Source organism: Coregonus clupeaformis, chromosome 17 (assembly GCF_020615455.1).
Source record: "Coregonus clupeaformis isolate EN_2021a chromosome 17, ASM2061545v1, whole genome shotgun sequence".
Classification (NCBI taxonomy): domain Eukaryota; kingdom Metazoa; phylum Chordata; class Actinopteri; order Salmoniformes; family Salmonidae; genus Coregonus; species Coregonus clupeaformis.
Genome location: NC_059208.1, coordinates 53067452 through 53136744, shown reverse-complemented (window position 1 = coordinate 53136744; position 69293 = coordinate 53067452). Strand labels below are relative to the sequence as shown.

At 45.0% G+C, this 69293-nt stretch overlaps 3 protein-coding genes across 7 annotated transcripts; 2 read left to right on the top strand and 1 right to left on the bottom strand.

Annotated features, from left to right (window-relative positions):
* Nucleotides 1-9026: 9026 nt before the first annotated feature.
* Nucleotides 9027-21131, top strand: LOC121542561 (COX assembly mitochondrial protein homolog). Its single transcript, XM_041851972.1, has 4 exons — nucleotides 9027-9128; nucleotides 10904-10996; nucleotides 18299-18389; nucleotides 20169-21131. The coding sequence occupies exons 1-4, from the start codon at nucleotides 9110-9112 to the stop codon at nucleotides 20287-20289; spliced, it is 324 nt and encodes a 107-aa protein (XP_041707906.1). The 5' UTR covers nucleotides 9027-9109; the 3' UTR covers nucleotides 20290-21131.
* A 6751-nt stretch (nucleotides 21132-27882) lies between these two features.
* Nucleotides 27883-47478, bottom strand: LOC121542560 (5-azacytidine-induced protein 2-like). Of its 2 annotated transcripts, none has more exons than XM_041851970.1 (8): nucleotides 47293-47478; nucleotides 44415-44650; nucleotides 42916-43032; nucleotides 40559-40658; nucleotides 38528-38661; nucleotides 38224-38273; nucleotides 36135-36265; nucleotides 27883-29446 (listed from the first exon to the last, which is right to left on the bottom strand). In XM_041851970.1, the coding sequence occupies exons 2-8, from the start codon at nucleotides 44637-44639 to the stop codon at nucleotides 29061-29063; spliced, it is 1143 nt and encodes a 380-aa protein (XP_041707904.1). In that variant the 5' UTR covers nucleotides 44640-44650; nucleotides 47293-47478; the 3' UTR covers nucleotides 27883-29060. The 2 variants fall into 2 exon arrangements, with proteins under 2 accessions (XP_041707904.1, XP_041707905.1); XM_041851971.1 differs by having other exon boundaries at nucleotides 44415-44646.
* A 280-nt stretch (nucleotides 47479-47758) lies between these two features.
* Nucleotides 47759-53644, top strand: LOC121542311 (zinc finger CW-type PWWP domain protein 2). Of its 4 annotated transcripts, none has more exons than XM_041851711.1 (5): nucleotides 47759-47868; nucleotides 48154-48504; nucleotides 52007-52169; nucleotides 52458-52584; nucleotides 53202-53644. In XM_041851711.1, exons 2-5 carry the CDS (start codon nucleotides 48191-48193, stop codon nucleotides 53207-53209), a joined length of 612 nt encoding a protein of 203 aa, XP_041707645.1. In that variant the 5' UTR covers nucleotides 47759-47868; nucleotides 48154-48190; the 3' UTR covers nucleotides 53210-53644. The 4 variants fall into 4 exon arrangements, with proteins under 4 accessions (XP_041707645.1, XP_041707643.1, XP_041707642.1 ...); XM_041851709.1 differs by lacking the exon at nucleotides 53202-53644 and adding an exon at nucleotides 52910-53192 and having other exon boundaries at nucleotides 52007-52139; XM_041851708.1 differs by lacking the exon at nucleotides 53202-53644 and adding an exon at nucleotides 52910-53191.
* Nucleotides 53645-69293: the final 15649 nt, after the last annotated feature.

Sequence of the window (69293 nt, the reverse complement as noted above, 5' to 3'; positions counted from 1 at the left end):
CTTCACTCCCCCTTCACTCCCATCCCCCTCCCCTTCACCCTCCCTTCACTCCCATCCCATCCCCTTCACCCTCCCTTCACTCCCATCCCCTCCCCTTCACCCTCCCTTCACTCCCACCCCTCCCCTGACACCCCCTTCACTCCCATCCCCTCCCCTTCACCCTCCCTTCACTCCCATCCCCCCCCTCCCCTTCACCCTCCCTTCACTCCCACCCCCTCCCCTGACACCCCCCTTCACTCCCATCCCCTGTACCGTGGCCAGACCGTGCCCTCAGCCCTGTACCGTGGCCAGACCGTGCCCTCAGCCCTGTACAGTGGCCAGACAGTGCCCTCAGCCCTGTACCGTGGCCAGACCGTGCCCTCAGCCCTGTACAGTGGCCAGACAGTGCCCTCAGCCCTGTACAGTGGCCAGACAGTGCCCTCAGCCCTGTACAGTACACCTGCCTTTGTTCATCTTGTCGTAGGTCGTCCAGGTCACACCGGTTGGTGTCAGGATGCATTTCCTCTCAACCAAGTGAGGGGTTTTACCACAGCGCTGCAATCTGGGCCCACTTCTCAAGCCCACTAAGCCCTTTGACACCGCAGTTTTTAATTAAAATTACATTACGAGTAATCAGCCGGAAGAGTTAGCCAGGGAGGGAGGGTTGAGGGTGGGTTAGTCTGCACGGGGAAGGGGGGTGGAGGGGGGAGGGTGGGTAAGTCTGCATGGGGCAGGGGGGTGGAGGGGGAGGGGGAGGGGGTTAGTCTGCATGGGGCAGGGGGTGGAGGGGGGAGAGGGTGGGTTAGTCTGCACGGGAAGGGGGTGGAGGGGGGAGGGTGGGTTAGTCAGCACGGGGCAGGGGGGTGGAGGGGGAGGGTGGGTTAGTCTGCACGGGGAAGGGGGGGAGGGGGAGGGTGGGTTAGTCTGCATGGGGCAGGGGGGTGGAGGGGGAGGGTGGGTTAGTCTGCACGGGGAAGGGGGGTGGAGGGGGAGGGTGGGTTAGTCAGCACGGGGCAGGGGGGTGGAGGGGGGAGGGTGGGTTAGTCAGCACGGGGCAGGGGGTGGAGGGGGAGGGTGGGTTAGTCAGCACGGGGAAGGGGGGTGGAGGGGGAGGGGGAGGGTGGGTTAGTCTGCATGGGGCAGGGGGGTGGAGGGGAGGGGAGGGTGGGTTAGTCTGCACGGGGCAGGGGGGTGGAGGGGGGAGGGTGGGTTAGTCTGCATGGGGCAGGGGGTGGAGGGGGGAGGGTGGGTTAGTCTGCACGGGGAAGGGGGGGTGGAGGGGGGAGGGTGGGTTAGTCTGCACGGGGAAGGGGGTGGAGGGGGGAGGGTGGGTTAGTCTGCACGGGGCAGGGGGGTGGAGGGGAGGGGTGGGTAAGTCTGCATGGGGAAGGGGGGTGGAGGGGGAGGGGGAGGGGGGTACGTCTGCATGGGGCAGGGGGGGTGGAGGGGGAGGGGGGGTTCGTCTGCACGGGGCAGGGGGTGGAGGGGGAGGGGGGGTAAGTCTGCACGGGGAAGGGGGGTGGAGGGGGGAGGGTGGGTTAGTCTGCACGGGGCAGGGGGTGGAGGGGGAGGGGGGAGGGTGGGTTAGTCTGCACGGGGAAGGGGGGTGGAGGGGGGAGGGTACACTTCTTGATTACAATCCTGTGACGGATGCATCTGTTGCCAGCCTGCTAAAGACAAGGGCAGGCTAATGCCAGTTCAGGTCTGGCCATGGGAAGGGGAGGCTCAGGTCTGGCCATGGGAAGGGGAGGCTCAGGTCTGGCCATGGGAAGGGGAGGCTCAGGTCTGGCCATGGGAAGGGAAGGCTCAGGTCTGGCCATGGGATGGGGAGGGGATGCTCAGGTCTGGCCATGGGAAGGGGATGCTCAGGTCTGGCCATGGGAAGGGGATGCTCAGGTCTGGCCATGGGAAGGGGAGGCTCAGGTCTGGCCATGGGAAGGGGATGCTCAGGTCTGGCCATGGGAAGGGGAGGCTCAGGTCTGGCCATGGGAAGGGGAGGCTCAGGTCTGGCCATGGGAAGGGGAGGCTCAGGTCTGGCCATGGGAAGGGGAGGCTCAGGTCTGGCCATGGGAAGGGGAGGCTCAGGTCTGGCCATGGGATGGGGAGGGGATGCTCAGGTCTGGCCATGGGAAGGGGATGCTCAGGTCTGGCCATGGGAAGGGGATGCTCAGGTCTGGCCATGGGAAGGGGAGGCTCAGGTCTGGCCATGGGAAGGGGATGCTCAGGTCTGGCCATGGGAAGGGGAGGCTCAGGTCTGGCCATGGGAAGGGGAGGCTCAGGTCTGGCCATGGGAAGGGGAGGCTCAGGTCTGGCCATGGGAAGGGGAGGCTCAGGTCTGGCCATGGGATGGGGATGCTCAGGTCTGGCCATGGGAAGGGGAGGCTCAGGTCTGGCCATGGGAAGGGGAGGCTCAGGTCTGGCCATGGGAAGGGGAGGCTCAGGTCTGGCCATGGGAAGGGGAGGCTCAGGACTGGCCATGGGAAGGGGAGGCTCAGGTCTGGCCATGGGAAGGGGAGGCTAAGGTCTGGCCATGGGAAGGGGAGGCTCAGGACTGGCCATGGGAAGGGGAGGCTCAGGTCTGGCCATGGGAAGGGGAGGATAAGGTCTGGCCATGGGATGGGGAGGCTCAGGACTGGCCATGGGAAGGGGAGGCTCAGGTCTGGCCATGGGAAGGGGAGGCTAAGGTCTGGCCATGGGAAGGGGAGGCTCAGGTCTGGCCATGGGATGGGGATGCTCAGGTCTGACCATGGGAAGGGGGTGCTCAGGTCTGGCCAATGAAGGGGAGGCTCAGGTCTGGCCATGGGAAGGGGAGGCTCAGGTCTGGCCATGGGAAGGGGAGGGGATGCTCAGGTCTGGCCATGGGAAGTGGATGCTCAGGTCTGGCCATGGGAAGGGGAGGCTCAGGTCTGGCCATGGGAAGGGGAGGCTCAGGTCTGGCCATGGGAAGGGGAGGGGATGCTCAGGTCTGGCCATGGGAAGGGGATGCTCAGGTCTGGCCATGGGAAGGGGAGGGGAGGCTCAGGTCTGGCCATGGGAAGGGGAGGGGATGCTCAGGTCTGGCCATGGGAAGGGGAGGCTCAGGTCTGGCCATGGGAAGAGGAGGCTCAGGTCTGGCCATGGGAAGGGGATGCTCAGGTCTGGCCATGGGAAGGGGAGAGAGGCTCAGGTCTGGCCATGGGAAGGGGAGGGGATGCTCAGGTCTGGCCATGGGAAGGGGAGGCTCAGGTCTGGCCATGGGAAGGGGAGGGGAGGCTCAGGTCTGGACATGGGAAGGGGATGCTCAGGTCTGGCCATGGGAAGGGGAGGCTCAGGTCTGGCCATGGGAAGGGGATGCTCAGGTCTGGCCATGGGAAATGGAGGCTCAGGTCTGGCCATGAGAAGGGGAGGCTCAGGTCTGGCCATGGGAAGGGAAGGGGAGGCTCAGGTCTGGCCATGGGAAGGGAAGGGGATGCTCAGGTCTGGCCATGGGAAGGGGAGGCTCAGGTCTGGCCATGGGAAGGGGAGGCTCAGGACTGGCCATGGGAAGGGGAGGCTCAGGTCTGGCCATGGGAAGGGGATGCTCAGGTCTGGCCATGGGAAGGGGAGGCTCAGGTCTGGCCATGGGAAGGGGAGGGGAGGCTCAGGTCTGGCCATGGGAAGGGGAGGCTCAGGTCTGGCCATGGGAAGGGGAGGCTCATGTCTGGCCATGGGAAGGGGAGGCTCAGGACTGGTCATGGGAAGGGAAGGGGAGGCTCAGGTCTGGTCGTGGGAAGGGAAGGGGAGGCCCAGGACTGGTCATGGGAAGGGAAGGGGAGGCTCAGGTCTGGTCATGGGAAGGGAAGGGGAGGCTCAGGTCTGGCCATGGGAAGGGGATGCTCAGGTCTGGCCATGGGAAGGGGAGGCTCAGGACTGGCCATGGGAAGGGGATGCTCAGGTCTGGCCATGGGAAGGGGAGGCTCAGGTCTGGCCATGGGAAGGGGAGGCTCAGGTCTGGCCATGGGAAGGGGAGGCTCAGGTCTGGCCATGGGAAGGGGAGGCTCAGGTCTGGCCATGGGAAGGGGAGGCTCAGGTCTGGCCATGGGAAGGGAAGGCTCAGGTCTGGCCATGGGAAGGGGAGGCTCAGGTCTGGCCATGGGAAGGGGAGGCTCAGGTCTGGCCATGGGAAGGGGAGGCTCAGGTCTGGCCATGGGAAGGGGAGGGGATGCTCAGGTCCTCATTTTGTACAGTTTGAAAGCAATATACCAGGTTGACCATCACATATATCTGTCTCAACAATCACTTACAGTTGTGGATAGATTGCACACATGAACAAGCTTGCACGCACATATACACACACACACGCACATATACACACACATACACACGCACATACACACACACACACACACACACACACACACGCACATACACACAGACACACAAACACACGCACAAACACACGCACATACACACACACAAACACACACACACACACAGCACAGCACACGCACATACACGCACACACACACACAAGCACACACGCAAACACACGCACGCACACACACATACACAAATAGTGATTGAGGAAATAATGTATACAGTATAGTATCGCAATTATTTTTGATGATATATCGATTCAAAACTTTTATTGTATTTGTTATTGCTGGGTAGTGCCAAAACTGATATTTCTCCTTCTATATCTTGGCCTCAATCTTATTTTTAAATGGGGAGCCATGTTTTCAGCACTTTTATTTCCATGACAATGACTGATCAAAACTCGTTTTCTCATGGCTCTCTCTTGTCTCTCTGCAGCAGACATATTAGTGAGCAATATATCTGGAACATCAAATTGCAACAGAATCGCAGTATCGAATTGTAATACATGTAGAATCGTGCGTGAGAAAATCATGATTAAATCTAGAATCGCAACACACATCGTATCGGCACCTAAGTATCGTGATAATATCGTATTGTGAAGGCCCCTGGCAATTCCCAGCCGCACACACACACACACACACACACACGCGCACACACACGCACACGCGCACACGCACACACACACACACACACACACACACACACACACATTTGACTGCTCCACCAACAGGTTAAGACTACTGAGGTGTTAAGCCCAGGTCATCCCAATATGATGCTAATAACATCCCCCTCTCAGAACAGATTTAGAGGAATCACATCTGGGAGAATGCTTCCGGGAACATGGAGAAGTCCGCATGTGAGGAGTAACTGTCCCTTTTTACTCAACCAGGTATTGAGTGGTGAGACTTTAGTCCCATGACAGGTACAATAGCAACGTAATCTAAAGAGGTGCGAACTAGCCACATACACACCGTGTATTTAATGTCACCTGATACCTGTTTATGTCTGAACCTACAGCCCCCTGCACACACAAACACCTCACCAACTCACTGCTCCGCAACCAGGCTGCAGACAAACACACACACACACAAACACACAGACACACACACACACACACACACACCCACACACATAGACAGACACACACACACACACAAACACACAGACACACACACACACCCACCCACCCACACACACACACATAGACAGACACACACACACATATATACACGTCTGACAGTGGAGGTGACAGACTTGCTGTGGTCCCATTTGAACCCAGCTCCTTGTCCTCAGCTTGTCTCATTGTCGTCTTAAAAAGCAGCTGCACATTCTCTTCCATTTCTCTCTCTCTGGTATTTTCTTTGATAGATGGAAGAAGAAAAAAAATCTGCCACACCACCGTCCTCTTCTAGTGGGCTGAAAGGAGAGGTAGTGTTTAATGTTTAAGGTTAGAGGACTGTGTGAGAACTGAAGGCAGACAGACATGATTAGACGGGTCCTCTACCTCACGCCTGTGCCCTGTCTATCTGTTGTTGTGGTGGTCCAGGTGTTGTGTTAAAAGCATTATCAGACCTTTTCATAGATAGACCAGACACTGATACACTAACACCTGTGCCTCACATGAATTCCAGACTGCTTGTCTACAGCTACAATAGGCCTACACTTCACAGAAGAAATGTGGTCAGCATCCAGCATCCGTCACGTAGGCTGTGAGAAGAGACTCCAGCACCACATTGAATGCAGCTGTGGTCAAAGCTGAAGTACATATAGGTGAATGTGGTTATTGCTACCGTATACCAAGTTGTTTACACAAAGTACTGGCTATTCTAAAAAAAAAAGAATGGTAGGATGAAATGTGTAAGTCGCTCTGGATAAGAGCGTCTGCTAAATGACGAAAATGTAAATGTAATGAAAGCCTGTTGGATATTAGATGAGCTGTCACTCTCAACTCTTAATTTGCTGTTAAAGACAATACATCTAGTTATTCATTTACATTTACGTCATTTAGCAGACGCTCTTATCCAGAGCGACTTACAAATTGGTGCATTCACCTTATAGCCAGTGGGGGGTGGGGTAAGGGGGGGGGTAGAATGATTACTTTATCCTATCCCAGGTATTCCTTGAAAGAGGTGGGGTTTCAAGTGTCTCCGGAAGGTGGTGAGTGACTCCACCGTCCTGGCGTCGTGAGGGAGCTTGTTCCACCATTGGGGTGCCAGAGAAGCGAACAGTTTTGACTGGGCTGAGCGGGAACTGTGCTTCCGCAGAGGTAGGGGGGCCAGCAGGCCAGAGGTGGATGAACGCAATGCCCTCGTTTGGGTGTAGGGACTGATCAGAGCCTGAAGGTACGGAGGTGCCGTTCCCCTCACAGCTCCATAGGCAAGCACCATGGTCTTGTAGCAGATGCGAGCGTCAACTGGAAGCCAGTGGAGCGTGCGGAGGAGCGGGGTGACGTGAGAGAACTTGGGAAGGTTTAACACCAGACGGGCTGCGGCATTCTGGATGAGTTGTAGGGGTTTAATGGCACAGGCAGGGAGCCCAGCCAACAGTGAGTTGCAGTAATCCAGACGGGAGATGACAAGTGCCTGGATTAGGACCTGTGCCGCTTCCTGTGTAAGGCAGGGTCGTACTCTCCGAATGTTGTAGAGCATGGACCTACAGGATCGGGTCACTGCCTTGATGTTAGCGGAGAACGACAGGGTGTTGTCCAGGGTCACGCCAAGGCTTTTTGCACTCTGGGAGGAGGACACAACGGAGTTGTCAACTGTGATGGCAAGATCATAGAACGGGCAGTCCTTCCCCGGGAGGAAGAGCAGCTCCGTCTTGCCGAGGTTCAGCTTGAGGTGGTGATCCGTCATCCACAATGATATGACTGCCAGACATGCAGAGATGCGATTCGCCACCTGATTATCAGAAGGGGGAAAGGAGAAGATTAGTTGTGTGTCGTCTGCGTAGCAATGATAGGAGAGGCCATGTGAGGATATGACAGAGACAAGCGACTTGGTGTATAGTGAGAATAGGAGAGGGCCTAGGACTGAGCCCTGGGGGACACCAGTGGTGAGAGCACGTGGTGCGGAGACAGATTCTCGCCACGCCACTTGGTAGGAGCGACCTGTCAGGTAGGACGCAATCCAAGAGTGAGCCGCGCCGGAGATGCCCAACTCGGAGAGGGTGGAGAGGAGGATCTGATGGTTCACAGTATCAAAGGCAGCAGACAGGTCTAGAAGGACAAGAGCAGAGGAGAGAGAGTTAGCTTTAGCAGTGCAGAGAGCCTCCGTGACACAGAGAAGAGCAGTCTCAGTTGAATGACCAGTCTTGAAACCTGACTGGTTTGGATCAAGAAGGTCATTCTGAGAGAGATAGCAAGAGAGTTGGCTAAAGACGGCACGCTCAAGAGTTTTGGAGAGAAAAGAAAGAAGTGATACTGGTCTGTAGTTGTTGACATCGGAGGGATCGAGTGTAGGTTTTTTGAGAAGGGGTGCAACTCTCACTCTCTTGAAGACGGTAGGGACGTAGCCAGCAGTCGAGGATGAGTTGATGAGCGAGGTGAGGTAGGGGAGAAGGTCACCGGAAATGGTCTGGAGAAGAGAGGACGGGATAGGATCAAGTGGGCAGGTTGTTGGGTGGCCGGCAGTCACAAGTCGCAAGATTTCATCTGGAGAGAGAGGGGAGAAAGAAGTCAAAGCATAGGGTAGGGCAGTGTGAGCAGGACCAGCAGTGTCATTTGACTTAACAAACGAGGATCGGATGTCGTCAACCTTCTTTTCAAAATGGTTGACGAAGTCATCCACAGAGAGGGAGGAGGGGGGATTCAGCAGGGAGGAGAAGGTGGCAAAGAGCTTCCTAGGGTTAGAGGCAGATGCTTGGAATTTAGAGTGGTAGAAAGTGGCTTTAGCAGCAGAAACAGAGGAAGAAAATGTAGAGAGGAGGGAGTGAAAAGATGCCAGGTCCGCAGGGAGTCTAGTTTTCCTCCATATCCGCTCGGCTGCCCGGAGCCCTGTTCTGTGAGCTCGCAATGAGTCGTCAAGCCACGGAGCAGGAGGGGCGGACCGAGCCGGCCGGGAGGATAGGGGACATAGAGAGTCAAAGGATGCAGAAAGGGAGGAGAGGAGGGTTGAGGAGGCAGAATCAGGAGATTGGAGGGAGAAGGATTGAGCAGAGGGAAGAGATGATAGGATGGAAGAGGAGAGAGTAGCGGGAGAGAGAGAGCGAAGGTTGCGACGGCGCATTACCATCTGAGTAGGGGCAGAGTGAGTAGTGTTGGAGCAGAGCGAGAGAGAAAAGGATACAAAGTAGTGGTCGGAGACATGGAGGGGAGTTGCAGTGAGGTTAGTAGAAGAACAGCATCTAGTAAATATGAGGTCAAGCGTATTGCTTGCCTTGTGAGTAGGGGGGGACGGTGAGAGGGTGAGGTCAAAAGAGGAGAGGAGTGGAAAGAAGGAGGCAGAGAGAAATGCGTCAAAGGTAGACGTAGGGAGGTTAAAGTCACCCAGAACTGTGAGGGTTGAGCCATCCTCAGGAAAGGAACTTATCAATTCACTTGGTAGATCCAGTCTCATTTAAACAGATAATTGAACCACTCTTTAACTTGACAGTTATGCATGGTGGACAACGTAATACAAATGTAAAAGTATACAAGCTTCCAATCAAGCCCTTTGTAGTTCTTGGTTGTGGAGGATTACGGGGATTGTAGTTCGTTTCACTGTTGAGTGACGCACGCGGAAGTAGCGTGTTGATGAAGAGAGGTCACATTGCTTCAGTTTTGTAATGTTTTGATTCAGCAACACTGCCGATAATTATGGAAGCAACCAAAGCAGGTATTATATAGACAATAATATGTTGAGTATACTTTTCATATGTCGCTCTTACGGCATTTTTACACTATAAGCATCTATAGAAAAGTTGGTGGCCATACGCACGTCCTTAAAAATATAGGTGCTGGGCTAACAAAGAATATTAGTGAAGAACAAGAAGGCCCGCACACTGAAACGGATCGAAACGTTGTCAATAAAGCGGTGAATTGGGAGCTTCAACATTGTGCGGGCCTTCTTGTTCTTTAATAGTTGTATAGCATTAATGCTAGTACTAGCAGGGAGATGTCGCTAGCTAGGGCTAGCTAAGCTAACTGCAGTAGAATCAGCATGCAATTCAGTTGGCTAACTAGCATAGTTAGCAAGCGACGTAGCCGATTAAACTCAACTCTGGAGTTGAGTTTATTCATCGACAAGTGACGGAGCTGTCATTTGTATATTTAGCAAGCTAGCTACCTCGACCTTTTTTAGATTGTTTGCTGACTTACTAGCTAGTTATCATTCATCTGATTCTCGACGTCCATTGCTTGCATGCTCAGAAACAACTGGGTTAGCTAGCATGTTGTTAGCTCTATAGTTAGCTAGTTTGATGGATATGTTAGCCCAGGTACAACAGGGTAATAATAATAATAATAACATGCCATTTAGCAGACGCTTTTATCCAAAGCGACTTACAGTCATGTGTGCATACATTTTGACGTATGGGTGGTCCCGGGGATCGAACCCACTACCCTGGCGTTACAAGCGCCATGCTCTACCAATTAAGCTACAGAGGACCATAATATTTATTAACATCAGTCTGATGCATATACAGTGTTAATTTAACGTTTTGGTAGCCTGAAAAAGCTATAAGTTAATCACACTAAGTGAATCTGAGTTATTGGTGAGTACATGCTCGGCTATACTTTTTGCAACACAATCTCACACTCACAGTCATGTCTGATGTGTACTACTGGGTTAGCTAGATGTTGTTAGTTTTATACATTTACATTTTAGTCATTTAGCAGACGCTCTTATCCAGAGCGACTTACAGTTAGTGAGTGCATACATTATAATTTTTTGATTTTATTTTTTATACTGGCCCCCCATGGGAATCGAACCCACAACCCTGGCGTTGCAAACGCCATGCTCTACCTATAGTTAGCTAGCTAGCTAGTTTGATGGATATGTTAGCCCAGGTACAACAGGGCAGTTATGTCTGATGTGTACTACTGACTACTGGGTTAGCTAGATGTTGTTAGCTCTATAGTTAGCTAGCTAGCTAGTTTGATGGATATGTTAGCCCAGGTACAACAGGGCAGTTATGTCTGATGTGTACTACTGACTACTGGGTTAGCTAGACGTTGTTAGCTCTATAGTTAGCTAGCTAGCTAGCTAGTTTGATGGATATGTTAGCCCAGGTACAACAGGGCAGTTATGTCTGATGTGTACTACTGACTACTGGGTTAGCTAGATGTTGTTAGCTCTATAGTTAGCTAGCTAGCTAGCTAGTTTGATGGATATGTTAGCCCAGGTACAACAGGGCAGTTATGTCTGATGTGTACTACTGACTACTGGGTTAGCTAGACGTTGTTAGCTCTATAGTTAGCTAGCTAGCTAGCTAGTTTGATGGATATGTTAGCCCAGGTACAACAGGGCAGTTATGTCTGATGTGTACTACTGACTACTGGGTTAGCTAGACGTTGTTAGCTCTATAGTTAGCTAGCTAGCTAGTTTGATGGATATGTTAGCCCAGGTACAACAGGGCAGTTATGTCTGATGTGTGTGTTATTGTGTTCCAGAGGAGCCTTTCCTGAGGCACGTGGAGACGGACGTACTCATCCCCAAGATGATGAGGGAGAAAGCCAAGGAGCGCTGTGCTGAAAAGGTTACAGGTGAATATCTGCGATTTAATAACAACTGATGACTTGTGTTTAGCTCCCTGAACAAATGCTTAGGCTTTAGGTCAGCGGGCTTACACAAGTTTTGTGGCACCCAGGAGATACGGGCATGAACCCCAGATGGTCACAGAGATATATCCGTAGTTCACCTTAGGGAATGATCACCCTCCACAGTTTTCACACATTGTAGCGTTGCTGAGGTCTCCTTTTTTTAAAAATTTTTATTCCACCTTTATTTAACCAGGTAAGCCAGTTGAGAACAAGTTCTCATTTACAACTGCGACCTGGCCAAGATAAAGCAAAGCAGTGTGATAAAAACAACAACACAGAGTTACATATGGGGTAAAACAAAACATAAAGTCAAAAATACAACAGAAAATATATATACAGTGTGTGCAAATGTAGCAAGTTATGGAGGTAAGGCAATAAATAGGCTATAGTGCAAAATAATTACAATTAGTATTAACACTGGAATGCTAGATGTGCAAGAGATGATGTGCAAATAGAGATACTGGGGTGCAAAAGAGCAAAATAAATAACAATATAGGGATGAGGTAGTTGGGCGGGCTAATTTCAGATGGGCACCCAATGCACCTTCCCAGTTACAATCTCAAGCAAAGGCCCTATTAATGCCCTGAGCCATGACAAAGTGTTAATGGATACCTCCCCTGTGGCGTATATTTGTGTTTTTCTGTTGCGTTCATCTGGCTGTCATGCCCTGTCTGAAAACCAGCCGGAAGTAGATGACCTCATAAAGAACAAAATACATTCAAGTCTTTTTCTATCTAGACCAGACCTGATATGGTGGTTAAATATGAAGATTCCTCTTGATACAATTATTAACTTCCTCTTTTCTGCCTCCAACTTGCCTTTTTATATCAGGGTTTTATGATAACTTTATTATAAGGAGTGTAGAGCATTGGTCTGATAGTGTTATAGCTCAACGTGTAGGGTAGGCCTAACAGAAACTTGGCCATTTTCTTTAATTTTTTACCTTTATTTAACTAGGCATGTCAGTTAAGAACAAATTCTTATTTACAATGACGGCCAAACCTGGGCTGCCCTATGAGACTTCCAATCACAGCTGGATTGTGATACAGCCTGGAATCGAACCAGGGTCTGTAGTGACGCCTCTAGCACTGAGATGCAGTGCCTTAGACCGCTGCGCCACTCGGGAGCCCAGTGTTCTCCTTTTTACTGGAAGATATTTGTAACAGACTGCAGTTAAATGTTGAATGCTTTTGTTAACATCTCTAAATTCACTTTATGCAGCTGTCATCAACATTTATTTATTTTGAACCTTAAGGAGTCTCGAGCCGCTGCAGGAATGTTGTTGCAGGGCAATTCCACAGTAACGGAATGACGCTGAGACTCAGATTTTTCACTTTAAAATGTATGTCAAACTAAAAACCAATGATTGCAAAGTTAAACAAACCATACATCTCAATGCACAAGGACTACTTTTAATAATTTCCACTTAAAATGTTACAAAAACACATTTACTTGAAGAACAGCACAGATGCAAAGTTTGGCACCAACAGCACAAACCGTCATTCTGTTACCAAACTTTACATCTGCGCTGTTCTTCAAGTAAATGTGTTTTTGTAAAATGTTCTTTGAAAATTGTTAAAAGTAGTCATTGTGCATCGAGTTGTATGGTTTGTTTAACTTTGCAATCATTGGTTTTTTTGTTTGACATATATTTTAAAGTGAAAAATCTGAGTCTCCGCGTAATTCCGTTACTGTGGAATTGCCCTGCAACAACATTCCTGCAGCGGCTCGAGACTCCTTAAGGTTCAAAATAAATAAATGTTGATGACAGCTGCATAAAGTGAATTTAGAGATGTTAACAAAAGCATTCAACATTTAACTGCAGTTTTTTTTTTAAAGTGAAAAAGTCTCAGCATTATTCTGTTACTGTGGGATTGCCCAACAGCAACTCTTGGTGTTGCGTCGGTGCTTCGATTGTGGTTAGGCCTAAAGTCTGTCCTCTTCATCCTCTGAGGCTGTACGCCTGCTGCTCGCCCAGAGAGACACCACCTAGCCCTAGAGGTGACAGGGCTGTGGAAATCCCCTTCTGGTCTCCTCTCTGCCCCCTCGTTTTCACACCTCCACCCAGCCCTAGCTGCTGTGTTGCCTGCTTATTACTCTATATAGTATTACTGATGCTTGCAGTGGCTGTTTGCTCTGGTTCTGTCCTGGCTCTGACCTGGTTCTGTCATGGCTCTGACCTGGCTCTGTCCTGGTTCTGATCTGTCTCTGTCCTGGCTCTGACCTGGCTCTGACCTGGCTCTGTCCTGGTTCTGATCTGTCTCTGTCCTGGCTCTGTCCTGGCTCTGACCTGGCTCTGTCCTGGTTCTGATCTGTCTCTGTCCTGGCTCTGACCTGGCTCTGTCCTGGTTCTGATCTGTCTCTGTCCTGGCTCTGACCTGGCTCTGTCCTGCTTCTGATCTCTCTCTGTCCTGGCTCTGACCTGGTTCTGATCTGTGTGTTTGTGCATGCGTGTTTTATGTGATGTTAGCTAAATGCAGCTCCATAAACATCTGTCAGAGACGGGTGTGTTTTCTTGACGCTTCCACTGATCTGACGACGACCCGTAATGCTGCAGCTTCTTTCCCCACTAGACTACTGAATGACATCACCTCTCCAAACCCACGTCCTGCCCTTTTCTAAGAATAATGGGTCCTTTCCTCCTTAGTACTGCACTGATTTGATCAGCTACTTTAGAACAGTCTGCTCTGCTTATTTCATCACCACATAGATTATTATGTAGAGTTCATTGATGTCAAGTTTTATCTGGGGACTCAGATTATCATTTTAGTGGGGGGGGTTCTGATAAGCCCTAACCACTCCGTACCTCCTCCCGAAGGCCCCTTCCTCTGACTACCATGTAGTCTCGAGTGGGAGATCACCGAACAATGGTTGGATCCCACATGGCACCCTATCCCCCTACGTAGTGCACTACTTTTAACCAACGCTCTATGGGCCCAGATCAAAAGTAGTGCGCACTATATATAGGGAATAGGGTGCCATTTGGGAGGCAGGCACTGAGATCACTGTCACTGTGGTCTTTTCTGTCACTGTGTTGGTACCAGCGGCAGCATTAGGCCTGTACAATCTCCCTGAGTTTCTGTTCCGCTGATTAGATTAGTCACACTGTTCTGCCTCTTCAAATTGCTTCTGCAGGTTTTCTGCATTCAGATGAAAGCAAGTAGTCGTGGTAATCACGCTGATGATAACAGGGAGATTATTACGATGGGCCTGCGTCCCCAAATGGCATCCTATTCTCTATATAGTGCACTACTTTTGAGCAGGGCTCTGGTCAAAAAGTAGTGCGCTTTATAAGGGGTTAGGATACGGTGCCATTTGGGACGCATCCATGGTTGTTTCTGAGGCGCTGGAGACGGGGACGAGGCTAATTAAAGTCTGCCAAAGACCTGGCTAACAGCGTGACGAGACAAGGCCAGGACCCTTCAACACCTCTTTAGCACCACCAACAACACAATGGTACCTTTCATCTACAACACCTTGATATCAGTTAAAGGATTGACAGGAAACGCCTTGTTTTTATCTCTGTAGGTCTAATACAGGTAGGCCTGATGGCCGACTCCATCTCTCTAGAATTCACCTTGCACTCGGCTGTTTGTCAGGGTCTCAACTGCTTGGCAAACAACATGTATTTTTATATGACTTGTTAAGTCAACCATCTTAGCCCTAAATTTGGCTTTTACGGTCAAACTAAAAGAGACACAGAGGCTGTTGCACAGAGTTCTGTATGTTATTCAGAATAACTATAGACCTCATTGGTTTAGAGTTCTGTATGTTATTCAGAATAACTATAGACCTCATTGGTTTAGAGTTCTGTATGTTATTCAGACTAACTATAGACCTCGTTGGTTTAGAGTTCTGTATGTTATTCTGACTAACTATAGACCTCGTTGGTTTAGAGTTCTGTATGTTATTCAGAATAACTATAGACCTCATTGGTTTAGAGTTCTGTATGTTATTCAGACTAACTATAGACCTCTTTGGTTTAGAGTTCTGTATGTTATTCAGACTAACTATAGACCTCTTTGGTTTAGAGTTCTGTATGTTATTCAGACTAACTATAGACCTCATTGGTTTAGAGTTCTGTACGTTATTCAGACTAACTATAGACCTCGTTAGTTTAGAGTTCTGTATGTTATTCAGACTAACTATAGACCTCTTTGGTTTAGAGTTCTGTATGTTATTCAGACTAACTATAGACCTCATTGGTTTAGAGTTCTGTACGTTATTCAGACTAACTATAGACCTCGTTAGTTTAGAGTTCTGTATGTTATTCAGACTAACTATAGACCTCTTTGGTTTATAGTTCTGTATGTTATTCAGACTAACTATAGACCTCGTTGGTTTAGAGTTCTGTACGTTATTCAGACTAACTATAGACCTCGTTGGTTTAGAGTTCTGTATGTTATTCAGACTAACTATAGACCTCGTTGGTTTAGAGTTCTGTATGTTATTCAGACTAACTATAGACCTCGTTGGTTTAGAGTTCTGTACGTTATTCAGACTAACTATAGACCTCGTTGGTTTAGAGTTCTGTATGTTATTCAGACTAACTATAGACCTCGTTGGTTTAGAGTTCTGTATGTTATTCAGACTAACTATAGACCTCGTTGGTTTACAGAGTTCTGTATGTTATTCAGACTAACTATAGACCTCGTTGGTTTAGAGTTCTGTATGTTATTCAGACTAACTATAGACCTCGTTGGTTTAGAGTTCTGTACGTTATTCAGGGCTTGTTTGTTTCCCACTTTATTCTTCATTAGTGTTGAGCGATTAACTGCCATTTTGTATTTATTCTGGTTATTAAACAACTCGATTACTTGAATTCCATTTATTTCCTTTTTTTTTGGGGGGGGAGCCCAACGCGCTGTTTCTCTAGAGAGAAATCAAATAATTCATGAGATAAATCTGAGAAATCAAGTCAATAATTATGTGGGATGCTGGGCTAAAGGGAGTTGTAGTTTTCATAAGCAAATATTCAACCTAGTTCAGCACAGAAACGTGATAATTAACTATAGTGAACAAAAAATATAAACGCAACATATAAAGTGTTGGTCCCATGTTTCATGAGCTGAAATAAAAGATCCCGGAAAATGTCCATGCACACAAAAATATTATTTCTCAATTTTGTGCACAAATTTGTTTCCATCCCTGTTAATGAGCATTTCTCCTTTTGCCAAGATAATCCATCCACCTGACAGGTGTAGCATATCAAGAAGCTGATTAAACAGCATGATCATTACACAGGTGCACCTTGTGCTGGGGACACTAAAAGGCCAGTCTAAAATGTGCAGTTTTGTCACACAACACAATGTTATAGATGTCTCAAGTTTTAAGGGAGTGTGCAATTGGCATGCTGACTGCAGGAATGTCCACCAGAGCTGTTACCAGATAATTTAATGTTAATTTATCTACCATAAGCCACCTCCAACGTCATTTTAGACAATTTGGCAGTACGTCCAACCGGACTAAAAACCGCAGACCATGTGTAACCACGCCAGCCTAGGTCCTCCACATCTGGCTTCTTCACCTGTGGGATCGTCTGAGACCAGCCACCCGGACAGCTGATGAAACTGAGGAGTACTTCTGTCTGTAATAAAGCCCTTTTGTGGGGAAAAACTCATTCTGATTGGCTGGTTTCCTTATCTTGAAATTGTTGCGTTTTATAGTTTTGTTCAGTATATAATGACCAAAATCCATAGCACAATTTTTTTCTGACACAGAGACGGATCAAAGAGGAAGAGGCGCAGCAAGAGGTTTCACTCTCGCCAAAATCTGTCCAAAATAATCCCAATGCGTTTCTATTAGTTTATTTTGGACCTGAGCTTGTCGCCTGCCTTCCCACCTTCGGGACAAACACTCCCGTCGTTAGGGCGGAGACGTGATCATTACGCCTGCTACGTTACCTTAGATACACACAGACAACATGAGAGAGGACTGGACACAACACAACTAGGAGAGGGATAGAGACTGTTAGTGAAAGTATGCCTTATCTACTTTGAAGAACTAGTCAAATCATTTGAGCAGACAGCTCTGCAGCGTACTTAGGCAGGCTAGCTAAACTAGGATGACTAAAGACAGGACAGTATGGGGAGCACATAACATTAGATAGTCTGGCTGGCTGGCTGCTTCTGCCTGAGCAGAGATGAGATTATTTACTTTAAGGAATTAAAAATAATAAATTAATCAAATAAAAACTAAGTAATATATACGCAACTGAAATATTTTATTATTTCATAGTAATTTCCTGTTGTTCTATTGATGTCTTCCCAATGTGGACCTGACAGAGACAATATAATATTGTCAATGTTTTGGAAATTGAATGTTCACTATTTTTGGCTTTTGGAATTTCCATTCAAAAGCTCTAAAATCATTGTAACATTATTATATTTCATAATACGTTATCAAAACCGAAATCGAAAACCGTGATTCTTTAAAAAAAAATATCGAACCGAAACTGAACCGACCTCAAAAAGCCCTAATGGCTCAGCACCATTCTTCATGTATGGCCTCTCCTCTGTATGAATAGCTTGCTGCTCTTTTCCATTCATATTAATACCCAGATAGGCCTGGTCAGTGTGGAGGACATATTTATAATGGTGGTCCATTCATATTAATACCCAGATAGGCCTGGTCAGTGTGGAGGACATATTTATAATGGTGGTCCATGCCAGCCAGATAGTTACACTGGTGCCAATGTGGACAGAAAACACCAACCACAGGTGTGAATACATATGATGGAGACACTCTTTTACTTCAGCCTGGCGGTAGAGGAAACATGGTCTGGTTTTAAGATAAGAGGTCTGTCAGTACTCACTACAGTAGCAACCACTTTGACCAGGTTTGTCACCGTGTGGCAGAGATGGCTAGCAGGGACAGTATGGTTGGCTTTCCTCTCAGCCTGTGGCTACGCTCAGATAGACAGAAGGGGACAGATATGGAAGAGACATGAGCTGTTTAGACTGGGGCTCTTACCCTGGCTGTTTTTTAAAAGGCCCCTGTTTTACGGTATCATAGCTTGGAAATCCAAACTGAATCACGCTACGTTTAGCAATGGTTTTACTTTACTAATTCAGCCTGGTATTCATGATTTAAGTTTGGATTTCAAGACTACTCTGGCTAAATCTATAGGTCTCCTTCCATCTATCTGGTTTCAGCGTTCAACCAGTGCTGTAAAGAGACTGGCTTCCTCATGGTGATGATTTACCGGCTAAATCTATAGGTCTCCTTCCATCTATCTGGTTTCAGCGTTCAACCAGTGCTGTAAAGAGACTGGCTTCCTCATGGTGTTCAAGTGTCGGGATCAGAACGCTGCCCTGAAGGAGTGCCTAACCGTACAGTGAGTCAACTAACTCGCACCTCATGAAATCAATAACACTTATTTTATTTACAATTAAATTCAAACAAATATATTTACTTCATGTTTTATAACCATTTAAGACCAATTTTGTTTTACATAAAGTACTATACAAAAATGTATATCTGGTTTGTTCTTCATACTAGTTCTGACTCAGTGTTCTAATGATAACTGTTCTTCATACTAGTTCTGACTCAGTGTTCTAATGATAACTGTTCTTCATACTAGTTCTGACTGTGTTCTAATGATAACTGTTCTTCATACTAGTTCTGACTCAGTGTTCTAATGATAACTGTTCTTCATACTAGTTCTGACTGTGTTCTAATGATAACTGTTCTTCATACTAGTTCTGACTCAGTGTTCTAATGATAACTGTTCTTCATACTAGTTCTGACTCAGTGTTCTAATGATAACTGTTCTTCATACTAGTTCTGACTCAGTGTTCTAATGATAACTGTTCTTCATACTAGTTCTGACTCAGTGTTCTAATGATAACTGTTCTTCATACTAGTTCTGACTCAATGTTCTAATGATAACTGTTCTTCATACTAGTTCTGACTCAGTGTTCTAATGATAACTGTTCTTCATACTAGTTCTGACTCAGTGTTCTAATGATAACTGTTCTTCATACTAGTTCTGACTGTGTTCTAATGATAACTGTTCTTCATGCTAGTTCTGACTCAGTGTTCTAATGATAACTGTTCTTCATACTAGTTCTGACTCAGTGTTCTAATGATAACTGTTCTTCATACTAGTTCTGACTGTGTTCTAATGATAACTGTTCTTCATACTAGTTCTGACTGTGTTCTAATGATAACTGTTCTTCATACTAGTTCTGACTCAGTGTTCTAATGATAACTGTTCTTCATACTAGTTCTGACTCAGTGTTCTAATGATAACTGTTCTTCATACTAGTTCTGACTCAGTGTTCTAATGATAACTGTTCTTTATACTAGTTCTGACTATTCTAATGATAACTGTTCTTCATACTAGTTCTGACTCAGTGTTCTAATGATAACTGTTCTTCATACTAGTTCTGACTGTGTTCTAATGATAACTGTTCTTCATACTAGTTCTGACTCAGTGTTCTAATGATAACTGTTCTTCATACTAGTTCTGACTCAGTGTTCTAATAATAACTGTTCTTCATACTAGTTCTGACTCAGTGTTCTAATGATAACTGTTCTTCATACTAGTTCTGACTCAGTGTTCTAATAATAACTGTTCTTCATACTAGTTCTGACTCAGTGTTCTAATGATAACTGTTCTTCATACTAGTTCTGACTCGGTGTTCTAATGATAACTGTTCTTCATACTAGTTCTGACTGTGTTCTAATGATAACTGTTCTTCATACTAGTTCTGACTCAGTGTTCTAATGATAACTGTTCTTCATACTAGTTCTGACTCAGTGTTCTAATGATAACTGTTCTTCATACTAGTTCTGACTCGTGTTCTAATGATAACTGTTCTTCATACTAGTTCTGACTGTTCTAATGATAACTGTTCTTCATACTAGTTCTGACTCAGTGTTCTAATGATAACTGTTCTTCATACTAGTTCTGACTGTGTTCTAATGATAACTGTTCTTCATACTAGTTCTGACTCAGTGTTCTAATGATAACTGTTCTTCATACTAGTTCTGACTCAGTGTTCTAATAATAACTGTTCTTCATACTAGTTCTGACTCAGTGTTCTAATAATAACTGTTCTTCATACATTCTGATAACTGTTTTTTGTACACTACTCTCTCTGTCTCACAGCTACAGAGACTCAGCATTCTTCGAGGAGTGCAAGCAGGAGTACATCAAGGAGAAGCTGGAGTTTCAGAGGACTGGGGTAGCGGCTAAGAACCGATCACAAAAACTACCAACCAGCATGTAGATTCCAAATTGACCCCTACCCCGAAACATGTTGCCATGTTGCTAGCACCTATCCAATCCTTTCAGATCTACAGGAGTGGTTAGGTAGTAGGGGTTAGGGGTCAAGAGGGTGGACAGGGGGAGTGAGTGCTACCCACAGGCCTTTGCTTTTGCAGTGTGTCTATTGTACATCAGATTGGGATGCTCATTGATCCAACGGGAGGACATAGATCAGGGCAGGAGGACATTCTAGGCCGTCCCCCTATTTCTTGACCTAAGTGACCTATGTAACGACTACGAGCCAGGGTTGTCTGTAGGCCTCCATTCACCCGTATGTACTGAAAAGGAATCTCTTACGGATGTCTCCTCCACAGAGTCACTCTGGTTAATCTTATCAAACAGTCATGATGGAAATCACACTCTCCTGTATTTCAGAATGATCACTAATGTTTGTTGTTGATGCGGTCGGTCTGCTCTGCAGTTTGTATATTTATGAAGAATTTTTTTTCTGTCTATGCTTTGGAGCGTTTCATGTTGAGCTTGTTAGCAACCAATACTGTCCAAAGGGTGATTGATTCCAATGATTAGACCTGTCCAAAGTACATTAATAATATTCAGGGTGTTGACACTAACATCCTCCACTATGAGGTTGTTCCAAATGGTTATGCACAGATTGATACTGCGTAGAGGCTTATCCCAGTAATTAGGATTCCCTGGTGAGTTGCCATAACTAGTGGTGTGATGACAGTTGAAGCATCGTGGACAGAGTTGCTGTAAAAAAAGGTATGATTATAAAACATTTGATTTGACTGACACTTCATTGTGTTAATGCACATTATAAATAAAGGGAAACAGATGCTCCTAGCCTCCGTGTGTTGTGACTTCAGCTTTTTTTTAAATCATACAGGTGTCAGAAAAATGACTTCCAGGTTCATAATCACCCTTTCAATGTACCTCGAAATACATTTTTACATTACATTTTAGTCATTTAGCAGACGCTCTTATCCAGAGCGACTTACATCAGCAATTAGGGTTAAGTGCCTTGCTTAAGGGCGCATCGACAGATTTTTCACCTAGCCGGCTCGGGGATTAGAACCAGCGACCTTTCGGTTACTGGCACAACGCTCTTAACCACTAAGCTAAATACCTATTTGAAGTCTTACTACTGACTCACCTAGGCTTGTTTGTTACTGTCATACATCCACACGGCCTTGATTTATACTGTATGTGGTTCACTGACTGTCACCCATATCTCACCTACCTTTACATGACATCTGTTCATCTCTATTCATTTTATTCATACAAGCCCGATGCTGTATGCTACAAGACAGGAATAGCAACACAATGAGCCACGGGAGTGTCATTTCTATGTTCAGCTGTGAAGTGCGAGTCTCACAAGTGAGACAATTGTTCATGAAATATCACACAAAATATCTGCCTGTCATAAGTATTCACCCCCTTGGATTTCTTCACGTTTGTGGTCACAAAGTGGGATTTCAAATGGATTTGTCTTCTTTTTTTTTGTCAATGATCTACACCAAATACTCTTTCAAAGTGAAATTCGAACATTTTGTTTTAAAGGTTAATGAAAAATAAAACCCTAATATACCTTGATTGGATAACTATTCACTCCCTTGAGTCAATACATGTTAGAAACACCTTTAGCAGGCATTACAACTGAGTCTTTCTGGGTGTCTCTAAGGGGCCGATCTCAATATGCCTTTCCTACGCACAGGATTTCTTTTTCAGTAGCAAAACGTGCGCGCTCTGAATAAATGTCATTCAACCGCCGAAAACCCTCCCACTTCCTGACCAATATATAATTTTTCGTGGAGTTTTAATTCAATGGAGGTTTCAGTACATTTATCTTAAGCCATCCTTTTAAATACGGGGTACCTTTCATTAGAATTTTATCGACAGACAATATCATACATTGAGAGAACGGGGTCAGAATATAGGGATCAATGAAAGAAAGCCATCTATGCATATTCGCCTCCGTTTATGTACCAACTAGTAGATTTAAAAACATTCTGATCTTGTAGATTATTTAAGCAAATTTTAGGTTGAGAAAAGTATATATGTATGTATAAAAAAAAAACGGGTTGGAGAGCCTTTACGAAATATGTCATGTTCAATCAATAAAATATGGGAAGGTGTACAATAGGGGTTGAACAATAGTCTTACAAATCTACCCTAATTCTCACTAATCATGGAACTGTATGACAACGGTCCTGTCGACTTGAACCGTGCACCAGGCTCCAGGTTTAACCTGCTACGTGTGGTCTGAGTTCCACAATGATTCAAATAGGCAACAAGTTCCAAATTATTGCACAACGTTAGCCTAATATGATCCACTAATTCTAGCGACGCCCAGGAACACTTTACAAGGACGTGACAGAGGAAAGAATTGTAAACGGAATGAAATGATGAAAAAAATAAATGTATGTGGGCATTACTGACGTGGCTCCTGATATTGGCTAATATTTAACATGATACAAATTGTAAAATAAAACGGAGAAAAGGCCGGACATAATCAAAACATTGTAAAGTGCATACATCAACTCGGCAGGTTCAGCCCTACAGAAGCCTATAGATTGGGTCTCCAAATTTCATCCACGCAAATTAAGAGGGCACACGATTAAAATTCGGAATTATGGCGAAGCTATTTATATCACATTACACTGTGGAAAAGGGGCCTGCAATACATGTCATGTTGATATGATTTTCAGTTTGCTTCCATATGGCTGGTTTCACATTCGCCTCCAGGGATCATAAGGAAACGTAATCTAAAACAATTGCTATGTGTATTTACAATCGCCTTCTCCAAACGGATTACTCATTTACCTAGCTCTTATCAATAGCGCTTATCAATTTATAATATTACAGTGCATGGAGAATGCTATTATTTCTATCGTAAAAAGAAAGTAGCTGCTTTTTTTCCCACTTGGAACCGGCAGGTTCGCTCGACCTTATTCATGGTTTCCTCGCGGTTGGAATTATGAAGGAATTAAGTCAAGGTCAGAATTCCGTTTTTTAGGTATCCGCAGACACACCTCCGCCACTATTTCATTTATTCGAGCTCCACCTCTTAACGAATAGCGGGTGAATATCGTGCTGTTATCATGCTTAAGTTCAAGGTCAGAATACGCAGAGAGAGAACAGTGCATAAAAAGGGGAAGTACATTCCATTTAAGAGCTTAACTCGAGTCGGAACGGAATCGGGACCTATTGAAGAGCTTTCCACACGTGAATTGTGCAATATTTGCCCATTATTCTTTTCAAAATTCTTCAAACTCTGTCAAGGTGTTGGGGATCATGGCTAGACAACAATTTTTAAGTCTTGCCATAGATTTTCAAACAGATTTAAGTCAAAAGTGTAACTTGGCCACTCATGAACATTCACTGGCTTCTTGGTAAGGAACCCCAGTGTAGATTTGGCCTTCTGTTTTAGGTTATTGTCCTGCTGAAAGGTGAATTCATCTCCCAGTGTCTGGGGGAAAAGCAGACTGAAGCAGGGTTTCCTCTAGCATTTTGCCTGTGATTAGCTCCATCCCATTTCTTTTTATCCTGAAAAACTCCCCAGTCTTTGCCGATGTCAAGCATACCCATAACATGATGCAGCCACCACCATACTTGAAAATAAGGAGGCAGTTACTCAGTGATGTGTTAGATTTGCCCCAAACATAAGGCCATACATAAGTCACTACAATCTTGTTGATCCATCCTCAGATTTCTCCCATCACAGCCATTGAACTCTGTAGCCGTTTTAAAATCATATTGGTCACAGAGTCAGTGTTTTAAAATCATCACTGTGACATCCCTGAGCAGTTTCCTTCCGGTCCTGCAGCTCAGTTCAGAAGGATTACATTATCTTCGTGTCTGGGTGGCTTAATACATCATTACATTTTAGTCATTTAGCAGACGCTCTTATCCAGAGCGACTTACAGGGGAGCAATCAGGGTTAAGTGCCTTGCTCAAGGGCACATCGACAGATTTTTCACCTAGTCGGCTCGGGGATTAGAACCAGCGACCTTTCGGTTACTGGCACAACGCTCTTAACCACTAAGCCACCATGCTTAAAGAGATATTCAATATCTGATTTGTTATTTACCTTACATTTACATCATTTAGCAGACGCTCTTACCCAGAGCGGCTTACAAATTATTGTTACCCATCTACCAATCACTGCCCTTCTCTATGAGGCTTTTGAAAAGCTCCCTGGTCTTTGTAGTTGAATCTGTTCTTGAAATTCAACACTTGACTGAGGGACCTTACACTTGTTGTACGTTGTATTATTTCATACATGGCTTCTTGGTAATTTATGTGATTTGTTAAGCCACATTTAAAACAACTCCTGAACCAATTTAGGCTTGCCTAAACAAAGGTCATTTTAGCAGACGCTCTTATCCAGAGCGACTTACAGTTAGTGAATACATATTTTTTTTAATACTGGCCCCCCGTGGGAATTGAACCCACAACCCTGGCGTTGCAAACGCCATGCTCTATCAACTGAGCTACATCCCTGCCGGCCATTCCCTCCCCTACCCTGGACCAATTGTGCGCCGCCCATGAGTCTCCCGGTCGCGGCCGGCTGCGACAGAGCCTGGATTCGAACCAGGATCTCTAGTGGCACAGTTAGCACTGCGATGCAGTGCCTTAGACCACTGCGCCACTCAGGAGTACTTAAGCAACTAATATATTTTTATCCTTGTAGTGAGAGAGGGGGTTCTGTCTGAGTGGGTTAACAAAGGGTAACTATGAGACATTATCCTTGTAGCGTGAGAGGGGTTCTGTCTGAGTGGGTTAACAAAGGGTAACTATGAGACATTATCCTTGTAGTGAGAGAGGGGTTCTGTCTGAGTGGGTTAACAAAGGGTAACTATGAGACATTATCCTTGTAGTGAGAGAGGGGTTCTGTCTGAGTGGGTTAACAAAGGGTAACTATGAGACATTATCCTTGTAGAGAGAGAGGGGTTCTGTCTGAGTGGGTTAACAAAGGGTAACCATGAGACATTATCCTTGTAGTGAGAGAGGGGTTCTGTCTGAGTGGGTTAACAAAGGGCAACTCTATGAGACATTATCCTTGTAGCGAGAGAGGGGTTCTGTCTGAGTGGGTTAACAAAGGGCAACCATGAGACATTATCCTTGTAGTGAGAGAGGGGTTCTGTCTGAGTGGGTTAACAAAGGGCAACTCTATGAGACATTATCCTTGTAGTGAGAGAGGGGTTCTGTCTGAGTGGGTTAACAAAGGGTAACTATGAGACATTATCCTTGTAGCGAGAGAGGGGTTCTGTCTGAGTGGGTTAACAAAGGGCAACCATGAGACATTATCCTTGTAGCGAGAGAGGGGTTCTGTCTGAGTGGGTTAACAAAGGGTAACTATGAGACATTATCCTTGTAGCGAGAGAGGGGTTCTGTCTGAGTGGGTTAACAAAGGGCAACCATGAGACATTATCCTTGTAGCGAGAGAGGGGTTCTGTCTGAGTGGGTTAACAAAGGGCAACCATGAGACATTATCCTTGTAGCGAGAGAGGGGTTCTGTCTGTGTGGGTTAACAAAGGGCAACTATTGCTTGTGCTTCTCTTCTGGTTGGTCAGTTATCCGTTACAGAAAAATAGATGTGAGTGAACACCTTTATTCAAACATTTTGGCAAATAGCGTGATCTTTATTAGAGCGTATTCACTTTGCTACATTCTCCTTTCCTTTTATCATTTTGCATTTTCATTTTCTAACTTTGTGGTTGAGGTCAGCACTGACGACTGTAAACCAAACCCACCCAACCCATTTTCTAACCAGTCAATAAATATTTACGACTGGCGGCCACAATATGTGTATCACAAAGACAAATGATGTAGAATCTTGTAAAGCTAAGAGAACATGATAAGTAGTGGGCTATGAACCAAAGACATTCACATTCATTTATTTAATTTAAAATCATATTTACATACAGTGGAAGGTTCTAAAATATAATCCATATCTACTGTACATTGCATTGTGGTCCTGCAAATCTTTTACAGGAGTGAGTATGAAACAACTGCTGGAAAATAACATTGGTTTAAAAAAAAAAATATATAGAAACAATCATTGATCACAATTATAAAAGGACTGAAGGAGAAAATGGAGGTAAGAAAAAAAATCCCTTTACCATCGTGGCCCGTTCCAGACAAGACAGGAGTCACATCACATTTTTAGATGATATTTTCACTTTCTATCCACGGAGAGGCTCCTATATGCTAGGAGGTTTTTAAACACCGGAGTGAACTCAACTCAGCCTGGCAGAAAACATTAACATACTATACGACTCTACATCATCTCAGCACCTCCCAAATGGCACCCTATCCCCTATATGGTAAACTACTTTTGACCAGGTAGTGCACTACAGTGCATTCGTGAAAGTATTCAGACCCCTTCCCCTTTTTCCACATTTTGTTACGTTACAGCCTTATTGTAAAATGGATTCAATCAAACATGTTCCTCATCAATCTACACACACAATACCCCATAATGACGAAGCAAAAATAGTTTGACATGTTTAGATAAAAAAAATAAAAAAAATGTATACCTTATTTACATAAGTATTCAGACCCTTTGCCTTGAGACTCAAAATTGAGCTCAGGCGCATCCTGTTTCCATTGATCATCCCTGAGATGTTTCTACAACTTGATTGGAGTCCACCTGTGGTAAATTAAATTGATTGGACATGATTTGGAAAGGCACACACACCTGTCTATATAAGATCCCACAGTTGACAGTGCATGTCAGAGCAAAAACCAAGCCATGAGGTCGAAGGAATTGTCCGTAGAGCTCCGAGACAGGATTGTGTCGAGGCACAGATCTGGGGAAGGCGACCAAAACATTTCTGCAGCATTGACGGTCCCCAAGAACACAGTGGAGATGGGAGAACCTTCCAGAAGGACAACCATCTCTGCAGCACTCCACCAATCAGGCCTTTATGGTAGAGTGGCCAGACGGAAGCCACTCCTCAGTAAAGGCACATGACAGCCTGCTTGGAGTTTGCCAAAAGGCACCTAAAGGACTCTCAGACCATGAGAAACAAGATTCTCTGGTCTGATGAAACCAAGATTGAACTCTTTGGCCTGAATGCCAAGCGTCACGTCTGGAGGAAACCTGGCACCACCCCTACGGTGAAGCATGGTGGTGGCAGCATCATGCAGTGGGGATGTTTTTCAGCGGTAGGGACTGGGAGACTAGTCAGGATCGAGGGAAAGATGAACGGAGCAAAGTACAGAGAGATCCTTGATGAAAACCTGTTCCAGAGCGCTCAGGACCTCAGACTGGGGCGAAGGTTCACCTTCCAACAGGACAACGACCCTAAGCACACAGCCAAGACATACAGGTGTGCCAAGCTTGTAGCGTCATACCCAAGAAGACTCGAGGCTGTAATCGCTGCCAAAAGGTGCTTCAACAAAGTACTGAGTAAAGGGTCTGAATACTTATGTAAATGTGATATTTCCGTTTTTTTTTCATTTTTAATAAATTTGCTAACATTTCAAAAAATCTGCTTTTGCTTTGTCATTATGGGGTATTGTGTGTAGATTGATGAGGGAAAACATTTTCTAATCCATTTTAGAATAAGGATGTAACGTAGCAAAATCTGGAAAAAGTCAAGGGGTCGGAATACTTTCCAAAGGCACTGTATACAGAGAATAGGGTGTGATTTGGGACACGGGCCACTGGCCAGCTAGAAACAAGACTGTACTGCTACTGAACCCCAACTCTCATATGATTAAAAGTGCTTCCCATAACATAACACCTCTTTAATATACATATAGATTATTGTATTGACATGGTTTCGGTGTAAAAGACAAGCCCTACTTCCATTGACTTCAAAGCAGAATAGCTGAACCATAAAATCACTGGAAAAGAGGGTGCGTGATATAGAAAATAAAGATCGCTTTTGACGTGAAGATACCGGGTGTGGATTTGGCCTGTAAGCTCTCCAGAACTTGTAGGGGGCAGTACTGGGTTAAAAGGCCTTTATATTTCAGGGGATTTCTCCAATGCTTGTTTTGCCATAATAAGTTGTAAAACAAATACTATACAAATTAGCCATCAGTTTCTAAAACAACTGACAGATTAGCTAAGTTAAAATGTGTCTTGTTTTGAGGTTTAGGACAAAGCAAGGTGTGTGGGGTTTTGTACCTTGTGTGGTGTGATAATAACAGCTTTCGGTGCTACTGGGGGTATATACGCCATTATCTGTTACAGACACACTATAACCTTTACAGTATTATGGTGAGATAACGTAGGGAGTGACTATTTACCTTTATAATACTTGACTATAGGAACATGTAAAATAACTCACATTAGGGTGGCTACAATTGAAAACCAGTTTGCAAAACCAGTCTGACCGTGGATCAGTTCACCACAGCTTTGAGCTCTAGTAAATACCAGTGTGGATACACACACAGCCATAATCTCGCTGTCCAGAGTCTACCATCATCTTTCCCTCGTGGATGTATGAAACTTCCTTTCTCTGCCACCAGACCCCAAGGGAGGGGGAGGCATCAGTGTGTCTGGGCTGGGTCAGGGTGGACCCTTATCGGGTCAGAGGGTGGCCCCTTCAGAAGCCTCTCCCGTGGTTGCTCTGTGGCTAGTTGAATCCTCCTGTAGCTAGTTCCCCACGGCTGGAGGGTCCAGAGTCGTCTCCTCATCTTAAGGCAGGTTGGGTGTTGCACGGCAGGGCAGGCTTGGAGCCAGGGGGGGGTCTCCATCCTCAGTAGGGTGGGGGCTTGGCCCAGTCTCCATTAGGGCTCATGGGGGTACTGCCCCTAGAGGAGTGGATTGGGCTGCCCTGGCTCAGACCCTGCCCGTGGCCCCTCCCAGAAGAGGGCGTCGCTGGGTTTGGGTGGGGAGGGAAATGACCAGGAGGAGTCATCCAGAGAGGCCTGGTTGAGAGGAGGAGGAGGCAGGAGGACAGGGCTGGTACTGCCCAGACCCAGGGCTCCAGGGTAGTGGCTGGACCAGGGACCGTTCTGCCAGTAGTCCTCCCTGAGACCCTCCAGAGCCGGGGGGCCCACGGGGGGCAGGCAGGGCCGGCCAGAGCTGGAGGGGACAGGGGGGGCACTAGGGGGACGGGGAACGGAGATGCGGACTGTTCGATGGTTCAGGTTCTTCTCCACATCGTCCAGGCACTGGACAGGGACAGTTGAGGCAGCTAGAGAGAAGGGCAAAATTGCACAAACACTATTTCTTTAACTAGACTGCTTCAAGCAAGTTGTCAGATGATTAGAATGTTTTACCTGGTTGTGTTCAGTAGGCGTCAAACAGGAGGAAACATTTTGACACTGTTGTTTTGGTATTACATTTTGGTACTACCTGAACTGGTACAATAACACTCATTGTTGTTTTCAGTTGCATAATGTTCTTCTACATTGTACCCTACTGAACAAGACCCAGAATGTGGCACCCTCACCCTTGCCACTTACCCCAAAGCAGCACTCAAGAAAATAAATAAATTCAACCAAATTCAAACAAAGCACCTCATCACACCTGACTGTTCATGAAGACCAGGGAATATTCATTTGGATTATGTTCCAATCTTTGTCCATGGAACTCTCACAAATTAATATCACAACACCACACAATTTATTCCACTGTCTTGATGATGAAGTTAGTGTGACTGGTTCTAGTAATAATTTCAGTTAGTGTGACTGGTTCCAGTAATCATTTCAGTTAGCGTGACTGGTTCCAGTAATCATTTCAGTTAGCGTGACTGGTTCCAGTAATCATTTCAGTTAGTGTGACTGGTTCCAGTAATCATTTCAGTTAGTGTGACTGGTTCCAGTAATCATTTCAGTTAGTGTGACTGGTTCCAGTAATCATTTCAGTTAGTGTGACTGGTTCCAGTAATCATTTCAGTTAGTGTGACTGGTTCCAGTAATCATTTCAGTTAGTGTGACTGGTTCTAGTAATCATTTCAGTTAGTGTGACTGGTTCCAGTAATCATTTCAGTTAGTGTGACTGGTTCCAGTAATCATTTCAGTTAGTGTGACTGGTTCTAGTAATCATTTCAGTTAGTGTGACTGGTTCCAGTAATCATTTCAGTTAGTGTGACTGGTTCCAGTAATCATTTGGGCTCAATAATCAACTCTGAATGCTGTTGATTGGTATCCATTCTCCTCTAAGTTGGATGAATGCCAATAACTAGGCTAGTTAATTAAAGAATGTTCCCGTGCCACTTTAGGGACATGTGGTTGGGTTGGCTGATGGTGAAAGAATGTACCTTTAGGGATATGTGGTTGGGTTGGGTGATGCTGAAAAGGAATTAGTCAACTGTGTGTGAATAGAATAGACAAATGATTTATTAAGAAATGATTATCTTACATTCAGCCAGCATTTTAGTTTAGTTTTCTCCTCTAGAAATCAAGGAAGCAGACAGACAGACATGTAGACAGACAGACAGACATGTAGACAGACAGACAGACATGTAGACAGACAGACAGCCTGGTAGACAGACAGATGAACAGACAGACAAGCACAGAGCGATAGAAAGCCAAACAGGCAGAGACAGGTAGACAGACAAAGAGGCATGCAGACAGGCAGAGCGTCAGGCAGAGTGACAGCCAGACAGGTAGACAGCCAGACATGTAGACAGCCAGACATGTAGACATGTAGACAGCCAGACATGTAGACAGCCAGACATGTAGACATGTAGACAGCCAGACATGTAGACAGCCAGACAGGTAGACAGCCAGACAGGTAGACAGCCAGACAGGTAGACAGCCAGACAGGTAGACAGCCAGACAGGTAGACAGCCAGACATGTAGACAGCCAGACAGGTAGACAGCCAGACATGTAGACAGCCAGACAGGTAGACAGCCAGACAGGTAGACAGCCAGACATGTAGACAGCCAGACATGTAGACATGTAGACAGCCAGACAGCCAGACAGGTAGACAGCCAGACATGTAGACAGCCAGACATGTAGACAGCCAGACATGTAGACAGCCAGACAGGTAGACAGCCAGACAGGTAGACAGCCAGACAGCCAGACAGCCAGACAGCCAGACAGGTAGACAGCCAGACATGTAGACAGCCAGACATGTAGACAGCCAGACAGGTAGACAGCCAGACAGGTAGACAGCCAGACAGGTAGACAGCCAGACATGTAGACAGCCAGACATGTAGACAGCCAGACAGGTAGACAGCCAGACAGGTAGACAGCCAGACAGGTAGACAGCCAGACAGACAGGTAGACAGCCAGACAGGTAGACAGCCAGACAGGTAGACAGCCAGACATGTAGACAGCCAGACATGTAGACAGCCAGACATGTAGACAGCCATGTAGACAGCCAGACAGGTAGACAGCCAGACAGGTAGACAGCCAGACAGGTAGACAGCCAGACAGGTAGACAGCCAGACATGTAGACAGCCAGACATGTAGACAGCCAGACAGGTAGACATGTAGACAGCCAGACATGTAGACAGCCAGACAGGTAGACAGCCAGACAGGTAGACAGACAGCCAGACAGGTAGACAGCCAGACATGTAGACAGCCAGACATGTAGACAGCCAGACAGCCAGACATGTAGACAGCCAGACATGTAGACAGCCAGACAGGTAGACAGCCAGACAGGTAGACAGCCAGACAGGTAGACAGCCAGACAGGTAGACAGCCAGACATGTAGACAGACAGACATGTAGACAGCCAGACAGGTAGACAGCCAGACAGGTAGACAGCCAGACATGTAGACAGCCAGACATGTAGACAGCCAGACATGTAGACAGCCAGACATGTAGACAGCCAGACAGGTAGACAGCCAGACAGACAGCCAGACAGACACTGTAGTTCCCAGAGGCTGTATAGCTAATTGGGCTGAGTAGTGTGAGGAGAGACGGAGTGAGAATCACACCTCTGACATCCCCTTCAGAACTAGACAGGCTTCAGAAAGACAACACACACAGGCCTGATTAAGGCTTTTAGAGAGATGCATCCCTCAGGAATACTGAGAGATACAACTAAGAGATAACATGGCTTTGAAAAATATTTAAAAAGAGAATAGAGATTTCTTTCTATATAGCCTTTCTATGGTAAAGAGAGCCTGATATCTTTCTATATAGCCTTTCTATGGTAAAGAGCATCTGAGAGCAGTCCTGTCAAACTTTTTAACACACCCACACATCCTCTTTAATATTCAGCACAAAGGCATGCAACATTAGATACACACATCATTGGTTTTCTATCCAATCATCATGTTGAGCGGATAATAATAAAAGTTTAAATGAGAGTTCCTCTGTGTTCGACGGAAGAGCGGGAGGGAGACAGAAACAGTCTCATGAGAGCTCCATTTGAATAAAAGTGATTCCGTGGTAAAAACCTCAGACGAATACAGATGCTCAGCGTCTTTGAATAAATACATCTCTCCCTTTCTGTCTCCCTCATCTACGAAACAGGATTAGTCTGGGATATTCACTAGAATAAATACATTTGCTCTTTATATTTCATTCTAATTTGCACCTCTTGTTTGGTCCTCTGTTCCACAAAGATAACAGTAAAACGACATCTCTTGTTTGGTCCTCTGTTCCACAAAGATGACAGTAAAACTACATCTCTTGTTTGGTCCTCTGTTCCACAAAGATAACAGTAAAACTACATCTCTCCAGGGGTGAAAAAGATCAGAACGGGAAAGAGAGACAGAGGGAAGTCTTCATATCATAATATATCCTCTAAAATTGTAGTGCTATGATAATAGCTGGGATGTCTTTCTCCACCTAGCCTACAGTAGGATGTCTTTCTCCACCTAGCCTACAGTAGCATATCTTTCTCCACCTAGCCTACAGTAGCATGTCTTTCTCCACCTAGCCTACAGTAGCATGTCTTTCTCCACCTAGCCTACAGTAGCATGTCTTTCTCCACCTAGCCTACAGTAGAATGTCTTTCTCCACCTAGCCTACAGTAGAATGTCTTTCTCCACCTAGCCTACAGTAGCATGTCTTTCTCCACCTAGCCTACAGTAGCATGTCTTTCTCCACCTAGCCTACAGTAGCATGTCTTTCTCCACCTAGCCTACAGTAGCATGTCTTTCTCCACCTAGCCTACAGTAGCATGTCTTTCTCCACCTAGCCTACAGTAGGATATCTTTCTCCACCTAGCCTACAGTATAATGTCTTTCTCCACCTAGCCTACAGTAGCATGTCTTTCTCCACCTAGCCTACAGTAGCATGTCTTTCTCCACCTAGCCTACAGTAGTATTGAAGACTCTCTTTCATCAACAACTTTTATTTTGAAAGATTCCTTGTTGATGGCATGTTGTTTTAAGATGTGTGAAAAGACAGGGTGGGTTTAGTTATCACTCAGAGAGAAGGGGGAACTCATGAGATGTTGACAAGGGAACTTGAGGTGAAAACATTCATTTCTCTACACCTAATGAGTAGCAGCAGTACGTCAGAATATCTGCTCTTTAGCACATGGTCAGTTGAGGCCCTCTCCCTCATAGACAGGGATTATGTTAAGGAGGGCACATTATCCTGGATTGTTCAGCTCTCCCTCATAGACAGGGATTATGTTAAGGAGGGCACATTATCCTGGATTGTTCAGCTCTCCCTCATAGACAGGGATTATGTTAAGGAGGGCACATTATCCTGGATTGTTCAACTCTCCCTCATAGACAGGGATTATGTTAAAGAGGGCACATTATCCTGGATTGTTCAGCTCTCCCTCATAGACAGGGATTATGTTAAGGAGGGCACATTATCCTGGATTGTTCAGCTCTCCCTCATAGACAGGGATTATGTTAAGGAGGGCACATTATCCTGGATTGTTCAGATCTCCCTCATACACAGGGATTATGTTAAGGAGGGCACATTATCCTGGATTGTTCAGATCTCCCTCATACACAGGGATTATGTTAAGGAGGGCACATTATCCTGGATTGTTCAGCTCTCCCTCATACACAGGGATTATGTTAAGGAGGGCACATTATCCTGGATTGTTCAGCTCTCCCTCATACACAGGGATTATGTTAAGGAGGGCACATTATCCTGGATTGTTCAGCTCTCCCTCATACACAGGGATTATGTTAAGGAGGGCACATTATCCTGGATTGTTCAGCTCTCCCTCATACACAGGGATTATGTTAAGGAGGGCACATTATCCTGGATTGTTCAACTCTCCCTCATACACAGGGATTATGTTAAAGAGGGCACATTATCCTGGATTGTTCAGCTCTCCCTCATACACAGGGATTGTGTTAAGGAGGGCACATTATCCTGGATTGTTCAGCTCTCCCTCATACACAGGGATTATGTTAAGGAGGGCACATTATCCTGGATTGTTCAGCTCTCCCTCATATACAGGGATTATGTTAAGGAGGGCACATTATCCTGGATTGTTCAGCTCTCCCTCATACACAGGGATTATGTTAAGTAGGGCACATTATCCTGGATTGTTCAGCTCTCCCTCATACACAGGGATTATGTTAAGGAGGGCACATTATCCTGGATTGTTCAACTCTCACTCATACACAGGGATTATGTTAAGGAGGGCACATTATCCTGGATTGTTCAGCTCTCCCTCATACACAGGGATTATGTTAAGGAGGGCACATTATCCTGGATTGTTCAGCTCTCCCTCATACACAGGGATTATGTTAAAGAGGGCACATTATCCTGGATTGTTCAGCTCTCCCTCATATACAGGGATTATGTTAAGGAGGGCACATTATCCTGGATTGTTCAGATAGAAATACCCTACCTAGAAAATACACACACCTCTGCCATGTAGTATAGGGGATCTAGCCAGCTCAAGACATTTCTGTCTGCAACCTTCCAGAACTTGTTAGCTGCTAGCTGTGGTTTGTAACTCACCTCGTCTGTTAGCTGCTAGCTGTGGTTTGTAACTCACCTCGTCTGTTAGCTGCTAGCTGTGGTTTGTAACTCACCTCGTCTGTTAGCTGCTAGCTGTGGTTTGTAACTCACCTCGTCTGTTAGCTGCTAGCTGTGGTTTGTAACTCACCTCGTCTGTTAGCTGCTAGCTGTGGTTTGTAACTCACCTCGTCTGTTAGCTGCTAGCTGTGGTTTGTAACTCACCTCGTCTGTTAGCTGCTAGCTGTGGTTTGTAACTCACCTCGTCTGTTAGCTGCTAGCTGTGGTTTGTAACTCACCTCGTCTGTTAGCTGCTAGCTGTGGTTTGTAACTCACCTCGTCTGTTAGCTGCTAGCTGTGGTTTGTAACTCACCTCGTCTGTTAGCTGTGGTTTGTAACTCACCTCGTCTGTTAGCTGCTAGCTGTGGTTTGTAACTCACCTCGTCTGTTAGCTGCTAGCTGTGGTTTGTAACTCACCTCGTCTGTTAGCTGCTAGCTGTGGTTTGTAACTCACCTCGTCTGTTAGCTGCTAGCTGTGGTTTGTAACTCACCTCGTCTGTTAGCTGCTAGCTGTGGTTTGTAACTCACCTCGTCTGTTAGCTGCTAGCTGTGGTTTGTAACTCACCTCAGCTGTTAGCTGCTAGCTGTGGTTTGTAACTCACCTCGTCTGCTAGCTGTGGTTTGTAACTCACCTCGTCTGCTAGCTGTGGTTTGTAACTCACCTCGTCTGTTAGCTGCTAGCTGTGGTTTGTAACTCACCTCGTCTGTTAGCTGCTAGCTGTGGTTTGTAACTCACCTCAGCTGCTAGCTGTGGTTTGTAACTCACCTCGTCTGTTAGCTGTGGTTTGTAACTCACCTCGTCTGTTAGCTGCTAGCTGTGGTTTGTAACTCACCTCGTCTGTTAGCTGCTAGCTGTGGTTTGTAACTCACCTCGTCTGTTAGCTGCTAGCTGTGGTTTGTAACTCACCTCGTCTGTTAGCTGCTAGCTGTGGTTTGTAACTCACCTCGTCTGTTAGCTGCTAGCTGTGGTTTGTAACTCACCTCGTCTGTTAGCTGCTAGCTGTGGTTTGTCACCGAGCTTCTTCACCAGGTCAGACTGTTGTTTCAACACCGAGTGTAGAGTTGAGATCTCAGTGGCCAGGGCCTCATACGACTGTAGAACAGTCACAGCGCTGTAAATAACAATACAAGAACTACAATAAATAAATAATATAAATATGCCATTTAGCAGACGCTTTTATCCAAAGCGACTTACAGTCATGCGTGCATACATTTTTACGTATGGGTGGTCCCGGGGATCGAACCCACTACCCTGGCGTTACAAGCGCCGTGCTCTACCAGCTGAGCTACAGAGGACCACACAATGAGACAAGACATCACTCCTATATTCATCTACAGGCTTATGCACATTTACACAATACATACTTATTCAGGACAGGAGTACACAGAATTTACATGTTTTTTTTTTTTTATTTAATTTTTTTACATTTGTGAAAACAGTAATGCTGCCTCTTTCCCCATGCTCCTAGCAATTCCAGACTATTGAAATAAATACAAACACATTTCATTGATAACAGAAGACAAATCCTAAAAAACTATACTTTAATGCAAAGACCTAAATGCATAATTTGTTTTTCGATCTAGAGCCAAGATAGTAGTTAAATGGAGTTAGAGAAGTGATGCTGGCGGCAGCACCTCTAAAAACAGCCTTGTAGAGGAGCACAGATCTCATGCACGACGTTGACTAAAACCCGACTCAGCAGAGAGAGAAGATGGAGACCACGGGATAAAAAAAACTAACATCTACAGTGTTACTGATTTTTTTACAGAATTATAATATATTTATTTGTGAAGTGTTTTTCAAACATTACACTTAAAAGATATTAGGCTGAATTTCTCTGTGAGATTCACAGGATGGAGAAGGAATCGTTTCAGACAGGCACCTGTTCGGTGCCGATAAAGGCTTTTACTTCGGATCTCTATGAATGAAACTCTGGGTATGTAGTGCCCACTAGTGGACATAATAATGTACTGGAGATCTAGTACACGTTCCCTAATTAGATCAAAATCCCATTGTGTTTGTCACATGCTCCTGGTCCAGCTGTAGATTTCACAGTGAAATGCTTACTTACGAGCCCTTTCCCAACAACGCAGAGTTAAAAAGTATGAAAAATTAGCTAAATAAAAAAGGAAATAGTAACACTATAAAATAACAATAATGAGGCTATATACAAGGAGTACCAGTACAGAGTCACTGTGCAGGGGTACCAGGAGGTTGAGGTTATATGTACATGTAGCTAGTGGTAAAAGTGACTATGCAATCAGGATAGATAATAAACAGAGTAGCAGCAGCGTGGGTGTAGAGTGTGAAAGTGTGTGTGGCGTCAATACGCACGTGTGTGTGTGTGTGTGTGTGTGAGCGTATGTTGTGTGTGTGTGTGTTTTGTGTGTGTGAGCGTATGTTGTGTGTGTGTGTGTGTTTTGTGTGTGTGAGCGTATGTTGTGTGTGTGTGTGTGTGTGTGTGTGTGTGTTGGAGTGGCAGTGTAGTATGTGTGAGTAGAGTCCAGTGAGTGATTATTGAGCCCAGTGCAAGATGAGAGATCAGATGTTATTATTAAATCAGCATGGGACAACTGGCAGAGTTGTTTTGCAACAACAGATGCCTTGACTTTCTATGGCATGTGTCCTAGTCTATTCTAATATGATCTGTCTGTCTGAGTGGCATTATCTCAGTCTATTCTAATATGATCTGTCTGTCTGAGTGGCATTATCTCAGTCTATTCTAATATGATCTGTCTGTCTGAGTGGCATTATCTCAGTCTATTCTAATATGATCTGTCTGTCTGAGTGGCATTATCTCAGTCTATTCTAATATGATCTGTCTGTCTGAGTGGCATGTGCCAGTACTCAGATGAGTTTCTTTCTTGAAAGTGAACCCTGTTGCTAGGTAAACTACAGACATAGTGCTACCTGGCTCTGAGGTAAACAAAGCTTTGTCTCCTCCTGGTGGCTGGTCATAGCATCTACACTACGACAGGTGTTTTAAATGGGTCTCATTCTGCTGCAATTTAGTGAGATCTTCCCTGGGGTCAAACCTGAAGCACCAATCTGGGGAGATGAAGGACATACCTGGGGTTAGACTCCACGTGATTCTGGTCACAGTCAGTTCCAGAAGAATCCTAGGAAGAGGAGGACATACGGCTTCAAAAGGGTTATAAATAAAACCCTAGAAAAAGAGCGTAGTTCACATACCATGTCTGGAAATGAAAGCCCAGCACACTACACTGGAATTCTTGTTGCTCCACAATGTGTCGTCATGGACCTCAAACAAAGGTTTTGGTCAACAGACCTTCATCGGGTTTTGGTCAACAGACCTTCATCGGGACTTTTGTGAATGAAACACACTTGTGGTTCTATATTCCCATAGTCTTACCCCACAATGCTCCTGCAGTCGGTTCTTCTCCCGAGTCATCCTCTCCAACTCCTCCTGCAGAGTGTGGATCTTCAGTTCACTGTTGACCCTGTCCACCTGCCAGTCGTCCTGAGTACTGGTTAGAGACTTCATCACTGTGGAGGGAGAGAACATACATAGTTACATACACTTTGTCACTTCCGTGTCACTTGACATCAGTCCCACTCCACTTCTGTATCTCTGCTAGGATGGGAGAAACGTTGAACATCAGGGTAGGGGGGTTGAACGATAAACACTCTAGCTTGTCTGTGGGATAGTGGGCACATTGGGAGTTGTGCTTCTAGGCTCAGTAAAAGGTCATGGGCATCAACTGTCCCTTAGCTGGACATTAGGGACATTCCTGGTCATCACACCTTGGCTGAGCGTAAGGGAAAGTCCCTGCCTGGTCAAGATGACACTTCCTGTCAGTCTGTTGGTGAGAATAAGAGGAAAACCTGGTGATGATACTGTCCCTTGGCTGAGGTTAAGTCCCTGGTGATGAAAGTACCTTGGCTGAGGTTAAGTCCCTGGTAATTCAAGTACCTTGGCTGAGGTTAAGTCCCTGGTAATTAAAGTACCTTGGCTGAGGTTAAGTCCCTGGTGATGAAAGTACCTTGGCTGAGGTTAGGTCCATGGTGATTAAAGTACCTTGGCTGAGGTTAAGTCCCTGGTGATTAAAGTACCTTGGCTGAGGTTAGGTCTCTGGTAATTAAAGTACCTTGGCTGAGGTTAAGTCCCGGGTGATTAAAGTACCTTGGCTGAGGTTAAGTCCCTGGTGCTTAAAGTACCTTGGCTGAGGTTAAGTCCCTGGTGATGAAAGTACCTTGGCTGAGGTTAGGTCCATGGTGATTAAAGTACCTTGGCTGAGGTTAAGTCTCTGGTGATTAAAGTACATTGGCTGAGGTTAAGTCTCTGGTAATTAAAGTACCTTGGCTGAGGTTAAGTCCCTGGTGATTAAAGTACCTTGGCTGAGGTTAAGTCCCTGGTCATTAAAGTACCTTGGCTGAGGTTAAGTCCCGGGTGATTAAAGTACCTTGGCTGAGGTTAAGTCCCTGGTAATTAAAGTACCTTGGCTGAGGTTAAGTCCCGGGTGATGAAAGTACCTTGGCTGAGGTTAAGTCTCTGGTAATTAAAGTACCTTGGCTGAGGTTAAGTCCATGGTGATTAAAGTACATTGGCTGAGGTTAAGTCCCTGGTAATTAAAGTACCTTGGCTGAGGTTAAGTCCCTGGTGATGAAAGTACCTTGGCTGAGGTTAAGTCCCTGGTGATGAAAGTACCTTGGCTGAGGTTAGGTCCATGGTGATTAAAGTACCTTGGCTGAGGTTAAGTCCCGGGTGATGAAAGTACCTTGGCTGAGGTTAAGTCTCTGGTCATTAAAGTACCTTGGCTGAGGTTAAGTCTCTGGTAATTAAAGTACCTTGGCTGAGGTTAAGTCCCTGGTGATTAAAGTACCTTGGCTGAGGTTAAGTCTCTGGTAATTAAAGTACCTTGGTTGAGGTTAAGTCCCTGGTAATTAAAGTACCTTGGCTGAGGTTAAGTCCCTGGTCATTAAAGTACCTTGGCTGAGGTTAAGTCCCTGGTAATTAAAGTACCTTGGCTGAGGTTAAGTCCCTGGTGATTAAAGTACCTTGGCTGAGGTTAAGTCCCTGGTGATTAAAGTACCTTGGCTGAGGTTAATTCCCTGGTGATTAAAGTACCTTGGCTGAGGTTAAGTCCATGGTGATTAAAGTACCTTGGCTGAGGTTAAGTCCCTGGTGATTAAAGTACCTTGGCTGAGGTTAAGTCCCTGGTCATTAAAGTACCTTGGCTGAGGTTAAGTCCATGGTGATTAAAGTACCTTGGCTGAGGTTAAGTCCCTGGTGATTAAAGTACCTTGGCTGAGGTTAAGTCCCTGGTGCTTAAAGTACCTTGGCTGAGGTTAAGTCCCTGGTGATTAAAGTACCTTGGCTGAGGTTAAGTCCCTGGTGATTAAAGTACCTTGGCTGAGGTTAAGTCCCTGGTCATTAAAGTACCTTGGCTGGTCTCCATCTCTGTCTTTAACTGCAGCAGCTCCATCTCTTTGGCCTGCAGCTGCTCATTCAGGCGCCTCTCAGACTCACTCTTCTCCCTCTTCTAGAGAAACAGAGTTAAAGAAAGATAATTAGTATATGAAAGAGAGGAAGAGTCAGTGAAGCAGTAGAAGAGACAGTTACAAAGAGACAGGATAAAGAGATGAACAGTCAGTGAAGCAGTAGGAAAGACAGTTACAAAGAGACAGGATAAAGAGAGGAAGAGTCATTGAAGCAGTAGAAGAAACAGTTACAAAGAGATGAACAGTCAGTGAAGCAGTAGGAAAGACAGTTACAAAGAGACAGGATAAAGAGATGATGAGTCAGTGAAGCAGTAGGAAAGACAGTTACAAAGAGACAGGATATAGACAGGAAGAGTCATTGATTGGCTGGAGTATAGGAAGTAGACAGTCGGACCTGTGCTGCTAACATAACATCTCAGATATGAACCTAACAGCCGTGTCATCAATACATGTATTGGTTAATAGCTTCATAAGGAGAACACAGTAGACGCTGAAGAGATGATGAAGTTAGTAACCACCATAACTTGATGAGCTCAGTGGACTGTACATACCAGCTGGATCAGGATCTAGTGGACTGTCCATACCAGCTGGATCAGGATCTAGTGGACTGTCCATACCAGCTGGACATAGTGGACTGTACATACCAGCTGGATCAGGATCTAGTGGACTGTACATACCAACTGGACTGTACATACCAACTGGACCTAGAGGACTGTCCATTCCAGCTGGACTGTCCATACCAGCTGGATCAGGATCTAGTGGACTGTCCATACCAGCTGGACCTAGTGGACTGCACATACCAGCTGAACCTAGTGGACTGTCCATACCAACTGGATCAGGATCTAGTGGACTGTCCATACCAGCTGGACCTAGTGGACTGCACATACCAGCTGAACCTAGTGGACTGTCCATACCAGCTGGATCAGGATCTAGTGGACTGTACATACCAACTAGACTGTACCTACCAACTAGACTGTACATACCAACTGGACTGTACATACCAACTAGACTGTACATACCAACTAGACTGTACATACCAACTAGACTGTACATACCAACTAGACTGTACCTACCAACTAGACTGTACATACCAACTAGACTGTACATACCAACTAGACTGTACATACCAACTGGACTGTACATACCAACTAGACTGTACATACCAACTAGACTGTACATACCAACTGGACTGTACATACCAACTAGACTGTACATACCAACTAGACTGTACATACCAACTAGACTGTACATACCAACTAGACTGTACATACCAACTAGACTGTACATACCAACTGGACTGTACCTACCAACTAGACTGTACATACCAACTAGACTGTACCTACCAACTAGACTGTACATACCAACTAGACTGTACATACCAACTGGACTGTACATACCAACTAGACTGTACATACCAACTAGACTGTACATACCAACTGGACTGTACATACCAACTAGACTGTACATACCAACTAGACTGTACATACCAACTAGACTGTACATACCAACTGGACTGTACATACCAACTAGACTGTACATACCAACTAGACTGTACATACCAACTGGACTGTACATACCAACTAGACTGTACATACCAACTAGACTGTACCTACCAACTAGACTGTACATACCAACTAGACTGTACATACCAACTAGACTGTACCTACCAACTAGACTGTACATACCAACTAGACTGTACATACCAACTAGACTGTACATACCAACTAGACTGTACATACCAACTGGACTGTACATACCAACTAGACTGTACATACCAACTAGACTGTACATACCAACTGGACTGTACATACCAACTAGACTGTACATACTCAACTAGACTGTACCTACCAACTAGACTGTACATACCAACTAGACTGTACATACCAACTAGACTGTACCTACCAACTAGACTGTACATACCAACTAGACTGTACATACCAACTAGACTGTACATACCAACTAGACTGTACATACCAACTAGACTGTACATACCAACTGGACTGTACATACCAACTAGACTGTACCTACCAACTAGACTGTACCTACCAACTAGACTGTACCTACCAACTAGACTGTACATACCAACTAGACTGTACATACCAACTAGACTGTACATACCAACTAGACTGTACATACCAACTAGACTGTACATACCAACTAGACTGTACCTACCAACTAGACTGTACATACCAACTAGACTGTACATACCAACTAGACTGTACATACCAACTAGACTGTACATACCAACTAGACTGTACATACCAACTAGACTGTACCTACCAACTAGACTGTACATACCAGTTTATGAAGCTCCAGTTGCAGGTCCTCCTTCTGGATGTAGATGCCACGGTAGGCACTGAAGGCCTTGTTGACATACTGGGGTCCTTCAGGGGAAGGGGCTTCAGGCCTGAACAGCTACAGGTTACAACCATACATCATCGGTTACGACACAGCTACAGGTTACAACCATACATCATCGGTTACGACACAGCTACAGGTTACAACCATACAGCTACAGGTTACGACACAGCTACAGGTTACAACCATACATCACCGGTTACGACACAGCTACAGGTTACAACCATACATCATCGGTTACGACACAGCTACAGGTTACCACCATACATCATCGGTTACGACACAGCTACAGGTTACAACCATACATCACCGGTTACGACACAGCTACAGGTTACAACCATACATCACCGGTTACGACACAGCTACAGGTTACCAACATACATCATCGGTTACGACACAGCTACAGGTTACAACCATACATCACCGGTTACGACACAGCTACAGGTTACAACCATACATCACCGGTTACGACACAGCTACAGGTTACCACCATACATCATCGGTTACGACACAGCTACAGGTTACAACCATACAGCTACAGGTTACGACACAGCTACAGGTTACAACCATACATCACCGGTTACGACAGCTACAGGTTACAACCATACATCATCGGTTACGACACAGCTAAAGGTTACAACCATACATCACCGGTTACGACACAGCTACAGGTTACAACCATACATCATCGGTTACGACACAGCTACAGGTTACAACCATACATCACCGGTTACGACACAGCTACAGGTTACAACCATACATCATCGGTTACGACACAGCTACAGGTTACAACCATACATCACCGGTTACGACACAGCTACAGGTTACAACCATACATCATCGGTTACGACACAGCTACAGGTTACAACCATACATCATCGGTTACGACACAGCTACAGGTTACAACCATACATCATTGGTTACGACACAGCTACAGGTTACAACCATACATCATCGGTTACGACACAGCTACAGGTTACAACCATACATCACCGGTTACGACACAGCTACAGGTTACAACCATACATCATCGGTTACGACACAGCTACAGGTTACAACCATACATCACCGGTTACGACACAGCTACAGGTTACAACCATACATCATCGGTTACGACACAGCTACAGGTTACAACACACAGCTGTTGAATCTCATGATTAGCTCAACACATTGATAGTGACATTGTTTTTATTGTGAGAACAACTCATGGCAATAGTGCTAGATGTACTTTGACCATCTGAGGTTTTATCTGTCAAAAAAATATTTATATTACCCTATCGGGATAATAACGTTTTATTTTACTGCTACTGCTGAGAACTTACTTGCTGTATCAAGGTATGTATGAAGTTCTTAGAGCAGAGTATGGTTATTTCAACCTATTTTGGGTGCCGAGTGTGCTGACTGTTGTGTCTAATGAAGCCCCCCCCCCCATGCTGTACCTTATCCTCCAGTTGTTTGACTCTCTTCCTCAGCAGTGTGTTCTCTCTCTCCGTGTCCCTCAGCCTCTTCTTAATGTCCTCGTATGCCGTGACCAGGGCAAAGTGGGAGGCCACAGACTCATCCCCCGCACATACAGACACGGGGCTCTCCCCTGCTCCACCATATGCAGTCTCATGCTTCAGGATGCAGATATCGTCCTCCATTGCCTCCATGCCAGGCTCCATACCAGGCCTAGCTAGCAGAGAGCAGAGGTAGACCGACGAGTCAGTTATACAGCACTAAGACAATGCAACAAGTCTGACACAGAGTAGCATATATTTGGGAACAAATTAATTTATTTCCAGCATATTTTAGAATGACAATCATTGTGTTTCATGCCAGTTGTACTACAAGTCCAGGATTGAGATTCTAGCTACGAGTTGACCTTTGAAAATGCAGAGAAAAGGTCTCGGTAGTAAAATAAATAGGAGGCGTCAGTTGACCTCTTCGTCTCTTTCTTATCTTAGCCATAACAAGCTGCGTCTGGCTTTGCTACGTGTGTAAGACACCACGATAACCTGCTCTACATTGGGCTTGGCTGCGTGTGCAAGACACCACGATAACGTGCTATACATTGGGCTTGGCTACGTGTGCAAGACACCACGATAACCTGCTCTACATTGGGCTTGGCTCCGTGTGTAAGACACCACGATAACCTGCTCTACATTGGGCTTTGCTGCGTGTGCAAGACACCACGATAACCTGCTCTACATTGGGCTTGGCTGCGTGTCTAAGACACCACGATAACCTGCTCTACATTGGGCTTGGCTCCATGTGTAAGACACCACGATAACCTGCTCTACATTGGGCTTGGCTACGTGTGTAAGACACCACGATAACCTGCTCTACATTGGGCTTTGCTACGTGTGTAAGACACCACGATAACCTGTTCTACATTGGGCTTTGCTACGTGTGTAAGACACCACGATAACCTGCTCTACATTGGGCTTTGCTACGTGTGTAAGACACCACGATAACCTGCTCTACATTGGGCTTGGCTGCGTGTGCAAGACACCACGATAACCTGCTCTACATTGGGCTTGGCAGCGTGTGTAAGACACCACAATAACCTGCTCTACATTGGGCTTGGCTGCGTGTGCAAGACACCACGATAACCTGCTCTACATTGGGCTTGGCTACGTGTGTAAGACACCACGATAACCTGCTCTACATTGGGCTTGGCTACGTGTGTAAGACACCACGATAACCTGCTCTACATTGGGCTTTGCTACGTGTGTAAGACACCACGATAACCTGCTCTACATTGGGCTTGGCTGCGTGTGCAAGACACCACGATAACCTGCTCTACATTGGGCTTGGCTACGTGTGTAAGACACCACGATAACCTGCTCTACATTGGGCTTGGCTACGTGTGTAAGACACCACGATAACCTGCTCTACATTGGGCTTTGCTACGTGTGTAAGACACCACGATAACCTGCTCTACATTGGGCTTTGCTACGTGTGTAAGACACCACGATAACCTGTTCTACATTGGGCTTTGCTACGTGTGTAAGACACCACGATAACCTGCTCTACATTGGGCTTGGCTACGTGTGCAAGACACCACGATAACCTGCTCTACATTGGGCTTGGCTACGTGTGTAAGACACCACGATAACCTGCTCTACATTGGGCTTTGCTACGAGTGTAAGACACCACGATAACCTGCTCTACATTGGGCGTTGTTACGTGTGTAAGACACCACGATAACCTGCTCTACATTGGGCTTTGCTACGTGTGTAAGACACCACGATAACCTGTTCTACATTGGGCTTGGCTGCGTGTGTAAGACACCACGATAACCTGCTCTACATTGGGCTTGGCAGCGTGTGCAAGACACCACGATAACCTGCTCTACATTGGGCTTTGCTATGTGTGTAAGACACCACGATAACCTGCTCTACATTGGGCTTGGCTACGTGTGCAAGACACCACGATAACCTGCTCTACATTGGACTTGGCAGCGTGTGTAAGACACCACGATAACCTGCTATACATTGGGCTTGGCAGCGTGTGTAAGACACCACGATAACCTGCTCTACATTGGGCTTTGCTACGTGTGTAAGACACCACGATAACCTGCTCTACATTGGGCTTTGCTACGTGTGTAAGACACCACGATAACCTGCTCTACATTGGACTTGGCAGCGTGTGTAAGACACCACGATAACCTGCTCTACATTGGGCTTTGCTACGTGTGTAAGACACCACGATAACCTGCTCTACATTGGACTTGGCAGCGTGTGTAAGACACCACGATAACCTGCTATACATTGGGCTTGGCAGCGTGTGTAAGACACCACGATAACCAGCCTGGGACACAACATCGGGAGTCTGTGTATTGGACTCCCAATACAAAGACTCCTGATGGTGTGTCCCAACGTTACACGATAACGAAAGTGAGAGCTAAGGAACTGTTGCATCAAAGAGAAACCAAAACCAATGTAGTATTGTCATGACACTTACTGAAATCAATCTATCGATTATTCAAACCAACATCAATTATTATTAGTTAGAACAATTAGTAAACATATCAGGTTGTCATCAAATAAACACGTCCCTTTTCCACCCCACAAAGCAAAATCAAAACATCAGCATTTCGAAGGACGTTAGCATAGCTAGTTAGCAACTTGGGACAGGCCATTATTCAATATGGATCAACCCAAACTAAAGACTGATGTGTTATCTTGCGTGCTAAATTGGTCATCGAGACCTTACAACCGTGAGCCAGTTTGCGATGACAGCGTTAGCAGTTAACAGGCACCTAAACAACACAAAAACACGCAGCCAGCTGATGATCAATTGATACTAGCTAGCCGCGTTAGCTTATTTTACCTCGTTGATGTTGTTTTCGAAGATATCACGTTGTGTATCTATCGAGCATGGTTTGGTACCAACTCACGGGACGACTGTGACGCCAAATATTTATCTGTTGTAAATCGTTATTTTATATATTTTCGATATAAAATAAATGTGTCATTAACCATGAACCAGGAAACATCCACCGTTTTGTGAAATGACACTTTTAAAACTTCCGGGGTGATGTGATTTTCAAAATAAAAGCCCCGACGTCATCCTCGACTTAAAAAAACTATTAATCTGGTTGTAGCTAGCTATGTTACTCGGATGAATACCATAATATTTGAAAAGCTTCCAAACTATGGTTTAGAGATTATAGAAACAATAGCATGTGTATTCATAATATTTTTTCATGACATGAAAAGCATTCTGGACTCGGGCTTCCGCTGACCTCGCCCCACAAAGTTCGACACTCGATTATTTTACCTGGCTGGGTAACTAGGAAAATTAAAAGTTGGCGAGCTAGCTAAATTAGCTAGTAGTAGTGATACACACTAGGGATTCAATCTGTGTAAGGTTAAATACATTTATTCGGGGATTGCTAGCCAGCCAGTAAGTACCTATGAATACCTTTTGAAATGACTTGAACAAAGAGGGACGTTAGCTAGGTGCACTGCTAATAAGAATGATTTTATCCAAAGCTAGAATGTTGTTAGCTAGTTGGCTAACGTTTGCTAGCTAGAATCATGACGATCTAAATGTGTGTGGATCGTTAGCAAAGGCCATTCATTCCTTCTTAGCAAATACGTTCAAGACCGCTGACGCTAATTATTTATTTTCTCTATGACAATATCAGATGGGGCTAGCTAGCCAATATGTTTGTGTTTGCTTGATTAGGTCAGCCAAGATCTCTCAGTTCAGCTGTAAAAAAAAAATGAGTCTTCTTCCTGACCTGAAAGCCAATGAGGATGAAACATCCTACTATGCAGACAAGACCTGGGTCCAGTGCGAGTCCCCCAGATGCCTGAAGTGGAGACTGGTACCAAAGGGTGATGAAGCTAGGGCTGAGCTGGACCATGGCAAGCCCTGGTACTGTCATATGAACCCAGACCCTCTCTTCAGCCACTGCAGCATCCCTCAGGGCCCTTTCCCCAATAATTCCCAGTTCAAGGAACATGGCCTGAAGGTTGTGTGCTCCCTGCTGCCTGTCGGGAGCCTGGTGCTGGTGAAAGCATGCAAATGGCCATGGTACGGGATGGTTGACTGTTAGTGCTTATGTGCCAATTTCCCAGGCTCAGATCAAGCCTAGGCCTGAAAGGGCTTTTCGGTCCAGAAATACAGTTTGGACACACCTACTCATTCCAGGGTTTTTCTTAATTTTTACTATTATTCTACATTGTAGAATAATAGTGAAGACGTCACAACTATGAAATAACACATGGAATCATGTAGTAACCAAAAAAGTGTTAAACAAAACAAAAAATATTTTATATTTGAGATTCTTCAAAGTAGCCACCCTTTGCCTTGATGACAGCTTTGCACACTCTTGGCATTCTCTCAACCAGCTTCATGAGGTAGTCACTTGGAATGCATTTCAATTAACAGGTGTGCCTTGTTAAAAGTTAATTTGTGGAATTTCTTTCCTTCTTAATGCGTTTGAGCCAATCAGTTGTGCTGTGACAAGGTAGGGGTGGTAAACAGAAGACAGCCCTATTTGGTAAAAGACCAAGTCCATATTATGGCAAGAACAGCTCAAATAAGCCTGTGTAGCTCAGTTGGTAGAGCATGGCGTTTGCAACGGGTTGTGGCTTCGATTCCCACAGGGGGCCAGTATGAAAAAATGTATGCACTCACTAACTGTAAGTCGCTCTGGATAAGAGCGTCTGCTAAATGACTAAAATGTAAATAAGCAAAGAGAAACGACAGTCCATCATTACTTTAAGACATGGTCAGTCAATCCGGAAAATTCTAAGATCTTTGAACATTTCTTAAAGTGCAGTCGCAAAAACCATCAAGCACTATGATGAAACTGGCTCTCATGAGGACTGCCACAGGAAAGTAAGACCCAGAGTTACCTCTGCTGCAGAGGATAAGTTCATTAGCATTAACTGCACCTCAGATTGCAGCCCAAATAAATGCTTCACAGTTCAAGTAACAGACACATCTCAACATCAACTGTTCAGAGGAGACTGTGCGAATCAGGCCTTCATGGTCGAATTGCTGAAAAGAAACCACTACTGAATGACACCAATAAGAAGAAGATACTTGCTTGGACCAAGAAACATGAGCAATGGACATTAGACCAGTGGAAATCTGTCCTTTGGTCTGATGAGTCCAAATTGGAGATTTTTGGTTCCAACCGCCGTGTCTTTGTGAGACGCAGACTATGTGAACGGATGATCTCCGCATGTGTGGTTCCCACCGTGAAGCATGGAGGAGGAGGTGTGATGGTGTGGGGGTGCTTTGCTGGTGACACTGTCAGTGATTTATTTAGAATTCAAGGCACACTTAACCAGCATGGCTACCACAGCATTCTGCAGTGATACGCCATCCCATCTGGTTTGCGCTTAGTGGGACTTTCATTTGTTTTTCAACAGGACAATGACCCAAAACACACCTCCAGGCTGTGTAAGGGCTATTTGTCCAAGAAGGAGAGTGATGGAGTGCTGCATCAGATGAACTGGCCTCCACAATCACCCGACCTCAACCCAATTGAGATGGTTTGGGATGAGTCTGACGGCAGAGTGAAGGAAAAGCAGCCAACAAGTTCTCAGCATACAGTGGGGAAAAAAAGTATTTAGTCAGCCACCAATTGTGCAAGTTCTCCCACTTAAAAAGATGAGAGAGGCCTGTAATTTTCATCATAGGTACACGTCAACTATGACAGACAAAATGAGAAAAAATATTCCAGAAAATCACATTGTAGGATTTTTTTATTAATTTATTTGCAAATTATGGTGGAAAATAAGTATTTGGTCAATATCAAAAGTTTCTCAATACTTCGTTATATACCCTTTGTTGGCAATGACACAGGTCAAACGTTTTCTGTAAGTCTTCACAAGGTTTTCACACACTGTTGCTGGTATTTTGGCCCATTCCTCCATGCAGATCTCCTCTAGAGCAGTGATGTTTTGGGGCTGTCGCTGGGCAACACGGACTTTCAACTCCCCTCCAAAGATTTTCTATGGGGTTGAGATCTGGAGACTCCAGGACCTTGAAATGCTTCTTACGAAGCCACTCCTTCGTTGCCCGGGTGGTGTGTTTGGGATCATTGTCATGCTGAAAGACCCAGCCACGTTTCATCTTCAATGCCCTTGCTGATGGAAGGAGGTTTTCACTCAAAATCTCACGATACATGGCCCCATTCATTTTTCCTTTACACGGATCAGTCGTCCTGGTCCCTTTGCAGAAAAACAGCCCCAAAGTATGATGTTTTCACTCCCATGCTTCACAGTAGGTATGGTGTTCTTTGGATGCAACTCAGCATTCTTTGTCCTCCAAACACGACAAGTTGAGTTTTTACCAAAAAAGTTCTATTTTGGTTTCATCTGACCATATGACTTTCTCCCAATCCTCTTCTGGATGCACTCTAGCAAACTTCAGACGGGCCTGGACATGTACTGGCTTAAGCAGGGGGACACGTCTAGCACTGCAGGATTTGAGTCCCTGGCGGCGTAGTGTGTTACTGATGGTAGGCTTTGTTACTTTGGTCCCAGCTCTCTGCAGGTCATTCACTAGGTCCCCCGTGTGGTTCTGGGATTTTTGCTCACCGTTCTTGTGATCATTTTGACCCCACGGGGTGAGATCTTGCGTGGAGCCCCAGATCGAGGGAGATTATCAGTGGTCTTGTATGTCTTCCATTTCCTAATAATTGCTCCCACAGTTGATTTCTTCAAACCAAGCTGCTTACCTATTGCAGATTCAGTCTTCCCAGCCTGGTGCAGGTCTACAATTTTGTTTCTGGTGTCCTTTGACAGCTCTTTGGTCTTGGCCATAGTGGAGTTTGGAGTGTGACTGTTTGAGGTTGTGGACAGGTGTCTTTTATACTGATAACAAGTTCAAACAGGTGCCATTAATACAGGTAACGAGTGGAGGACAGAGGAGCCTCTTAAAGAATAAGTTACTGGTCTGTGAGAGCCAGAAATCTTGCTTGTTTGTAGGTGACCAAATACTTATTTTCCACCATAATTTGCAAATAAATTCATTAAAAATCCTACAATGTGATTTTCTGGATTTTCTTTTCTCAATTTGTCTGTCATAGTTGACGTGTACCTATGATGAAAATTACAGGCCTCTCTCATCTTTTTAAGTGGGAGAACTTGCACAATTGGTGGCTGACTAAATACTTTTTTTCCCCACTGTATGTAGGAACTCCTTCAAGACTGTTGGAAAGCAATCCTCATGAAGCTGGTTGAGAGAATGCCAAGCGTGTGCAAAGTTGTCATCAAGGCAAAGGGTGGCTACTTTGAAGAATCTCAAATATAACATATATTTTGATTTGTTTAACACTTTTTTGGTTACTACATGATTCCATATGTGTTATTTCATAGTTTTGACTATTCACTATTATTTCTACAATGTAGAAAATTGTAAAAAATTAAGAAAAACCCTTGAATGAGTAGGTGTCCAAACTTTTGACTGGTAGTGTAGGTTTAATCTAGTTCCTTGGAAACCGGCCCTTAGCTACCACAGTTAGTTCTGTTGAATTCAGCCATACCAGTGTCAGCCATAAAGCGTTAACTCTCTCCAGGTGGCCAGCCATCCTGAGTCCAGACCCCAACATGGAGGAGTACGTGAGGCTGGGCAGCGAAGGTTATGTGGAGCACTACCACGTTGAGTTCCTGGGGAGACCTCACACCAGATACTGGGCTGCTGCTAAGCATGTAGAACTCTACCACACGTCGTTCGCCAAAGTATCTTATCTTTTTTTATTTGTGTGACAACTTAATGTTAGTTAGTGAAGGCGAATAGAGATGAAAGATTCAGTGATATGACGAGACATACTGTATCTTGGAAGGATTTTAAAAAACATATGAAACGATGTTGGGGCTGGTTTTCCCAGACATGGATTTAGCCTGGCCCTAAACTAGAAAAATAACCTCTCAGTGGAGAATCTCTAATGAAAGTGTTTTCAGTCCAAAACTAGGCTTAATCTGTGTCTGAGAAACAAAATGAGTGTTTTTTTTTTTTTTCGGTGGTAGCCCAAATACAGGAACCTGCAAGGTGCTATGAGGAAGTCCTATGAGGTGGCGATGGAGGAAGTGGCTAAGGTCATGGAGATGGGATGTGAGGAGAGACTGCAGTTCAGCCACTTCCAGCCCCAGGAATGTGAGTAGAACTACATCTGAATAACCGCACTAATAGAGTCCCTGAGATACTGGAACCTGACCGGTGTCTTTTTGAAGATGTTAAATTTGTGTTTTTTTAACGGCATTCAGAATTGTCCCAGAATTGGGTTCCAATGTCTCATATTTTAAATAGGTTTCATATTTGAAATATGCAGACAGATCAAAATGTTTAAAAAAAGAAAATAACTTCAGATATATGGAGATGGGTGCCATGCTGTTGTCCAAAATAGTTCTGTGATGATAATGTATTGATTCTGTGTTGCATGATGTGACCCCCCCCTCCCCGTGACTGTGTGTCAGTGCAGTGATGAGTCAGGCTCAGCGGTTAATGCATGCTATTGAGAGGATGCTCAAAGAATGTTCAAACCAGCAGGACAACCAGGGCAAGGTAGAGACATTCGTGTTCTAGTATGTTCTGCTGTATTTTACTAACCATTCTCCTGGGTACCCAGAATCCACTGCTATTAGGATGTCACACTGTACATACATGTACATCATTGATTGACTGTTTTCAATTAGGAAAATGACACCGCCATGTTATGTATATATATTTGCTACATGTTATGTTTTGTACTGATGTTGTGACGGCGGGACCAGGTGGTTAGGATTTGGGATGCCAGCGTCGAGGAGGATGGAGACACTGTGATCATAGAAGGCTTCAGGTTTGAGAGTGCTTCCTGTCTGGAGGACCTCATGACTGCACCAACCAAGAAATAAGAGATTGGAACATTTCCCAGAGAGTGTTTCTAAAAGACGTGTTAATCCTTTGCTTTACATTCATGATATTTATTTGTAATTTGATATTTTCCTAAAAACTGCGGTCATTGTTGAATTCTGGTGACTGGCAGTATAAAGAAGCCTTCAACCTCAGTACAGTCTTCCGTTTGGCTGGTTTGTTAAATCTCTCACTGTGTTCATTTATTCTCTAATAGTAATTTTATGTTATTGTATTCCAGTGCAATACGGCTGCATGTTGTATTCCTCATGTTGTTTAAAGTTCAGACAATGTAAGAAATAAACGTTGGTATCAGACAACACAACCACGGTAGTGCATCAACAATCACTTCTTAATTCCCCAAGTTACCAAACTAAACACAAACTTGCTATGCAGCTTTTTGAAAGCCATATAGCAGTATGGTGCAGGATAATGTACTGTATATAGCAGTATGGTGCAGGATAATGGACTGTATATAGCAGTATGGTGCAGGATAATGTACTGTATATAGCAGTATGGTGCAGGATAATGTACTGTATATAGCAGTATGGTGCAGGATAATGTACTGTATATAGCAGTATGGTGCAGGATAATGGACTGTATATAGCAGTATGGTGCAGGATAATGTACTGTATATAGCAGTATGGTGCAGGATAATGTACTGTATATAGCAGTATGGTGCAGGATAATGTACTGTATATAGCAGTATGGTGCAGGATAATGTACTGTATATAGCAGTATGGTGCAGGATAATGGACTGTATATAGCAGTATGGTGCAGGATAATGTACTGTATATAGCAGTATGGTGCAGGATAATGAACTGTATATAGCAGTATGGTGCAGGATAATGTACTGTATATAGCAGTACGGTGCAGGATAATGTACTGTATATAACAGTATGGTGCAGGATAATGTACTGTATATAGCAGTATGGTGCAGGATAATGTACTGTATATAGCAGTATGGTGCAGGATAATGTACTGTATATAGCAGTATGGTGCAGGATAATGTACTGTATATAGCAGTATGGTGCAGGATAATGTACTGTATATAGCAGTATGGTGCAGGATAATGTACTGTATATAGCAGTATAAGCTTGAGTTTGGCCATGAAGCATGACACTCCACAACCTTCTTCCTACATCCTATGAGTCTAAACAGCTTCACAGTGGCAGAGAGTCTATGGCTACTTGATGTTTTCTGTTCTTAACTGGTCAGCGGGGTTTTCATACGTTTCTGGTTTATTTATCACAGTGTAGTGGAGGTGGTTAGTAATGTGTGACTCTAGCTATCTCCCACTCTTTCTCTGTCTCTCGCTATCTCTCTCTCTCTCTCTCTCTCTCTCTCTCTCTCTCTCTCTCTCTCTCTCTCTCTCTCTCTCTCTCTCTCTCTCTCTCTCTCTCTCTCTCTCTCTCTCTCTCACACACACACACACACACACACACACACACACACACACACACACACACACACACACACACACACACACACACACACACACACACACACACACACACACACACACACGCACAAGCTCTCACTCATACATACTGATAGGGTTACCTGAGGATGTCCATCTGTTGTAAACTAACGGCCAATTCACTGAAGCTACTGGCTTCCAAGGCAGACCACCTCAAACTAGGCAGACCACCTCAAACTAGGCAGACCACCTCAAACTAGGCAGAGCTCCTCAAACTAGGCAGAGCTCCTCAAACTAGGCAGAGCTCCTCAAACTAGGCAGAGCACCTCAAACTAGGCAGAGCACCTCAAACTAGGCAGACCACCTCAAACTAGGCAGACCACCTCAAACTAGGCAGACCACCTCAAACTAGGCAGACCACCTCAAACTAGGCAGACCACCTCAAACTAGGCAGAGCTCCTCAAACTAGGCAGAGCTCCTCAAACTAGGCAGAGCTCCTCAAACTAGGCAGAGCTCCTCAAACTAGGCAGAGCTCCTCAAACTAGGCAGACCACCTCAAACTAGGCAGAGCTCCTCAAACTAGGCAGACCACCTCAAACTAGGCAGAGCTCCTCAAACTAGGCAGACCACCTCAAACTAGGCAGACCACCTCAAACTAGGCAGAGCTCCTCAAACTAGGCAGAGCTCCTCAAACTAGGCAGACCACCTCAAACTAGGCAGAGCTCCTCAAACTAGGCAGATCACCTCAAACTAGGCAGAGCTCCTCAAACTAGGCAGACCACCTCAAACTAGGCAGAGCTCCTCAAACTAGGCAGATCACCTCAAACTAGGCAGAGCTCCTCAAACTAGGCAGAGCTCCTCAAACTAGGCAGAGCTCGTCAAACTAGGCAGACCACCTCAAACTAGGCAGAGCTCCTCAAACTAGGCAGATCACCTCAAACTAGGCAGAGCTCCTCAAACTAGGCAGACCACCTCAAACTAGGCAGAGCTCCTCAAACTAGGCAGATCACCTCAAACTAGGCAGAGCTCCTCAAACTAGGCAGAGCTCCTCAAACTAGGCAGAGCTCCTCAAACTAGGCAGAACTCCTTAAACTAGGCAGATCACCTCAAACTAGGCAGAGCTCCTTAAACTAGGCAGAGCGCCCATAACACAGAGCTTGGACTTTGACAAAGCATCAATAATTCCTTCCTGGCATGTCACTCCAGCATCTCCTCGAAAATTAGTCACCAGGTTAAAAGCCCAACCCCTAACACTGTGATTATCCAAAGTCTAGACTATAATTAATACTTCTCAATATGTATCATTTCAATGTACAACAACCTGGTAATATCAGGAGGTACAGTGGCTTGCGAAAGTATTCGCCCCCCTTGGCATTTTTCCTATTTTGTTGCCTTACAACCTGGAATTAAAAATGATTTTGGGGGGGATTGTATCATTTGATTTACACAACATGCCTACCACTTTCAAGATGCAAAATATTTTTTATTGTGAAGCAAACAAGAAATAAGACAAAAAAACAGAAAACTTCAGCATGCATAACTATTTGTAGAACCACCTTTTGCAGCAATTACAGCTGCAAGTCTCTTGGGGTATTTCTCTATAAGCTGGGATTTTTGCCCATTCTTCAAGGCAGAACTGCTCCAGCTCCTTCAAGTTGGATGGGTTCCGCTGGTGTACAGCAATCTTTAAGTCATACCACAGATTCTCAATTGGATTGAGGTCTGGGCTTTGACTAGGCCATTCCAAGACATTTAAATGTTTCCTCTTAAACCACTCAAGTGTTGCTTTAGCAGTATGTTTAGGGTCATTGTCCTGCTGGAAGGTGAACCTCCGTCCCAGTCTCAAATCTCTGGAAGACTGAAACAGGTTTCCCTCAAGAATTTCCCTGTATTTATCGCCATCCGTCATTCCTTCAATTCTGACCAGTTTCCCAGTCCCTGCCGATGAAAAAACATGGTGTTCTCGGGGGGTGATGAGAGGTGTTGGGTTTACGCAAGACATAGCGTTTTCCTTGATGGCCAAAAAGCTCAATTTTAGTCTCATCTGACCAGAGTACATTCTTCCATATATTTGGGGAGTCTCCCACATGCCTTTTGGTGAACACCAAACGTGTTTGCTTATTTGTTTCTTTAAGCAATGACTTTTTCCTGGCCACTCTTCCGTAAAGTCCAGCTCTGTGGAGTGTATGGCTTAAAGTGGTCCTATGGACAGATATACTCCAATCTCCGCTGTGGAGCTTTGCAGCTCCTTCAGGGTTATCTTTGGTCTCTTTGTTGGCTCTCTGATTAATGCCCTCCTTGCCTGGTCCGTGAGTTTTGGTGGGCGGCCCTCTCTTGGCAGGTTTGTTGTGGTGCCTAATTCTTTCAATTTTTTAATAATGGTTTTAATGGTGCTCCGTGGGATGTTCAAAGTTTCAAATATTTTTCATAACCCAACCCTGATCTGTACTTCTCCACAACTTTGTCCCTGACCTGTTTGGAGAGCTCCTTGGTCTTCATGGTGCCGCTTGCTTGGTGGTGCCCCTTGCATAGTGGTGTTGCAGACTCTGGGGCCTTTCAGAACAGGTGTATATATACTGAGATCATGTGACAGATCATGTGACACTTAGATTACACACAGGTGGACTTTATTTAACTAATTATGTGACTTCTGAAGGTAATTGGTTGCACCAGAGCTTATTTAGGGGCTTCATTGCAAAGGGGGTGAATACATATGCACGCACCACTTTTCCGTTATTTATTTATTAGTTATTTTTTTCATTTCACTTCACCAATTTCGACTATTTTGTCCATTACATGAAATCTAAATAAAAATCCATTTAAATTATAGGTTGTAATGCAACAAAACAGGAAAAACGCCAAGGGGGGTGAATACTTTTGCAACACACTGTAGGATGGGACATAAACCTAACAACTTCAATGACTAATTTCTCTGAACAGAAAAAAACAACAACCAAATTCACTGAGAATACATTACATAGGATGAAGAACCAATACTCCAAGCCGCCAAGCCACAGCTACATACTACTTGTCAGACATAAAGAACTTATACTGTACAGTGGCTTGCGAAAGTATTCACCCCCCTTGGCATTCTTCCTTAGTGGGACTATAATTCCAGGTGACTACTTCATGAAGCTGGTTGAGAGAATGCCAAGTGTGTGCAAATCTGTCATCAAGGCAAAACGGTGGCTATTACAAGAATCTCAAATATAAAATATATTTTGAATTGTTTAACACTTTTTTGGTTACTACATGATTTCATAGGTGTTATTTCATAGTTTTGATGTTTACACTATTATTCTACAATGTAGAAAATAGTAAAAATAAAGAAAAAACCTTGAATGAGTCCTTTCTGTCCTTCTAAGCCTTAAAAATGTTACGAGTACTTTTGGGTGTCAGGGGAAATGTTCATTATTTCCTTTAGGAATGTAGTGAAGTAAAAGTAAAAGTAATAAAAATATATAAATAGTAAAGTACAGATACCCCAAAAAAACTACTTAAGTAGTACTTTAAAGTATTGTTACTTAAGTACTTTACACCACTGTGTATTAGTAAAAAAATATATATTTGTCAATAATTTTGGAACTGACAGTACCTATTCAACTAATAAAGATATTAGAAAAACCCTTCAACATAGAACGTGAGCATGCAAACATTTTGGATGTTATGTGGATGTCCCCGTGCGCTTTTCCAAATCAGACCACAAACAATTCGCTGTGGGGAGTACTGGTCGAAGATACAATGTAACTTTAAACTCTGAAAAACTATTTTAACATTTATATTCGCTGTTAATATGTTGTATACCAACTGTGGGGTATGTCGTGAAAAACAAAAGGATGATAACTAAACATTTATTATAGCAAACATTTGTTAAATGTGTTTTGCGCCAAATTGGGAAAATGCAATGGAGTGGAACGTCTGAATTCTCACATCCTCTCACAACTCAAGGTAGGCTTACTAGACCTGCTAGTGTGTGTGTGTGTGTGTGTGTGCGTGTGTGTGTGTGTGTGTGTGTGTACATTAATGTCTGGCTCAATCGATTCAGGCCTTGCAGCAGTCCATTTATCAGCTGTGAAAAATGTGAGCTTGGGTGTGGCGGGACCAAGCCATGCCATACTCCATATCATAACAGACAAGGCTGCGTTCCACATGGTACCCTATTCCCTTTATAGTGTATAGCCCTATGGCCTCTGGTAAAAAAGTAGATCTATTGCACTATATAGTGACTAGGGTGCTATTTGGGACAGCCGTAGACTGCGGAATTCTCTCTTGTATTGTTGCTAGTTTGTGAATCTTTTGAAAGGTTCCGGAATGCTTTAATCATGGCCACCTGTCCTTGATAGTTTGACCTCAGCGTGACAGACAGCAGGGGAATGTGATGCTGCAGCCATGGCTTTTCTTTTAACTACACTGCAGACTGCAGAGCTCCTACTGAGAGCTCAGAAAGGTGTGTGTGTGTGTGTGTGTGTGCGTGTGTGTGTGTGCACTGCACCCCACATCTTGGTAGTTGCAGTGGTACTGCATAACATTGCCTGCGTCGGTCATAAAAGTGTATTGTGAGTTTCTCCCATCATGTGCGTAGTGTTGAATAGGATGTTGAATAGGAAAACAGCTAACTGAATAGTAGAATCACCTCCAACCCGCGGTTTGAAGTGCTGGATGATGTGTTACTGCTTTAAGAAATCCCCACACTTTCTCTGAAAGAGCGTATACCGCTGAGTTGCCTATTTTCAGTTCTACAGTTATGTTTAATAACTTCCTTTTGGCTACACAGGAAAAACTCTCCTCCTCACTTTCATACACACACCCTACGACCTCCAAACACAATATAAAGTAAGTTATCAGGCCGATTCTTGTCGTGCCAAAATCTATTTAGAAGAAGCCTCACTAAATAAGTAATGGCAGGAGTTAGAGATTGACTGGGTGTCACGATCGTCGGGAAGAGAGGAGGACCAAGGCGCAGCGTGGAAGGTGAACATACTCATTTATTTATTTAAATGATTACACGAACAAAACAACAAACGATACGTGACGTCCAAAGGTGCAAAACACAAACATACACAGGAACAAGATACCACAAACACTGTGGGAAAACAGCCTGTCTAAATATGGTTCCCAATCAGAGACAACCAGCAACAGCTGACACTCGTTGCCTCTGATTGAGAACCACTCTGGCCAACATAGATATACATGAACTAGAATAAACAAAGAACACACACCCTGGCTCAACATACAAGCGTCCCCAGAGCCAGGGCGTGACAGTACCCCCCAAAGGCGCAGACTCCGACCGCGCCAACCAAATACCACAGGGGAGGGACCGGGTGGGCACTCCGCCTTGGCGGCGGATCCGGCTCCGGGCATGATCCCCACTCCCTCTCTAACCCCCACAGTACCCCTGGTCCGGTCTGGCCCTGCTGGCCGGAGCTGGACTGAACACTGGTGGAGCGGATTGCTCTAGCTCCGGCGTGACGCAGCTGACCCGTGCCGAACCAGGCACCGGTGGAACAGGCACGGGCTGTGCCGGACTGACGACGCACACCACTAGCTTGGTGTGGGCAGCAGGAACAGGCCGGACCGGGCTGACGAAGCGCACCACGGACTTGGTGCGGGGAGCAGGAACGGGCCGGACCGGGCTGACGAAGCGCACCACAGGCTTGGTGCGGGGAGCAGGAACGGGCCGGATCGGGCTGACGAAGCGCACTACAGGCTTGGTGCGGGGAGCAGGGACGGGCTGGGCTGACGACGCGCACCACAGGCTTGGTGCGGGGAGCAGGGACGGGCCGGACTGGGCTGACGACGCGCACCACAGGCTTGGTGCGGGGAGCAGGAACGGGCCGGGCCGGGCTGGCGCCGCGCACCACAGACTTGGTGCGGGGAGCAGGAATGGGCTGAACCGGGCTGACAACGCGCACCACAGGCTTGGTGCGGGGAGCAGGAACGGGCCGGACCGGGCTGACGAAGCGCACCACAGGCTTGGTGCGGTGAGCAGGAACAGGCCGGGCCGGGCTGGCAACGCGCACCATAGGCTTGGTGCGGGGATCAGGAACGGGCCGGACTGGTAACACACCCCAGTACCTCTCGCCGTGCCTCTACACTTTCCCTCCCCTCTGTGACCAGTGGCCCCCTTAACCTGGCGGCCTCCTCTGCAAACCCGCTGGACCGCTCTATCGCGGCCTCCTGCTGCCCCGTCGTCCACGGCGTGAGCCCCCCCCTAAAAATGTTCTGGGGGTCTCTCCTCCCCGTGGGCCAGGCCTCCATAGCTCTCGCCAGACTTTCGCTCCTCTGCTTCCAAGTCCAGCCTCTCTCCTCCTCACACGGCTTGACCCAGTCGAGGAGGCAAAGGAGATCCGCTAGAGATTCCCCTGGTGATGGCTCCTGGACACGCTGCTTGGTCCAGTTTTGGTGGGATCTTCTGTCACGATCGTCGGGAAGAGAGGAGGACCAAGGCGCAGCGTGGAAGGTGAACATACTCATTTATTTATTTAAATGATTACACGAACAAAACAACAAATCGATACGTGACGTCCAAAGGTGCAAACCACAAACCTACACAGGAACAAGATACCACAAACACTGTGGGAAAAACAGCCTGTCTAAATATGGTTCCCAATCAGAGACAACCAGCAACAGCTGACACTCGTTGCCTCTGATTGAGAACCACTCTGGCCAACATAGATATACATGAACTAGAATAAACAAAGAACACACACCCTGGCTCAACATACAAGCGTCCCCAGAGCCAGGGCGTGACACTGGGTTGTTTGAATAATGTGTTGATTGTCCTAAAGTGTTGTTTGAATAATGTGTTGATTGTCCTAAAGTGTTGTTTGAATAATGTGTTGATTGTCTTAAAGTGTTGTTTGAATAATGTGTTCATTGTCCTAAAGTGTTGTTTGAATAATGTGTTGATTGTCCTAAAGTGTTGTTTGAATAATGTGTTGATTGTCCTAAAGTGTTGTTTCAATACTATATTAGTGTAAATTGTAATAATCAGAGTCCCTGCAGTGCTTTATATCCCTGCTATGGAAATGAGTTGAAATAATCAGCATCTTTAAACATTTATTTCCATTTATTTGTTTATTTTTTTTGGGGGGGGGGGTCATTTTGGGGGTGGTAAAACATTGTCAGTGTAAACTTAAATGACTAACATCTGATATAATGTATAAAACATAATGGGGCTATATATTAATAAATAAGATCATCTTTACATTTACATTTTAGTCATTTAGCAGACGCTCTTATCCAGAGCGACTTACAGTTAGTGAGTGCATACATTATTTTTATTTTATTTAATAATTTTTTTTACATATATATATTTTTTTGTATTTTATATTTAAAAACGTTTTTATTTTATTTATTTTTTTATACTGGTCCCCCGTGGGAATCGAACCCACAACCCTGGCGTTGCAAACGCCATGCTCTACCAACTGAGCTACGTCTTTGAGAGCTAACAGTCACCGAAATAAAAACTAGACATTCAGGGAGAATCTGATATTCCAAATGTGTCATGGCATGGGGCCCCCATTAATTCAGTTAGAGTGTTTCAGTCAGTCAAACAGCATAAGAACAAGGCATAAGCAATGAACATTTTCTCTCATGGCAAAATGTATAGAATTGCAGGAAATTAGCTTTAAAACAGCAAACCTTTGTCTCCACGGCCACTCCCCACCCTCGCTAACTTTGCCACCACTGCTGAAAAAGATCCTGTCTCTTTTTATGTGTTCTGTGATGTAGACAGTTCAGGTAAACACTTACACGGTCTGATAAAGACCACTCAGTGAAGTCTGTGAAGTTTCCTTTCTGCTGAAAGTGGAGTGCTGAGTTCCTGTCTAGTGATGACTGCTGCAGTGCCCTCTGGTGCATCACAGGCCAGTCTCCTCTTCTCTCCCCTCTGTGATTTTTATCAGGGTCTGTCTGACAGTGATTGTCCCTCCTCCTGATGTTGTGTAAAGACACTCTGTAGTCTGTAGTCTGTAGTCTGTACCTACAAAAAAAGGCATCTCTCTCTCTCTCTCTCTCTCTCTCTCTCTCTCTCTCTCTCTCTCTCTCTCTCTCTCTGTCTGTCTGTCTCTCTCTCTCTCTCTCTCTCTCTGTCTGTCTCTCTCTCTCTCTCTCTGTCTCTCTGTCTCTCTCTCTCTCTCTCTCTCTCTCTCTCCTCTCTCTGTCTGTCTGTCTGTCTCTCTCTCTCTCTGTCTCTCTGTCTGTCTCTCTCTCTCTCTCTCTCTCTCTCTCTCTCTCTCTCTCTCTCTCTCTCTCTCTCTCTCTCTGTCTGTCTGTCTGTCTGTCTGTCTGTCTGTCTGTCTGTCTGTCTGTCTGTCTGTCTGTCTGTCTGTCTGTCTGTCTGTCTGTCTGTCTGTCTGTCTGTCTGTCTGTCTGTCTGTCTGTCTGTCTGTCTGTCTGCTCTCTCTCTCTCTCTCTGTCTGTCTCTCTGTCTCTCTCTCTCTCTCTGTCTGTCTCTCTGTCTCTCTCTCTCTCTCTGTCTGTCTCTCTGTCTCTCTCTCTGTCTGTCTGTCTCTCTCTCTCTCTCTCTCTCTGTCTGTCTGTCTCCCTCTCTCTCTGTCTGTCTCTCGCTCTGTCTCTGTCTCTCTCTCTGCAAGTGTTGAAATATTCTTGAAATAATCTTCTCCGTCATCACTCTCCATTGAAACTTTGTATCCCATTCAGAACCACTTAAGCAATATATCTGTTAGGTTACTAACAGGGGGAAGGATGTTGGTGGGTGAATAGTGACATATTAATAGTGATTCAGTGTTTGTTAGGAGAGTACTTTGAGATGCTGCTGGCTTCCATTTCTCCCAACAGTGTCTTAACGGTCTTGGCAGCTCCTTCTCCACAGAACGCTGTTGAAACATTATGCTAATGGTTACTAAAACAAACACTGAAGCTCGGGCTGTTCCACCAAAAAAAAAGTGATGTCAGTGTTATGAGTGTGATGGCTGCCAGCTCTGTCAGCCTGCCATTGGTGCTGGTGTTGCGCAGTTGATCAGATCTCACAATGCCTCGAGAGGTGTTTAATATCTCAGAAACCCCATTTAATATAATAGAGTACCACGCCCCCCTCGTCAGCCAAGAGATTGACCCTCTTCAGGGCTGCCTATGGCTGGGCTTCTGTGTGAGCAGACGGTGGTGATGCATAGTGGTGTGTCCACTGCCAGCGAGTAAGCTGGCCTAGCATCAGGATGCCAGTGCGGTGGTCACGGTGCTACCTCAGCTCTGTCTCAGTCTCAGACCTGTCTCCATGTATTAGCTGGGAGTTAGAGGAGGTCCATGCTCAGCAACGCTCTCCTCAGCTTGGGCTTGGCACTCTGGCTCTGCCTGTTTTACCTGTGAGATTCTTCGGGTGTTTCTCAAAAAATGCACGCTGCCGCGCTCCGAGCACGCAAATTGGAACACGGGAGGATCGGAGTGTGAGTCCAAAATCAATGTATGTGAAACGGAGCACGGAGGGCACTTCTTGAATGCGTACTCCATTCGTACATATTTTGAAGCATTCGTCAATGCAAGCTTCAACGGAAAGTACGTAAAGAAACATGACACAACCACGTTAAAAAAAATGACGCAACAATTTATTGAAATCAATGGCGGCCATTATTTGAGCTTAGGACGAGAGAAAATACGCTCAGACTTCGGAATGAAACGTTGCCTATTCGCATCTCATGTTGCCTGGCTACAATATTTTTAAAAATCTTGATAGGTTAATAAATACATGCTGTGTTCATTTTGGCATGTTTACCTGCCTACGTATATTTGTCACGGTCGTTGATGAACGGGTCAGAACAAGGCGCAGCGTGAACATGTTTATTGAACTGAATGAACATACAAAACAACAAAAGGCAACGAAACGTGACGTCGGAAGGCTATAACCTAACAAGCCCAAACTCACCGAACACAAACAAGATCCCACAACACAGGCAGGAAAAACTGTCTGCCTAAGTATGATCCCCAATCAGAGACAACGAGCGACAGCTGCCTCTGATTGGGAATCACACCCGGCCAAACATAGAAATACAAACATAGAATCAACACACACATGATATACACACCCTGACCAAACTAACTAGAGTTCTATAGGTCAGGGCGTGACAATATTGCAAGCCCATAATTAGTAAATAGGGCTAACAGGCTAGCTACTAGTACTGTTAGCTAGCTAGATAGCCACAAATAATTGTTAGCCAGCTAGCTACCCACGAAGAATTGACATATATCTTCATAATATTAGTTTTAGGTCATTTTTGTCTGTTAAACTATCTGGGTTAGCTACATTATTTGCGATTCACATATAGCTAGCTGATATAGCTAGCTGATATAGGTTGCTTTGTGTATATCTTGTTTCGTCTCTATTGTCATTGTTGTCCTGGCTGGAAGACGGTTCAGTGAATGGGTAAGTCCATGGTAAGTCAATAGGGCTAACTGGCTAGCTAACTAGCCACGAAGAATTTGTAGCTACCCATGAAAAATGTACATCTACCTTGCATAACATACGTTTTAGGTCATTTTTGCCTGTTTAACTAGCTGGCCAGCTAGATTATTACGATCCACATATAGCTAGCTGATAATTATGAAGTAAAACGTTTGCTTTGTGTATATCTTTGTTTGGTCTCTATTGTTGCCATTGTCCTGGCTGGAAGAAGGTTCAGTGGATGGGGTGTTGCAGCGTGAGGTAATACAGTAGGGGGGGAGTGCTTCTCAAATGTAATGTTTTATGTGTTCTCCACACTCTCATCCTCACAGGAACGTACTCAAGAGAACGTGGTCAGAGAATGCACTCAGAGCACGAGAGTGTGGAGCACAGTAGTATGCGTATTGAGAAACACCCTACATTTTTGCTGCTTGGCCAATTAGTGAGTGAGATAGCATCTGTTAGGAGAGAGAGGACAATGTACAGCCCTGTTCAGATCCACAATGTTCAGATCCTCAGCGTGTCTCCACTCTCGCTCTCGCTCTCGCTCTCGCTCTCACTTGCTTTCTCTCTCTCTCTCTGTTTCTCTCTCTCTTTTCTCTCTCTGTTTCTCTCTCTGTTTCTCTCTCTATTTCTCTCTCTCTTTCTCTATCTCTGTTTCTCTCCGTTTCTCTCTCTTTGTTTCTCTCTCCATTTTTCTCTCTCTGTATATCTCTCTGTTTCTCTTTCTCTGTTTCTCTTTCTCTCTCTGTTTCTCTCTCTGTTTCTCTTTCTCACTGTCTTTCTCTCCGTGTTTCTCTCTATTTCTCTCTCTCTGTTTCTCTCTGTTTCTCTCTCTCTGTTTCTCTCTCAGTTTCTCTCTCTCTGTTTCTCTCTGTTTCTCTCTCTCTGTTTCTCTCTCAGTTTCTCTCTCTCTGTTTCTCTCTCTCTGTTTCTCTCTCAGTTAGTTTCTCTCTCTCTCTGTTTCTCTCTCTCTGTTTCTCTCTCTGTTTCTCTCTCTCTGTTTCTCTCTCTCTGTTTCTCTCTCAGTTTCTCTCTCTGTTTCTCTCTCTCTGTTTCGCTCTCTCTGTTTCTCTTTCTCTCTGCCTCACTCTCACTTTCTCTAGCTCTCAGTCACTCCCTCTCTCTCTCGGTCTCGATACAGACGCGCATAAAGAGATATACACAGATGTACACACACACACACACACACACACACACACACACACACACACACACACACACACACACACACACACACACACACACACCATACAGTCACAGTCACAGGTCTATTTTGCTTCAACAATCAAAATCTAGGTGTATGATTATCTGAAATCTGTACGATTATCATTTATTTTGTAACACACTGTAGCATTGAAACTCTTCACTAGTTCTTCAGAGGTCACCTCCGCTACCTGCCATTATAGAGAGTGATATAAAGTTAGATACATCTTCTACCTGCTGTTATAGAGAGTGATATAAAGTTAGATACATCTTCTACCTGCTGTTATAGAGAGTGATATAAAGTTAGATACATCTTCTACCTGCTATAATATAGAGTGATATAAAGTTAGATACATCTTCTACCTGCTATTATAGAGAGTGATATAAAGTTAGATACATCTTCTACCTGCTGTTATAGAGAGTGATATAAAGTTAGATACATCTTCTACCTGCTGTTATAGAGAGTGATATAAAGTTAGATACATATTCTACCTGCTATAATAGAGAGTGATATAAAGTTAGATACATCTTCTACCTGCTGTTATAGAGAGTGATATAAAGTTAGATACATCTTCTACCTGCTGTTATAGAGAGTGATATGAAGTTAGATGATTCTCCTTTAGTTGGATGGTACCTGGGCTCCTTGCTGTGAGGGACAGCCTGCTCTACCATATGGTCCCATTTATCATGGATCACTCCTCATTAAACCACACGTCTTTACACTGCTTCAGCTCTCCACTGGGTGTTGTCTGCCTGGATGTGACCTGACCTCTAGTCTTCTTCTACACATATAAGACTGGATCATCTACTCCAACCTGATTACTATCACTACACATATAAGACTGGATCATCTACTCCAACCTGATTACCACCACTACACATATAAGACTGGATCATCTACTCCAACCTGATTACTACCACTACACATATAAGACTGGATCATCTACTCCAACCTGATTACCACCAATACACATATAAGACTGGATCATCTACTCCAACCTGATTACCACCACTACACATATAAGACTGGATCATCTACTCCAACCTGATTACCACCACTACACATATAAGACTGGATCATCTACTCCAACCTGATTACCACCACTACACATATAAGACTGGATCATCTACTCCAACCTGATTACCACCACTACACATATAAGACTGGATCATCTACTCCAACCTGATTACTACCACTACACATATAAGACTGGATCATCTACTCCAACCTGATTACCACCACTACACATATAAGACTGGATCATCTACTCCAACCTGATTACTACCACTACACATATAAGACTGGATCATCTACTCCAACCTGATTACCACCACTACACATATAAGACTGGATCATCCACTCCAACCTGACTACCACCACTACACATATAAGACTGGATCATCTACTCCAACCTGATTACCACCACTACACATATAAGACTGGATCATCTACTCCAACCTGATTACTACCACTACACATATAAGACTGGATCATCTACTCCAACCTGACCCTAGTTCTGCAATGTGCAATATACACTATATATACAAAAGTATGTGGACACCCCTTCAAATTAGTGGATTCAGCTATTTCAGCCACACACGTTGCTGACAGGTGTATAAAATCGAGCACACAGCCATGCAATCTCCATAGACAAACATTGGCAGTAGAATGGCCCATACTGAAGAGCTCAGTGACTTTCAACGTGGCACCGTCATAGGATGCCACCTTTCCAACAAGTCTGTTCATCAAATTTCTGCCCTGCTGGAGATGCCCGGGTCAACAGTAAGTGCTGTTATTGGGAAGTGGAAACGTCTAGGAGCAACAACGGCTCAGCCGCAAAGTGGTAGGCCACACAAGCTCACAGAACGGGACCGCTGAGTGCAGAAGTGCATAGCGCGTAAAAATCGTCTGTCCTCGGTTGCAACACTCACTACCGAGTTCCAAACTGCCTCTGGAAGCAACGTCAGCACAAAAACTGTTCGTCGGGAGCTTCATGAAATGGGTTTCCATGGCCGAGCAGCCGCACACAAGGCTAAGATCACCATGCGCAAAGGAGTGGTGTAAAGCTGGCGGCCATTGGACTCTGGAGCAGTGGAAACGCATTCTCTGGAGTGATGAATCACGCTTCAGCATCTGGCAGTCCAATGGACAAATCTGGGCTTGGTGGATGCCAGTAGAACGCTACCTCCCCGAATGCATAGTACCAACTGTAAAGTTTGGTGGAGGAGGAATAATGGTCATTGTGGAAGAACTTGACTGGCCTGCACAGAGCCCTGACCTCAACTCCAACGAACACCTTTGGGATGAATTGGAACGCAGACTACGAGCCTAATCGCCCAACATCAGTGCCAGACCTCACTAATGCTCTTGTGGCTGAATGGAAGCAAGTCCTCGCAGCAATATTCGAACATCTAGTGGAAAACCTTCCCAGAAGAGTGGAGGCTGTTATAGCAGCTAAAGGGGGGACCAACTCCATATTAATGCCCATGATTTTGGAATGAGATGTTCGATGAGCAGGTGTGCACATACTTGCTTTTGGAAAGTATTCAGACCCCTTGACTTTTTACACATTTTGTTATTTTACAGCCCTAAAATTAAATGTAAAATTGATTTAAATTACTTTTTTTCCTGTTCAATCTGGCCAATAAAAATAAAAGATTAAGATGGGCAGTCTGAGATATGGCTTTTTCTTTGCAACTCTGCCTAGAAGGTCAGCATCCCGGAGTCGCCTCTTCACTGTTGACGTTGAGACTGGTGTTTTGCGGGTACTATTTAATGAAGCTGCCAGTTGAGGACATGTGAGGCGTCTGTTTCTCAAACTAGACACTCTAATGTATTTGTCCTCTTGCTCAGTTGTGCACCGGGGCCTCCCACTCCTCTTTCTATTCTGGTTAGAGCCAGTTTGTGCTGTTCTGTGAAGGGAGTAGACAGCGTTGTACGAGATTTTC

Excerpts from the sequence above, each read along its gene's own strand:
- LOC121542560 (XM_041851970.1), bottom strand. The coding sequence starts at position 44,639 with ATGGAGCCTGGCATGGAGGCAATGGAGGACGATATCTGCATCCTGAAG. Across the intron at positions 38,662-40,558 it reads AGAGATGGAGACCAGCCAAG|TGATGAAGTCTCTAACCAGT; the intron begins GTACTTTAATGA and ends CTCCCTCCACAG. Across the intron at positions 29,447-36,134 it reads GCTAGCAGCTAACAGACGAG|CTGCCTCAACTGTCCCTGTC; the intron begins GTGAGTTACAAA and ends CCTTCTCTCTAG.
- LOC121542311 (XM_041851708.1), top strand. The coding sequence starts at position 48,191 with ATGAGTCTTCTTCCTGACCTGAAAGCCAATGAGGATGAAACATCCTAC. Across the intron at positions 48,505-52,006 it reads AAAGCATGCAAATGGCCATG|GTGGCCAGCCATCCTGAGTC; the intron begins GTACGGGATGGT and ends AACTCTCTCCAG. Across the intron at positions 52,585-52,909 it reads CCACTTCCAGCCCCAGGAAT|TGATGAGTCAGGCTCAGCGG; the intron begins GTGAGTAGAACT and ends GTGTCAGTGCAG.
- LOC121542561 (XM_041851972.1), top strand. Across the intron at positions 10,997-18,298 it reads CTGTGCTGAAAAGGTTACAG|CGTTCAACCAGTGCTGTAAA; the intron begins GTGAATATCTGC and ends ATCTGGTTTCAG. Across the intron at positions 18,390-20,168 it reads AAGGAGTGCCTAACCGTACA|CTACAGAGACTCAGCATTCT; the intron begins GTGAGTCAACTA and ends TCTGTCTCACAG.